This window comes from Sus scrofa, chromosome 13, assembly GCF_054392235.1.
Source record: "Sus scrofa isolate SSC_HxYL_T2T_F1_AM1 chromosome 13, Sscrofa_HxYL_maternal_Yorkshire_Landrace_v2.0, whole genome shotgun sequence".
NCBI lineage: Eukaryota > Metazoa > Chordata > Mammalia > Artiodactyla > Suidae > Sus > Sus scrofa.
This window is the reverse complement of record NC_139395.1, coordinates 44,317,618-44,380,689: the sequence shown is the minus strand read 5'-3', so window position 1 is coordinate 44,380,689 and position 63,072 is coordinate 44,317,618. Positions and strand designations below refer to the sequence as shown.

The following is a 63,072-nucleotide window of genomic DNA, read 5'->3' as shown; positions in this document are numbered from 1 at the left end:
CTATTTGGTCTAAGAGGGGGCAGAGGTCTGAACCCTCAACCTCTCTAGTCTGGCTTTTCTGGAAGATCGTGTCCCCTCCATGCATGGTGGCATGAATGCTGGCCTGCAGAACCCTGTTTGTCCCTTGTGTATTATTTTTAGCTCCTATGAGTTTCCTGTAGGGATCCAGTCCAGCCTCCAGGACCTCTGGATTGGAAGCCGTGGGCAGAGTCAATTAGGAGTGGCTAGGGGACCCTGTGGGCATTTTCTTCTGGAGCCTGAAACCACAGAGCTCAAGGTTCAGCTCTGGGGAAGCAGGGGGTAAGGAGTGAGGATCCCCTTAGTCACAGAGCCAGGCTGGAATCTAGTGCATCTGGGACTCAGTCTGGGCTGGGAGTGGGGGGTGGGCAGCCTAGGCCTGTGACACTGTGGCTGGGGCTGCTGGGAGCTGGCAGTCTCTGACCTTGTTGGCCTCAGGCCTGGCCCAGAATAGCTCTGGGGCTGGGCCGGGCCTGGATGAGACCTGTGTGTTCATAAGCATGTGCTTGTTTTCCAGGGCACTCGAGTACACAGAAGTACAAATGCACTCTGCACTTGCTTCTCTGCACGTCTAGGTGTGAGTCTCAGTGTGTGTTCCATGGAGCAGTGTGTGACTCTCTGACTGTGTGGATGTGTACATTAGCTGAATACATGTTCCCATATACAGGGCCGCCACATGAGTTGTACAACATGGAGGCCCTGCCAGTGGGTTCAGTAGCAGATGAGTCTGGGTAACACAGATGACTGTGGAATCGTGTATGTGTGCTGGGGGTGTGGGAGAAGTTTGGGTAGGTGTGTGCACATCTGTGGTGGGATTGGGCGAGGGCCCTGGGCTGTGCTGCAGAGGGCCAAGGGCAGGTGGACCCTGTGGAAACCATCTTTTGAGCACTACCAAGGGCATTACAATGTACCAGCAATGCCAGGAGAGAGGCTGGGCATGTCTTGCTCCATCTGTCAGGCAGTAAAACTGGGCTTGACAATGCTTATGATGTTATCCAGTAAGTGGGGAGTGGTCGAGGCAAGACTGGCCCCCAGCCTTCCAATTTCCCTAGATATGGCTGAACAGGAAGTCTGGGCTCTGGGGAGGAAGCCAACAGGGCCCTTCCCTTCCTGCTTGAGCCTAGGCAGCACTGTGTTCCCTCAGATACAGGCACAGATGAGGAAACTGAGGCCCAGAGAGGGGTAAGGCCTGACCCAGAGACACCCAGCACAAGATCAGGGCTTGTCCTATCTGCCCGTTTTGTTGCAAAGTGGTGAGAACACATGCTGCCGGACCATCTTGCTCTCTCCACATGTGGCCATGGCCACTCTTCAGCCCTTGGCCCTTCCTCCCAAGCACCAGAGACCTCTTGCCTGCCCACCCCTATATGCCAGGTGACCCACAGACCTGCCAAGAAACCGTCAAACATGCCATGCATGCCCCTCCACTGGGGATCTCTTTTCAGCAAAGCAGGATGGGGAATGCCTTCCACTGCCTCAGGCTTGAGTGGAGGGTTGGTGGGCCACCCTTTCTGCTCTTCCACTGCCTGTCTCTGGACAGGTCTTCTTGGCCTCAGTGTTGTCAGCTGTGAAAGAGGCAGTGATGCCAGCCATACTCTGGAACCTGGGTATTGTAGGAAGTGAATAGAGGACTGGGCAGCAGACAGTGAACTCCTTTGTTACAGGTGTGAACCGTGGGCTCTCCCCATCCCTGGAGGTCTGCCGGGACTAGGCTTCCACCATCTTTTCCAAGGTAGCAGTCCTGGCACACAGTCAGCTGCTGGCTTCACACTCTATTGGACCATGTTGACTCAAGAGTGGGGACAGAGGACTTTCCCCAAGGTCACTCAGACTAGGGTGGCAGCTGGCCCGGAAGCTGGGCCCACAGGGATCAGCTTTGGTATACCCCACTCTGGCACAGGTTTCACTGGCCCATCAGGGCTCCTCCTGTGCCGTCCTCTCTGACTCGTGCAGGTCGAGGTTATGGGGCTACACCCAGACCCGCAGGGTATCAGAATCTGGTGGCAAAGGGGACTGGGAAGGACCCTGCCGGAACAAGGAAACCGAGGCTGCTTTCCCAGACACAGCCCGGCTCTCCTGGGCGTGAGCGTGTGTGGGTGTGCCTGTGCGTTGGGGAAGGGCGGAGGGGTCCTGCTCCCGCCTCCTCTCCTCCTCCCCCTACCCTCCACTGGGTCCCAGAATCTTGCAGACCGTGGAGGATGCCAGTCGGAGACCTCCTGAGCTAGGTGGACGGATGCAGCGTTCTGCCTCCTCCCAGGCAGGCGCCTAGCCTCTGACCAGGAGCGGCACCCCGAGGCGGGGCGGGGGCGGGGCCTTTGGGGGTGAGGGCGGGGCCGGCGGCACTGGGCGGGCGTCAGCCAGCGAGCAACCGCAGCCGCATTCCCTGAGCCGGGCGCCAGCACCGCACAGGTAAGGGCCCCGTAGAGGTCGTGCATGTGGAGCCGCGCCCCTCTGTTCTCCCTTCTCGCTCCAGCTGGGACTTTCACTTCCACGTTCCCTCAGGCCGTCACATCGCCGCCCCTCCTTCTTAAATACAACTGTCCAAATTTGTCCGAAGGTCCCTCCGTCCCAGCAGGGTTCAGCTTCATCTTTCCTGCTTTGCGGTCACCCGGCTTGCGGTTAGGGACAGCGGAGGGGCAGCTTCCCTGGGCCCGTGCATGGCACGAGGGCAGTGTCCAGGGGCTTGGTCTGGGCCGTGTGGCGATCCCACCGCACCTCACCCAGCGGACAGACTGCCAGGAGAAGGTGACGCCAGCTGGTGTTGCCCGCTGTGAGGACGGCATGGGCAACTGTTCCTGGTGGCTGGAATAGGATCCCATGTTTGGGAAATTCCAGTGACTGTGTGTGCCTGGCCAGGGAGAAGAAAAATGCAACCAGAGAGATTGGGAGGGTGGGGGGTGGCGTGTAGGACAAGAAGGCTGGAGCCACAGAGGGTAAGAGGAAGAGTGCAGGGAGAGGTGCAGGTGGAGACTGTGACAGGTCTGCAGTGACAGTTCAGTGTTCCCTCCCTTGGGCAGCCCCTCCCTCTGTCTACCACTGAGCTTGCTGGATGATGGGGCAGGGGAGAATGTTCCAGGTTAGCCCAAGAAAAAGCCTCCACAGCAAGCAGCTTGTCCAGACCAGGAAATAAAGGAGTAAGTGCCATGATAGGGTGTGGCCAAGGTGGAGAGAGGCCTTGGAGAGGGCAGAGGCGGCCTCAGTGACTCTTCCTGAGAGGGACCTAGCCTGGGCAGAGGCCAAGAATGTGAGGGGGAGAGAGAGAGAGCATGAAGGTCTGACTGTTGGTTAGATTGCCACAGGGACCAGCAGCTGACTCACCTGGGCACGCCAAGACAAGCCAGTCTGTCCTCACCCTGCCCCTTGGGGTACATGAAGGCTGCCTGGGGAGCCTAGGTACTTGCTGTGTATCCTAAGGTGAGTTGCCCAGGCTTTCTGAACTACCTAGTTCAGGTGAGGTCTGAGCCCTGTACATGCTCTAAAGTTGGTGTCTCTGGGCCCTCCCGTTCTTTGCCATATGTATATCATGTGCAGCCTTCCACTAAGGAATCTTAGAACTGGATGGAAGTAGAGGGTAAGGAGGCCATGCCCTTGACCAGAGAGGAGTGGATTGGAGGTAGGACTGGGCTATGAAGGGGTTGACTCCTGCTGGGTCCATTTGTATTAGACTCAGCATCTCTTCTTCCTCCTCCCCTGCCAACATACACACTCAGGCACACTCATGCCTGGCCTGGCCCCTGCCCTCACATTCTCCTCACTGCCTCCATGATGAAGCCCTAAAACTTCCTAACTTGGGAGCAGGGACTCTCGGGGCCATGAGACCAGATGTCTAATTTTTACTGTGTTCTTCTCCCCACCCGCCACCTCCCAGCCATACTTAACCTCTGGCCTTTCCTCCAAGCAGTGTGACTCAGTTTCCTAGAGTTAGAGATTCTTCTGGGGCCACAAACCTGGAAGGGTCCCAGAGTAGTGTTGCCAGTTTGGGTCTGTAAGACTCATTCTGAGGGGTCCCAGGCTGTGTCAAGATGGAAGGGAGGCTGAGGACCAGGTCTCCATACCCAGAGCAGCTCCCCTCCACCAGCTGATCCTTTCTAGGGAGGACTAAAATAGTTTGAAAAGATGTGATATAGTTGAACCTTCAATTCAAAGGGGATCCATGTGATTGAGGCCCAGAGAAGAGTAGGGCATGGCCAGGGCTGAATAGCTGGTCATCGGTCAGAGGGGGGGTCCTGTGGGAGCTCTTGAGGTATGAGCCATGAGTCCAGCATAGGGGTGCAGCTAACAGCCCCATGAGGGGAAGGGCAGGAAGCCTGAGGAGGGGAGGAGCACCCTGGGTGTGGCATTGGTTGGGGTGGGCCCCAGGTAAGTGTGGGGGATCTGGTGTTCAAGGCCTCCCAGCAGTATTATTTGCTGTAGGTCCCCAGCTCACCCGAATCTGCTTCCCAGTCTGCCCCTCCCATCCTGGCTGCACTCTGCCTCCTCCACCTTTAGCCAGTGTCCTCACCTTTCAGCTCAGACCCCTGCAGGCTACCAGTGAGGGTGGAAAGGTCACCTCTCTAAGGGTCTTTCCATTCCACCTGCTTCTGGAGATATGGGTGAGGGTCAGATGGGCCCAGTCCATGCTTACTGCACCCCTTGGCTGTGCTCTTCTGATCTGCCTGAGCTGACCTGGAGCAACCCTCCCCCGACTCCACAGGGGGCTGGGGTTGAGGCAGGGGCCAGCAGAGACAGAAGAAGGCTGCAGCTGGATTTTTAGCCTCTTCCTCTTCCTGCCTCTCCCTCCCAAGGCCTTGCCCTACCGAAGCAACAGCAGCCGGAAAGGTGGGGCAGGAATGTCTGGGCCCGGGCCCTTGGCCAGAGTTCTAAGGCACTCGCTCTGCCTCAGAGCCAATTCCCTGGGAACTGGAGGCCCTTCTAGGGGCCTGGAATACCCTCTGGTCTCCTTGGGGCTAGGTGGTGAAGGGATGAGACCCCTTCCCATTTGCTGTTTTGGGTCTGTCTGTTTTGCCTTCCTGTCAGTAGCTACCTCAGATTATGTCTCCAGCCCCACCCTGGTCAACCTACTCTGAGCTGCAGAGTGTCAGAGCCAGGGAGAGGCAGAATTTGAGGAAGACTAACTCTCAACCCTGAGACATATAGTCACGTCATCTGGGAAGATGACCTCCTTTGCCAAGTCTGGTATGAGAGGGCTGTGTCTGATTGGAGCCTGCAGCCGGGCTGTAGGAGTGGGTTTGAACCCAGGGCACTTGCTGCCCCTCCCTCCGGTCAGGACGCCACATTCTTAGGTGATCCCTGCCTGCTTGGAGGGTCCCTCTCTCCAGGGCAGGAGACCCAAAGACCTGTCCTCTCCTGTAGCCCCGTCTCTGGAGTAGGACCATCCTGCAGGGTCAGCCAGGTTGTGGAGGGGAGAGTCTGGCTTCTGCCCACACTGACCTCACCCTTTCACTGCTTGGCACTGGCTCCTCTGTAACTGTCACCAAGTCCGTGTCCCGAAGTCTGACTTTGGATCCCACCACTCCTCTTCTCTGAGGCTCTCCATGGCTCCCATCTTCAGCCACCTAGGCAGCTCTTGGTGGGCTACCTGAAGAACCTGGGCCTTCATGCCCATGAGCCTTTGCTCTCATGGTTTCCCCTCCTGTGTGCCTTGACCTCCTCTCTGCATTTTTATTTCTTGCCCATCCTTCATAGCTCCAGCAAGAAATCTTCTCTTTCCTCCAGACTACTTCTTGCTTACACAGCCCTATTGGATGACAGAGGGTCCTGAACCCTCACCTTGAGAGAAAGGTTGTGCTCTTCTAACAGTATGTCCTTGTTTCTAGAGATTCAGTGGAGAGGGGGCTAGGCTGGAGCAATACTAGAGGTTACTCTGTGTCCTTGGGAGCCATCATGGGTGTTTGAGCAGGGGAATGAGCAGGCCAGGACTGGGCTTAGGGAACATCTGCCTTTTGGGTGAAAATGGATGCTTTCCTTGGCAGTTCTGAGCCTTCTCTCCCACTCCTTAAGGCTCCTCTCAGCTGGGCCCAAGTGGGGCATGGGCAGGAGTCACTGGCCAGTTCAGGAACTCCCTTTTGGGGTGACCTGGGCTCCTTGCTCAGTTCCAAAGTGGGGTGGTCATGGGTCTTGCTTCTGGCATATGGCCTGAGAGGGCACTGACCCTGCTCCTACAGCCAATGTGCAATCTAATCTGTTCACAGGTCTGAGTCTGGCACCCTGGCCATGTGCAGCCCTGAGGAGGAGGCCTTGCTGCAGCTGGAGGAGGTCTTCTCAGTCACCCTTGACCATATCAACAACCTTGTCCTCCAACCCCTTCTCAAGGCTGGTGAGGGGTGGCTCTCCAGTGGGGAGGGTGGGGGACATGGGAACTATCCTAGGGAAGGAAGTCCTCCCTTATTGGACCTTCTGAGCTACAGCTTTCTCAACTGCAAATGGGAGCAGTAATGTTTGGCATGGGTGTCTTCTGAGGGGACCAGTGCCCTCATCCCCAGTTGCTAGCTGCTTCCTTTCAAAGGGGCCCTGAGGGGCCAGGCCCTGAGCCCCATTCTAGCCCAGACCTGCTGTGAATGGAGACGATATTCCACCTCTCCCAGGGCACAGGTCTCAATTCTCTGTCTGGATTCTCATCTCACTTTCACCCAGGGCATGATTGGAAGGCAGGATGCCCAGGTTTATGAAGTGACCTTGGGCAGATGCCTTCATCCTGGGGCTCTGTTGGTGTATCTGTGAATGGCAGGGGACTACAGGACCCTAGGACTCCACATTCTGGACCTGAGGAAGCTCAGAGACTTGGGAGATTCATGTAGTTTGTGGTCTTAGGTCATCAGTGGCATCCCTGTTTAGTGAGACGTGCCCCTATTTAATCCACAAGGTGCTGCCTACTGCTCCAGCCTACCTGACCCCTGCTGAGCTCAACAGGGCACACAGGCTTCCAGTCCTGTCCCAGAAACCCCAGAGATGTAGGATCCTAGCTATGGCCCCAGGACATGGGTACTGCTGGGCCTCAGTGACTACCAGGGGCCTCTGCATGCTTCCTGGAAGGTGGAGCAGCCCTATCCCCCTCACAATGTGCTTGTGCTCCTGTTGCAGCTGCAGAGCCCTCAGACCCCTGGGGCAGAGAGTGCCTATCCCTCCTACAGCAGCTGCACAGGAGCTCCAGGCGGCTGTGGGAGGTGACGAAGGAAAGCCTGCACTCACTGCAGGAGAGGCTGCACCACCCGGACTCCTTTGGTCTGGAAGCCCTATTGCTGCTGCACAGCGCTGACCACATCCTGCAGATCCACATAGAGTATGACAGCCGGGGTAGAACTGGGGCTGACACTGGGACTCACTTGGGCCAGGGCTTCAGCAAAGGTTTGGGTTCGGTCCTGGGGTTGGTGTTAACCTGGTGGCAGGCTCAGACACCCCAGATCTGAGCCTAGTGGCCTCTCAGGGAAGACTTTGAGTTAGATTTGTCAGGCTGAGTACTTAAGACTCAGGTCCCCAAAGCCAGGCCCTCAGCGCTGAAGCCTTTCAGTGGGTGGGATCTGGGAACCCTAGAAGGCTTGGGTCTGGAGCTGAGGGTTGGGCCAGCAGGATGTCCCCTGTGCTACCTACAGGTACATCGAGTCCTACACAAGCTGCGTGGTGGTAAATGTCTTTCAGAAGGCAGCAAAGAGAAGGAGGTGAGCACAGGGTGCTGGTGGCATCTATTGGGAGGGTGTCTGAGGAAGTCATGTCCCCAGAGCAGCCAGTTTCGCGGCCTAGACCTGGGCCCTCCTGGCTCTGGCAATTCCACAGTGATTCAAACCAGGAGAGAGGGAGGGCAGCCTAGGGAGGCTGTGAGCAGAATCCAGGTACCAGCTAGAGGAGGTCACCCTGGCCAGAGCAGCATTCCGAATTCCTACTCAGGGCGGGTGGTCGTGAGCAATCTCTGAGACAGTGCTAACTAATCTTCAAGAGGGTGACTCAGCCACAGTTTTTCTGATGGGAGAGAGGTTTGGGGTCTGGGACTGGTCCTGGGGGATTAACTAGGGCAGAGGGTGATGGTGGTGGGTACAGGCATGGAGGAGGAGAGAATGAAGGGGTGCGTGGCCCTTCCTCCACTCAGCGAGTACTGGCGGGCCCAGCGGAAGATGCTGCAGCAGTTCCTGTCAGGCATGAGCTCAGCGGGCTCGGTGGGCACAGTGCTGGTACAGGCCCTCCACCAGCCCCTCGCCCATCATGTGCAGCAGTATGTGTTCTTCCTGCTGAGCCTTGCGGACACCATTGGAGAGGTAGGCAACCAGGGTGATGGGGGGCCGGGTGCCATTTCCCGGGCATGTCTCTTGTGGGGAAGCTGAGGGAGGGGAGAAATGGGCCTCTGGCTCAGGGAACCTGCTTTACTCAGGAACTCTGGTTTGAGAAGGACCTGGCCATGCCTTAGGAATATGGTCTTTTTTGGGGGTGGTGGTTGAAGGGATGTGTCCTTGCCCTGCTGTATCTGAGGTACATGCCCCTGCCCTGGTGGTGCCATCAGAGACCCAGAAAGCAGACATAGAATTATTTATTTATTTGTCTTTTTGCTATTTCTTTGGGCCGCTTCCACGGCATATGGAGGTTCCCAGGCTAGGGGTCTAATCGGAGCTGTAACTACTGGCCTAAGCCAGAGCCACAGCAACATGGGATCCGAGCCGCGTCTGCAACCTACACCACAGCTCACGGCAATGCCGGATCGTTAACCCACTGAGCAAGGGCAGGGACCGAACCCGCAACCTCATGGTTCCTAGTCGGATTCGTTAACCACTGCGCCACGACGGGAACTCCAGAATCATTTATTGAGTGTGAGGGCACATGGCCCAGGCCCAGTTGGAGGAGTTGTCGTATGGCCCTGAATCCTCTGGAAGCATCCCCCTGCTGGTCCCTCCCAAAGGAGGAGCCGGGAGGAAGAAAAGAGCAAACTTTGCCTCAGACTCAGACCTCCTGACCAGCTGGGGCCAGGCCAGGGCTGGGATAGCCATCACAGGATGGGGGAGGATCTTGACAAGCCCCTACCCCAGCTGGTCTGTACCCCCTGCAGCATCACCCCTCCCGGGAGCTGGTGGTGCATGCAGCTGAACTCTTTGGGAACCTGCAGTCCTTCATGAGTCAGGAGCTGGACCAGGCCATGGCCACACAGGCTCTCCGGCACACCCTGAGCAGCCGGGTCGGGGTGAGTTTGAGGCCTGAGGGGTGGTCGGGGAAGGGGTTTCCATCATGCAGGGCCTTCTTGGTGGCTTCGGCTACCTGTTGCATTCTCTATGCCTTAGCTTCCCCATCTAGAGGGGCAGTGTCTAAAGTAACTGTCTGTCCAGCCATCCTCACCTATTTGCTGAGTACCTCCCAGGCCAAGATGTGAGTGCTGGGCTCTGGGGAAGAGTGGCTAGCTAAATGACCCTGTCTTCTGGGATGTCCCTGAATGATTGCATGTCCTCATCACTGCCCACCATGGCCTATGCTGAACCTGCAGGGGGGGAAATCGCCTGTGCCCTGAGAAGGCATGATAGCCTTGGGGTCCAATGCAGAGAATTAGGAGGACAAGTGAAGGGGACAAGAATTGCCAAAGAGAGGTGGGGATTGTGGAACCTTGGGTGAGAATTGATGGTGATTTGGCTTGGGCTGTGGCCTGAGATGAGGTGGAGGAAGACAAAGTGTGGCTTCAAGAGAAGTTATGCTCTTCTGCTGGGAGTAGCTAGGAATGAGCCCCAGTGTGCATCTCTGACCTGGGGGCCTCCAGGAGCTGCTCGTGGTCGGGGCGAGGGGGAGGTGCCTGGGGCAGAGGCAGGTAGTGGAGTGACTGACAGCATCCAGGACAGGGATCCCAGAGCCTTGCACCTCCCTCCTTGCCTCACCAGGATGTGCTTTGCACCCCAAGTCGCCGACTCTTGCAAGACAGCCAGGACATACCCGTGACAGTCACTCCACTGAGGTCAGAGCGTGTGCTGCTCTTTGATGATTCCCTCGTCCTGCTGCAGGTGGGGTGTGGCTGACCAGAGGTCTTGGGTCACAGTAGGGGACTGGGGGCTGGTTGAGAAAAGGGGTAGGAAAGAGACATGTGGCTGGGACTCAGAACTTGGGTCTGGGGAGGTGATGGGGACAGAATGGCAGAGTGCTGGGGTAGGGTGGGGCAGGCAGAGCCACCCTGAAGGAGTGTAGGCTATGGGGAAAGGCTGCTTGAGGTGCATCTTAGCCTCAACCCTCCCCAGCTGGTGTCCCTGCTAAATGGCTTCACCTCAGTTTCCTTATCTGGAAAATGGGACAGTTATGAGTTTGTCTTTCAGTAGATGCCAGACAACTCCTAGTTTTCCTCTAGGGGGAGAGGAACCCCAGACAACATTCACAGGTGGCTGAAGGGGGCTGGGGGAACAATTCAGGGCACATGCAAGACTTCTAGAGAAGAGTTCCATGTAGCAGCAGTGCCTGGGCTCTCAGCATTGTAGATGAGGAGGCCTGGGGTTTGGGATTGTTATGTGGTCTGTAGCCTTGCCTGTGCTTAGTTCCCCCTGAACTTGTGTTGCCTTTGTGATAGCTATAGCACTGTCTTTTTGTCCCCTCAGCCTTGAGCTTCCCTGCAGACAGGGAGGCTGAGGCCTGGGAGGGATGCTACTTGCCTGCCCCAACCTGTGTCTCCTGAAGCCTGGTTTTGGGGTTTTGATTCAGTTTGAGTTCCCTCCACTCTTGACCTCACCCTCTGTGCTCCAGGAACACTGATGAGATACTGTCACTTAAAGGCACTGAGCCCTCTCCTACCTCTGGACCTTGGCACTTCCTGTTGTCTGTGCCAGTGCCTCTCTTGTCCCTAGCCCATGTCCCTGAAGCCTCTCCTTCAGGCTTGGGCCTGGTGCCACCTCCCCCCTGTGGAGTGGGCCAGGCAGGAGGTCACTCCACAAAATCTACCAGAGGAAAGGAGGTTCAGTGTGGCTCTCAGAGAAGGGATGACATTCCAGAAAGAAGGAATAGCACCACAAGGGTCCAGGCTGAGGTGAACTGGGGGCAAGCTGGAGAAGGTGCGACAGTGGTGTGTGGAGTAAGCAGGGGGCACATGAGCTGAGAGTGATCTGCGTGGTCTCTGGGGTCAGACTCTACAGTAGGGGCCTTAGAGACGTTTCCAGCAGGGGCTAACAAGGTCAGGCTGCATTTCCAGAAGACCACTCTGGAGACCCTGATAGAACAGGATGTTGGGAGTAGGGGAGGCTGAGCTCAGGTTCCTGACTAGGCCCTTGGGTGGGAAGGGAGGTGTAAGAGACAGGGAATAGGCAGGGCTGGGCATGCTGGCCTGAGCAGCCTGGGGACAACCAGGGGTGTGCCAGCAGACTAGTGCATGGGAGCTGGGCCAGACCAGAGGGAAAGGTGAGCATCTTGCCCACTTACGTCCCATCTTCTTCCAGGGCCACAGTGTCCACACCTTTGATCTGAAGCTGGTATGGGTAGAACCTGGGCAGGACGGGTGAGCAACCCCATCCAGTGACTCCCCAGGCCTTTCCTCCCTCTATCCCATGAACCCTGCCCCAACCCTAGGGCTCTGACTTGGGCCCCACCCCCCAGCACCCTCCTGGACAAAGCTGGGGCCTACTCATCACGTCTGTCCGTCTAGGTGCATGTTTCACCTCCTCACGCCTGAAGAAAAGTTCTTCTTTTGCTCCAAGGACCCTCAGGGCCGGGTAAGTGTGAGTGAACTACAAATTCAGGGAGTGGAATCAGGGGGTGAGGGAAGACGATGGGGGACAAGGGGAGGGCACAAGTGTACAACCCTGGAGGCTCCGTGGGAGTGTCAGACCACAGGAGTCATGGTCAGAGTAAGTCAAGGGTCAGCCTGGACTCAGTATGCTGTAGACAACAGGTATTTTTCTCAGTGAAGCCAGGATTGAGACCTGTGTCAGTCCATCTGATGGTATGGTTTGGCCTCTCTGGGCAGGACCCTAACTGCAGACAAATATCTCAGGCCTGGATGAGGCCCTAGGGAGCAGGAAGGAGCAGTTGAAGGTTCCCCCCAATGATAGGGTGGAATGTTGTGGGGGGTGTTACCCGGAACCTCCCCAGAAGGCTTCCTAGAGGAGCTGCCTCCAGCAGCACTGACCTGTCCTGTGTTTTCCCTGTCCCCACCAGGTGGTCTGGCAGTGGAAGGTTACTCAGGCTGTGTGCCAGGCCTTGCGTGGGAAGAAGGACTTCCCATTGCTGGGTGCAGGCCTGAAACCTTCTGAACCCCCCTCCTGCCGCTGTGGAGCATACACCTTCCTCTCGGAGGGCCGCTTCTGCCAGGCCACCTACGAGGGCGAGTGGTACTGGGGCAAGCCCCATGGCAAGTGAGTGACCGAGATTCTGGACCAAGCAAGGCAGGGATCCCCCTGGGAGTCTGAGGGGCAGATAGGACGTGTATGGACCTCATTGCCTCAGGGCATGAACCAAAAGCTCTTACCCCCTGTGGTCAATTCTGTTTGTCCCCCAGAGTCTCTTTTAAGTCCTCTTAGACAGGACCTGGCCCATAATAGGTCTATGCCATATACAGTCTTGATGGTGGTGACTGTTGAAAGCATGGCACAGACATTAGGAGGCGCTGTTCTGTTCTCAGCTGGGGAAGAACAGCTCTGTGTCTACAAAGCATTTTCTGGTCGTGGTGGAAATGGTTTGCACACATTCTGTCTTCTTCCGTCTTTATTAGAAGGCTCTGGGGAAGGGTTATTACTCCCTTTAAGGTGCGGAAACTGAGGCCCAGAAACTGGGCATGACTTGCCCCAAGCCTCAGGGCAAGTTCTCTGGTGAGCCTGGCTTCAGTTGTGTCTCCACAACCCTGCAGGCAGAGAGGCTTTCGAAGAACATGGAGCCCTACCCCGTGCTACATCTGGGGAAACCAAGGCCCAGAAAGGAGAAGGGGCTTGCCCAGGTTACACTTGCAAGCCCTCCGCTAGTTTCTGATACCTTGCCTGCTTCCAGAAAGGGCTTAGGGAAGCTTATGAACAAAAACACAGGAAAAAAAAGCAATGCCATGTCAGAAGAGGAGACGAAGTTCATAGAAGCTGTGCTCACTGGCACGTGGCCTGAAGTTGAAGCCCTGAATTTCCTGTTGGTCAAGGGCAAAATGGAATCTGGATGCGTCCAGAGCTCTTACTGTAGGGTGTGGAGTGTGCTCTGCGAGGCTGCAGGGGCAGTTACACCAGGAGCAGATAAGGGCTGGGAGCCCCTGTGGGGTCATAGAGCTCAGGGAAGAGGACCAGGGCAGGGCAGAGTCCAGTCCAAGGGGTACTGAGGCCTCTGAGAGGGTCTGCAGTGGAGGCTGGCTGGGGGTCCTGTGTGTGTTGAAGGATGGGTCTGGTGGGCCTGATGCCTATGGACCTCAATTGTGTTCCAGGGGAACCCTGAAGTGGCCAGATGGGAGGAATCACGTGGGGGAATTCTGCCAAGGCCTGGAGCATGGGTAAGGCTGAGGCAGATGTGGAACTGTGTGGTAGGCAGGGGTATTTCCACTGCTCACTGCCCTCACCAGCCTGGCCCCATCCTAAATTCCCACACCTCAAGCAGAAACCTGGAGGCCATCTGTTCCAGCCCCCTTCATTGTCCTAAAGGGGAAGCTAGGCCCTGAGGAAGGGGGCAGGTCATGGAGTGAGTGGTCCAGGGCCAAGAGATCCTCCCAGGGTGTAAGGAGGGAGGGGCCCTTGGGAAGAAGAGGGGGATGAATATCTGTCACATTGTCTGAGAAGGTCCTTTGGAAGCAGAGACACTCCTGGGTATTGATGGGGTGTGATGGGTGTCTCTGGCCGGGGTGGTAGCCCTGCAGTGACTTCCCTCCCCACCCACCCATATCAACAGCTTTGGCATCCGCCTGGTACCCCAGGCCTCTGAGGACAAGTTTGATTGTTACAAGTGCCACTGGCGGGAAGGCAGTATGTGTGGCTATGGTATCTGTGAGTAAGTGACCTCGGCCTGGTGGCTGGGCGGGCTCTTGGGATGGGCATGTCCACTGGGCTGAGCTCTGGGAAGCAGAGCCAGCCACTGGTGACCCTCTCCAGGAATGGCACCAGCGAGGTGTACAAGGGCTACTTCCAGGAGGGTCTGCGGCATGGATTTGGGGTCCTCGAGAGCACCCCACAGGCTCCTCAGTCCTGCAGGTACACAGGACACTGGGAAAAGGGCCAGAGGAGTGGCTATGGCATCGCAGAGGACAGTGACAGGTGAGCACTCTGTAGCTCCCACCCCTGACCTCCCCTTGGGGGAATTGAAGGAGAGAGAACACCATCACAGAGCAAATGCCTCAGGGTTCCCCATAGTTACTGCCCACAGAGTCTCTCTGAAGCTCCTCACTTCCTTTCCCCTCTGTGGTTGCTGAGGCTCAGGATGAGGGACCCCTGGCCTCCTTGACTATAGGAGCTTTCCCACTCTGGCCCTTCCCTGTGCAGTCGGAGAGGGGTTTCTGTCTCCCTGATCCAGTCCCATTGGAGGATCACACCCTTCTAGGCTCTCTGGACTGTGACATACCTGGCATTTGAGGCCTTGCCTGCTCCTCTGACCTTACCCCTGCTGTGTCACCTGTGTACCTGTCAGCCTTCTAGGCCACTGAAGGTCCCCACATATCTGTCATACACTCCTATCTCCATGGCTTTGCATGTGTATAAATGGCACCCCCACTCCTTTTACTTCCCTAGGAAAGCTGCCAGGATGACCTCCCCAAGGCAGGCTCCCTTCCTCTTCCACCCTCTGTTCCTCTTGGGGGTTCTGTCCTCACCTGACCTGTGTCTGACCTGAGTGGATTCAGGCCATGTCATTATTCCCTATCTGACCCCTGAGCCTTGCCAACAGAGCACATAGAAGGTTCATGGGAACAATTCCGATCCAGCTCTGGCCATACCTTCTCCTTTCCCAGGGGTGAACGCTATATTGGCATGTGGCAGGCTGACCAGCGCCATGGACCAGGGATCATAGTCACCCAGGCAGGCGTCTGCTTCCAGGGGACTTTCCAGGCGGACAAGATGGTGGTGAGTGGGGTGACCTGTGTGTATCCGAAGCTACCTTCTCCTGGCCCTGGGGCTGAATTCTGGAGCCTCCCTGGTCTAGGGGGACCCCAAAGCTGAGCTGGAGCCCATCAGGGATAAACAGGGCAGGAAGCAGGGTTCCTAGATTTTGGAGAGAGCCAGAACCTGGGCAGGAATCCAGTTTTGCTCCCCACCTACCCTGGCCTGGGCCAAGTTCCTGCCCCTCCCAGCCTGAGTTTTCCCATCAGCAGCTCAGGCTAACCACTTATCAGAATGTCTCTCTAAAATAGCAGTGATGAAGTACATGGTAATGATAATGCCAGCAGCCACCACTGCTGACTTTTACAGACCCCTAACTGGGATGCCTAGTCCAGCTAAGTCTTCCAACATGATCTCGTAGGATCCTCCCAGTAGCCCAGAGGTCATGTCATTGTCCCTAATGTATGTGACAAATGTGAGGCTCAGAGAGGTCAGAGAACCTGCCCAGTGTCACATTCTATTGAGTGACAGAGCTGAGACAGAAGCCTAAGTCTCCTGAGCCTGTGAACACTAGCCCTCACCTTCTGCCTCACCTACATCCTGCCAGGTGCTTGGTATATAGTAGGGCTCTGACCTGATGACTCTTATTGTTTTTGTGGCTTGTTTGTTGGTCTAGCTACACTTAGTTCTGGAAAGGACTGAAGAGTGAAGAAAAAACAAGAATAGGCACATGAAGTAGATTCAGAAATAAGTAGAACACAGGCTGTAACCCATTTGGCTCTGAGCTTCCTGGCAGCCAATACAGCAAGGGAGCCTGATCAGCTCCACCATCGCTAGTGACGGGGGAGTGGGGATGGTTCAGAAAAAGCTCAGTACCTCCTGAGCTATAGGTGGGAAGGAATGGTCCCTCAGGAGGCTTCCTGAGAAAGGCTACTGGAGGAGAGGAGCCAGGTCTCAGGGTGTTGCTCAGGATAACCCAGGGCTGAGGTCCACGGGACTTGTGATCGATAATTGGCCAAGGAAGAGCTGGCATCCCATCTTTGCACAGTTCTGGGAGGTGTGACAGGGCTCAGGACCTTTCTGCCCATGGGTCACTGCCCACCTTCCCTCCCCACCCCCAGTCTTGCCACCCTTCCTAACCCACTGCTTCTACTCTCCCCGGCTTCCTTCTCTAGGGCCCAGGGATTCTTCTCTCCGAAGATGACTCCTTGTATGAGGGCACCTTTACCAGGGACCTGACCCTTCTGGGGAAGGTGAGAGCCACTGAGACCCTATTCCACTCCCTGTTGAGGCTTTGGGCAGTGTCTGTAATCTCCCTGCTTGGACACAGGGCTGAGAGTGGGTGGAGAAGTTTGGTGGGGCGAGGGGGCCCTCCCATCTCCAGTACATCTAGGGGGTGGGCACAGTGCCCCCTCCCTGCTGTGGAGGTGTAATCTGATGAGGTGTGAGTCTAGAGGGGACAGGTGGGCTTGCCTTGGGTGCAGAGGGTACCAGTGGTCTTCTGACTGTTCCCTACTCGCCCCTGAGTGAGGGGTCTACCCCCCTTCAACACCACCATTAGAGCCTTGGGCAGGTGCCCCTGGAGGCATTTTTCTGCCCAAGCTGACCCCATGCAGAAGGCAGTTGTATCCCTGCTGGGGCTTTTGAATATATGGGGGCTGTTTTGACTTTGTAATGACTGGAAGGCACTGTGGCATCTAATGGGTGGAAATAGGAATGCTGTGAGTGGGACAGCCCACCACAGCAGGGAACAGACAGCCCCCCCCACCCCCGCCCGCCACAGCAGAGAATGCACAGACCCTGCAGCAGGGAATGGCCGCTCCCTGGAGCCAATAGTACCTCATGCCCTCTCTAGGCCTCTGCCTATTTCTAGTCTTACCCTAATCCCAGCCCCACCGAGGTTGTCTTTTCCACACTGATCTAGGGGCTCACCTTGCTCAGAGGTGAGCCCCTTGGTGGTGGGCACAGACCTTGGTCAGGGCCTCCTGCAGGGACAGAGAATTATGAGCCCCTATGGGTAGGGTGGATTGAATGGATGGTATGAGAGCCACCCATCAGTTTCTAGCCTTTATGACCCAGGATGGACAGGCATGAGGCCCGGCATGATTGGATGGAAGGGCAACTAGACAGACAGGACATCCTTCTTCTGGCTTCCAGGGCAAGGTCACCTTCCCCAATGGCTTCACCCTGGAGGGCTCTTTTGGCAGCGGGGCAGGAGGAGGATTGCACACCCAGGGTGTACTGGACACAGCTGGCCTCCCTCCAGACCCAGGCAGCACTCGTAAGAGGTGAGAGCCCCATGGCTGTCTGGCCCATGCATTCTAGAGCCTGTCTGGGAGTGTGTCTGTGTGTCTGTATTTCCACTCCAAGAATTCAGGTCTCATCAGAAGGACCTCTCTGTACCTCCTCTTAGCTCTTTGGAGAGTTCAGAGAGCTCAGTTCACACAATCTTTGGACTCAAGGGATACGTGGTAACAACGCCACATGCCACAAGCCTACACAAAATATTATGTGTAGGCTTGGCTTAGACCCTGCTTTTTTTTTCTAGGAAGGGAACAAGACAGTTTATAAAACAAACCAAAGAATAAAATAGACAATAAAAGTGTTGAGCTAAAAAGAAAAGGAGGTGCAGATAGGCCCTATAATCGAACATTAGCCTGACTCTGAGTTGCCTGGAAGGAAACTTGCTAATTGGAATCACTTCCCTATAATGGCGTTGTTGAGAAAGGGATAGACTTCTTCTATGGGAACCTATTGTTCAAGTGGTGACTCTTGTGTCTGTTGAGGTGTGGGTGGTGGTCTAATGGTGCTAGGCAGTTTCAGATGCGGGGAGGGGACCCAGTTAAATACTGGACACATCATCCCTGCATGTTTCTTCTCCCCGACAGCAGGAACTAGAAGTGGTTGGCAAACCCTAGGGCATGAGCCCAGGTTGGGTGCAGGTATAAGACGATCTTTGATCATGACATGGGTGGGCAGGGCTCTATTAGACGGTGTTCACTCAACACACACAGAGTCAGACCGCTGGGCCTGTTGGCCAAGACAGGATCAAGCTCAGGAAGGGACCAGGGGAAGTGGGAGGGAGTAGGGGGGTCTTGTGGCAAGAGAATCCTGGGCTTCAGACCCTGGTCTCTCCTTGGCCAAGACCCCACTCTCTGGACTTGGCCTCCAGTCCTCCAGATCTTTCTGTTTCCTTTCCAGGACTCTCTGGGCCCCTGTTTCTTTTCTCTACTGTGGAGTAGATTCTCTCTGACCCTTCTCTGCCTCTCCTTTCTCCTCCTAGAGCCATGGAGGTCAGGCCCCTCTGCATCCCCCAGTCCATCCACCCTCCCTGGGCCCTGACTCTGGTCCGGGCAGGATGTCCCCACCTCTCAAGGATTAGACAGGTTCCCGCCCCACATGGCTCCATCCCTACCCGTGTCTCCCACCACCTCCATCGCAGGCAGCTGGGTCTGGGCGCCTTCCCTGTGGAGAGCCGCTGGCAGGGCATCTGTGGCCCCTTCCAGGACTTTGTTCGTGCTGGCTGCCCTGGGGACCTGCAGGAGGCCCTTCTCGGCTTCCACGTGCAGAGCTCAAAGGAGCTGCGCAAGTCCCAGGAGTATCTGTGCTGCGAGAGGTGAGGCCCGGGTGTGCATGGGTCTGTGCCCCTATGGGGCATCCAGAGCACCAGTGTTGGGGTCAGGGGAGCTGCGAGTGTGCCCGGGAGGAAGGCTTCCCAGTGGGGGTGGCCCCAGGTGTGGGTGAGAAACGTGTGTGCGTGGTGCCCCAGGACCCACCCCGAGGACCACACAGGCAGAATGGAGGACATCCTGGAGGAGCTGCTGCAGCACCGGGAGCCTGAGGCCCTGCAGCAGTGCCTCAGGAAGGTGAGGGCTCCAGGGGAGGGTGCTGACTGGAGGGACAGGCCTATGAACATTTTCTGAGAGGGCCTTAGTGCTCGCATCCAAGAAGTGAGAGCAGTTTTGGGGTCCTGCCTTGGCGTGCTATGCTTCAGCCCCTGGTGATGAGTATCTCTTTGTTGCCTTGGCGTCTGCCCAGGCTCTGACGAACTCACTGCACCCCCTGGGAAAGCTGCTTCGGACCCTGATGCTGACCTTCCAGGCCACATACACAGGCATCGGGGCCAACAAACACCTGCAGGGGCTGGCACAGGAGGAGGTGAAGCAGCATGCCCAGGAAATCTGGGCTGCCTATAGGTGAGCTCAGCATCAGCACATGGGGACAACCACTGCCCTATGACCCCAGGGCAGCATTGGGGGTGGAGTGCTCTGCCTTTTTCAGGTGTTAGCTCTGCCTAGTGCCCTGGGTCAGAATGGTGCCTCTGCCTTGGGTCTGGATCAAGAGAGAAACACCACGAGTTGGTCAGCATGCAGCTGGTAAGCATAGGAATTAGAGGATGGGGAGGTGATAGTAAGGCCTGACTGTAGCCTGCAGCCAAAGTGCAGGTCCCAACCAGGCCCTGGCTGCAAGGGAACTCTAACCTAACCGCAACCTGCCCTGGACTCAAACCCCATCTCCTGTCCTGGCTGAGCTGTGACCCTGTCAAACATTACAGATGGAAATCTTAGATGCTGAAGTTCCTTCTGTTGTAAGGTTCTGGGACACTTGGGTGGTTATCCTGTACTCCCAACCTCCTAACTCCTGAGGTTTGGGAAGCTGGGCTTGGCAGGCCTCATACTCCATGGTGCTGGGGGTGGAGCCCACCTGCCTGGACTTTGGTGACTCCTGTTCAGTGGGAGATGGCAGCAATGCCACCCATCTCTTTGATTTGCAGGGGTCTGCTGCAGGTTGCCTTGCAGCGCAAGGGCCAGGCCTTGGAGGAAGCTGAAGATGCAGAGACAAGGTGACTGCCCCCGTGGGATCTGCGGAGTCCTCTCCTCCAGGGCAGCCAGGCTTGGGTCTAGGGAGTCCTCCTACCTTTGCTCCTGGGGCCTCCCTTGGGGAAAAGGGCTGTTTATGGGGAGGTGTTGGGGGTTCATGCTGTTGACCAAACATTGTTCACTGATCATTCAAGAATCAGAATGACCCACGATCTCTGTTCCTTGAGCAACCTGGGAGAGGGCACTTCCTCAGTCCATCAGATGCATCTTTGTTCTAAATGTGTTACCCTAACCTCATCTCTAAGGTGCACTGAGGGTCAGCAGATGCCCCAGGCACCTCCTCCTCCCTGTGCCCAGATGGGGAAACTGAGGCCTAGCAGGGGCTGAACCTGAGGTCACACCAAGCAGGAATTAAGTGGGCCATTAAATCTATCTCCCCAGTCCCCCTAGTCCAAACCTTACAATTTGCCTTCAGATTCAAGACCCAGAGATCCTGATCAGAGAGGCCTTTCTTCTCCTGCACTGAGGAAGACATGGGAAATGGGGTTAGACATTAGGGAGAACTTCTCTTTGAGTCCTAGGAAGCACAGAAAACTAGGAGGCAGAACTGGAGTAGCCTGAAACAGCTGCTGAGAGCTTTGCCCCAAGTCAATTGTCCGTCAGGGCCCTGGTTTTGCTTTCAATCAGGTAGACGTCAAAATCCTGCCCCACCTGCTACATTGGTTCTCAAAGTCAAATAAGAGCATGTGGTTACAGATTTAGTTGACTGTGATATGACTGGGAAGGGTTTTCTCAGGGCTGGAGGCAGAGACACTGTTTTTGCTCTGTGGGCTCTTTGAGGACAAGTAGATCCACACACCTACCCTCTTGTCTTGGTGGCTCTCACTCAGGGACCTGCAGGTGCATGGATTGGTGCTACCCCTCGTGCTGCCCAGCTTCTACTCAGAGCTTTTCACTCTCTACTTGCTTCTTCATGAGAGGGAGGACAGCCTGTACAGCCAGGGCATCATCAGCCTGAGCCTCTTCCCCGACACCAAGCTGCTTGAGTTCCTGGATGTGCAGAAGTAAGTCTCCCCCTTCACACACATCACATTTTCCAGACTTCTGGTGTAGCAGAGGATACAAACTCAGATTGTCTTTGACAAAAAAACATGGGGAGGTTAATTGGCTTATGTACCCATGAAGTTCTAGGGTGTGACTGGTGTGGCTAGATGTGGCTAGATTCAGCTGTTGCTGGATCTCGGTGTTCCACTGCATGGTAGAAGAAGCACCTTCTCTCTTTTTCTGTTGGTCTATCTCTGGGTCCCCTGTATGATGACAAAAATGGCACCATCTACTAGAGGTTTATACTCTCCCAGCCTAGTCCCCTCACTGTACCCCCAGGCGGCTCTTTCCAAACAGCTCCAGCAGAGCCTCTGGAATTCCTCCCTGTCTTGCCTTGTCTTGAGCATGCTCCCGAATGCTAGCCATGGATCACATTGGCCAGGCTGGTCTCAATATCTACCACTGGGTCTGGGGCAAGGTCACCTGCTCCCAGCTCTTGGACTGAGTGGGAGATGGAAGATCCTAAGGGGAAACGGAGGACTGTTTCAGGAGCGAGTCAGGGTCTCCCTTCTATTCTCAGTCACTAAAATATCTTTTTTTTCCCTTGATCTACTGACACTATGAGCGATGAGGGCATGAATGCACTCCCTCCTCCCACACCTGTTCCCCTTTGTCTCAAAGTGATGGCTCTTCCCATGCCCCTTCCTCTGAAAGACCTTCTTTCCCCTTCTGTTGTGGTGAATGTGTCCTGCATCTGACCAGTTGCCAGCCCCAAGATCCAGTTGAAAGTGGCTTCCCAAGGGTTCCTCCTCCCCACCCCTCCTGCTGCTTCAGTTCCACATCCTTCATGCTGGCCTCCCTGCTCCAACCGGCTCTACGTGCCTTACGTGATACCCACAGCCCCACTCCTTGCCAGCCTGTGCCACCTCACTGAGCCCGTGGAGCAGTCTCTACCACTGTGCTCTCTGGCCTGACCCCTGGGACTTAGCCTGGGAGGGTCCCCTGGCCTGCAGCACTGCTTCTCTGTCTGCTCTCTGTGTCCAAGTCCTGATCATGTTTCGGGGCTTTATGAAAAGCTGTCTCCCAAGGAATCCCTCCTGGCCTCCACATAAGCACTTCTGGATGTCATTGTGGATGCTCTGCCCCTTCCCTGTGCTCAGCCCTCCTGGAGGACATGGGGGTGCAGGGAATTTGCCCTCTGACCTCAGATCCTTGCCCTGGTCCTGGCAAAGCCTTTCATCTCTCTTCTTTAATTTCAGGCACCTATGGCCCCTCAAGGACCTCACGCTGACAACCAACCAGGTAAGCAAAAGGGCCCACCACCTGCCTAGGAGAGGGAGGCCTGAGCCTGAGCTGGGCCCCCAGGTTTGCCCAGGCTTCCTAGTAACTCTCTGCCTCATGGTTACTGGTCAGAGCTGCAGAGGAGCCGTGACAGGGCAGAGTGGGTGAGGGAGGAGATGGAAGGCTTTCTGTACTGTTCTGATCTCCCATGTGGGTGAGTGTGCAGCCACAGGGGCCAGTCTCAAGCACGAGCTCCACCCCTTCTACTGGCTGTACAGTCGTGAGCAAGATACTTGATCTCCGTGCCTCAATTTCCCACCCGTAGAAGTACTTCCTGCTGCAGTATGAGTACTTCCTCCTGTGATTGTTGTTGAAGGGCAGTGGGCCAGAACAACAAGGGGCTGTGGTTCTCAAAGTGTACTTTCCAAACCAGCAGCATTAGCATCATCTGCGAGCCTGTTAGAAAATGAGATTTTTGGACCTATTCCAGACCTGCTGAGTCAGAAACTCAGGGAGTGAACTTGGAATTCGTGTTTCAGCAAGCCCTCAGAATCAAGAGCCATTGACATATGCAGTTAGAACTGGGCAGCACTCGGTGACCATTGGCTGTTATGATTCTTATCTTCTTTATCCCTGTCGATTCCCCTGACCTCCCGGAGACCATTTAGCCCACCTTGTAGTTGAGTAAACTGGGCTTACAATGAAGCTGTGACTTGCCCTGGGTCTTTCAACCCGCTGGGCAGAGCTGTGCTAAAGCCAGTAATGGGGAAGGGGTGGATAGTGAGGGGCTCGGGGACTAGCTCTGACTCTGGGAAGGCAGAGGTGAGAGCTGGGGGCCTGTGGCAGTATCTAACCTGCTCCCCCTCCCGCCCATGCAGAGATACTCCCTGGTTAGGGACAAGTGCTTCCTGTCAGCCACTGAGTGTCTGCAGAAGATGATGTGAGTCTGTGCCCTGGGGAGGGCGGGAGTGGAGGCAGGAACGCTGGGGCCTCTGGCTGGGACTGAACCCAAGGGCCTTGATCTGGAGCTAGCTACTCTGCTGCAGCACCACGGTGGATCCCCGGGAGAAGCTGGAGGTACTGGAGAGGACCTATGGGGAAATTGAGGCCACTGTGTCACGAGTGCTGGGCCAGGAGTACAAGCTGCCCATGGATGACCTGCTGCCACTGCTAATCTACGTGGTGTCACGTGCCCGGTGAGCCCCGGCTTAGGGTGGGCTGCAGGAGGTTCCCTGCCTACCCTGCACACTCCCAGCCGACATACTCTGAAGCCTTTGAGAGTTGGGATTTATGGACACAGCCTTTCTTGGTGTAGATGGGAAAGCAGAGGTCCAGAGAGGCCTATCCAAGGTCCAGCCACCTAGACCAGGGCTGCTTCCCAGCTGCTGCATACCTTTCCCTGATATATTTCCTTCTCCCTCTCACTGTGAGGGTGATTCTTCTCCAGAATCCAGCACTTGGGAGCTGAGATCCACCTGATCCGTGATATGATGGACCCCATCCACACAGGAGGCCTGTATGACTTCCTGCTCACAGCCCTGGAGGTGAGGGACAGAGGTGGCAGGTCCAGGCAGAAATGCCCTGGCCTCTGGGACAGACCTCTTTCACCCCAGATACCTTCATGGGGATAAGCTCAGATTCATGACTTGTGGGTCTTCACAGAGCCCCTGCTCCTGCCCTTGTTTAAAGGGGCCAGGTTGCAGGAGGTGGGCCCAGAACATCCCAGTGCGCAGCTCCAAGGGCTGCGTGTTCCAGGCTGCATCTCTGAGCGCAGTAGGGGAGGGAAAGCCCTACTTCCTGGCGCACTGGCTGAGGGATAAGTTGGAAGCACAGTGGTCCAGGCCCGGGAGGTGGGTACACCCGTGTATCAGGCCCTAGAGCCTGTGCAAGTGGCTGGAAGTCTGCAGGCCATCTGGCTTCATTCTTGCCTCTCTCCTGCCAGTCCTGTTATGAGCACATCCAGAAGGAGGACATGAGGCTGGACCGCTTGCCCCGCCGCTGGGACCTCAGGGAGCCATGGTAGCTCAGCTTCTCCTGGACAAGCTGCAGAACTGAGAGGGGCCGCCATGGAGTTCCCGTGGAGCAAGCATGGCCCATCGTGGTCCTTGTGGCCCAGGAGGCAGAGGCAGGATGGGCCCTGGAGGAAGGCCTTGGAGGGCATGAGCATTTAGTTTCTGACCTGATTGGGATGAGGGTGAGGCTGACTGGTGTGGCCCCTGAGCTGGTGGTTTTCTCCCCCACCCATCCCCTGCCACTCTCTAGGCCACCCTCGGGTGACCCCCTTGACCTATAGCAGCTCATAGGCTTGCCTGGCCTTGCCTCTAGGTTATCGAGCCTCTCTGGGCCTCAGTGCTGCCATCTGTACCATGGGGACTAGGTGGTCTGTAAAGGCCTTCCATTCATCTTGCTGAATTCTTGTGTCCTTCCGGAAGTCTGACTTTGTTCTTCTGGGTTGTAACTGAAGTTCTTGTGTCGCAGTTGGTGTTGGTTCCTGTCTCTCCACTCCTGGTCGCAGGCTCCAAGCTGCTAGTGACCACTCTGATTATTGGGCTTTTTTACCATGAGTCATCTCCTGTGGACCTGCCTCCTTCTGGACTTCGCCCCAGCACAGAGCTTGTCTCTCAGGCCTGCAAGGCAGGAACAGCCCCAGCTCCACGTGGACCTGCTGGGTGGTCTCTGGCAAGACCCTTCCCCTCACTGGGTATGCCATTGAGGGCCAGGCTTGGAGGTCTCTGAACTGCAATCCACATGTCCTTGATGTAAATGACTGCTGGAACAGGCTGCAGGGCGGGGTGGAAACTTGCCCTGCTTGTCTCACCACCAGCAGGTGCCAAGGAATTTACACACCTGTGACCTCTGTGGGCCTTCATGCAGGAGGGATAGCAGGGGCACAAGGCTGGCCTGTGCCCTAACCAATAAGCACCTCTGGCCCAGGACCCCAAAGGGAGTTGAGGGAGGCAGTGGGAGCTCAGGTGCCTTTGGTGGGGGAGGATTTTATTTAAATAGTGGTTCTAGTGTGGGACCAAAAGACGCAGAGCTGGGTCTTGGAGCAGCTTCATCCCTGCTGAGCCTCAGTTTCTCTTCTCCAGGTGACCTACAGGCGCTCCCCCTGCCCTAACAGGAGGTGTTTGACAGTAGACAGGGTGACTGTGTTCTAAAGTGGTCCAGGGGCAAAGCATGGGGAGAGGGTGGATTTGTTCAGGGACATAGCCCTGGAGAACAAGCTGGGCTCAGCTGCCAGGCCCATGCCCTGGATTATAAGCAAATTGAGTCACCCATCTTGGCTCTGGTTGTGCCTTCCATAGATGAAGTCTGAGGAAGGCTCCAAGAAAGCCTGAGTCCAAGGCTGAGTCCCCAAGGCTGAGTCCCCAAGTATTCAGGGGTGATGGAAGGACCCTCAGAGATGATGCAAGGCAGTGGGCAGAGAGACCCAGCTGCCTCCCTGTGCCGTCACCTCCAGAGAAAGGGCAGAGGTGAGCTTTCTTTGGCTGGTTCCACCAAATATGGCAGATTGAATGAGGAAAGGTCTTGGGCTCTGGTTTTTCCAGTCACTCCTATGGTGTCCCCATGAAGGTCCCTGGATGGGAGTGGAACCGATGAAGAGTGAGGATGTCCAGGTTGCCATGGGCATGCACCTTCCCCAGGACTATGGCAGCTCCCCAGTATTTTAATCCTCTCCAATGGTTATCAGCTAGTACTTCTCCCTTTACAAGTCTCAACAGCCTGGCCGAAGACAGTCCTCAGTTGGTGCAGTGCTGCAGCCTCACTCCAGAGAGCCCCACACACTCCCTGGCTTCTCTCAGGATCAGTGCACATTCACTGCAGGACCCTTCTATCCATGCTCTCGCTGGGCCTTCCCAACACTTCCTGAACTGGAGCCTCTGGACAGAGTCACAGGAGAGTCCCAGGGCAGCTTGGACAGCTGGGTCAGACCTTTCAACACAGCCGTAGAGCAGACAGGAGCCTTCACGTTAGACAGGGAACAAATTGACAGCCAAAGTCAGTGCATCATTTACAGAAGAGGTACTTGGAACCAAGTCACCACGTGCCATGTAGGTTCTCAGGGAGGCTGATGGAGATGACCACCTGCAGGCAGGTGAGTCCACGGCCCAGTGATGACCTCTCTCCGCTGCTGCAGGAGTCCCTTCAGCTGCAGTGAGTACACTGGTGTCCACTTCACAAGTTGGGTTGGCAAGCCGGGACTCCAGCACCTCCATGAGCCGGCCGATGTCAGAAGCAGCCAGGTGGCACCCAGTTCGAGATACCCTCCATATTTCTGGTCCCCATCTCTTCTCCAGAATGAGGATGCTCCTTTCAAGGATGATGATCGTGAGGAAGTGGTACCATCAGCCTCAATCAGGACTTCATGATCACCAGGCAGGGCCAGAGAGGAGAGAGGCCAAGGGAGAGCTCATTGACAGCCCACAGATGGCCTTCTGACAAGCTGAAAAGGGTCACCCCAGTTTTTCCCTTGAGGGCCTGGACTTGGAGAGTTATTAAATGACTTCTCAGTGAGCAGATGTGTCCAGGTCACACAGTGCAACAGCCCATTTCCCTCCCACTGCAGCCCTGGCCCTGCATGCAGGGCTGCATGCAACCTCTCAACGCCTGCTTCCTACCCAGCCCTGCCACCTGCTGCTCTCCAACTGCTACTCCTTGTTCTGTCCCCTAGAAATGTCCTCCTCCAGCTCACTGGGTCCTGGGCTGCTCCATCTTCGCAGGCCTGGCTCCTGTGAAGCCAAGGCAGGAGCCTCCCTGCCTTCCAGCCCTTCTCCAGGGCCCCAGCTCTGGCCCCATCATATTACTTGTGTGTGGCAGGTGGGTGCTTGCTGCCTCCTGTTCGCCAGACACTCTGCTCACAGCCTTTCCCTGGACTGGCATCCATAGCAGTGGGAGACAAGAGTGGAAGCAGATCAGCTCAGGATGGGCCAGACTCTGAAGAGCCCTGGGTACCAGGGCACAGCTGCATTTAAGGCTGGCAATGCCTGGAGCGTCTGTGGAAACAGAAGCCCTTCAGGCGTGCCCAGGACAGGTAGGGACCCACCGAGAAATGGAGACCCAGTTAAATTCAGGCCAGGAGCAGACAGGAAGTTGATGCCAAAGTCTCAGGAGAAAGGAACAAGACAGATACCCTATCTATCTCTCTCTGGGGCTCAAGTTGACCTTGCCTGGGCACCAGGGCCTGATCCTCCTGGCCCAGGGCCCCTTCTACACCTGACAGTGATGTTGCTTGTCTGGCAGGCATCTCTGTGCAATAATCTTCCACGGGACATTGACTTTCTACTCTAGGAAATAATATGCTATGGCCAGGACACCGTTGTTGTGTTTGATGGAACTGGTGTCCTGAAGGCAACAGGCCACAGAGTAACCCCATGAAATGCTGCCTCCCTCTCTCAGTGAACCTCACCAGGGGCCTCCTGGACACCAGTCCTCTTCCTGTGTGGGGTATGGTCTGGAACCTGGCAGACAAGGTTCCAGCCCTCTTCAAGTGAGAAGGGCTTGCTCTTCTCTCCCCAAAAGGCACCAGCAGACTACCTTGCTTACTAGGCAGAGAGAAGGGGGAGCTAGAGAAATGGAGTCCACAGCTAATCCAAAGTGGGCACTGGTGGATTTTTAGAAGGACCTGGGTTCCGACCAAATGTGTTAATTCAGACCACTACTGAGGGTGCCGGGAGCCAGTGCACAACCTGGGCAGCACCTTGCCCACTGCAGCCTCAGAGAAGGCTGGAGGGGGTAATGGTGAGGGGAGGGGGCAGTGAGAGCAGTGCAATGTAAATGAAGCAAGGCTCTGAGTGAGGGCCACATGGCCTCAGCTGTCAGCACGCCCAGAGGGGTGGCTGCTTACTGTGGGGTCAGTGAATGACAGGACTGCCCTCCTGTGGGTACTGGGTTAAGATCAGAGTCAGGGTCAGAGTCCACTTAGGAGTCAGGATTGAAGCAAGGGTGAGAGTTTAGAATGAGGTAGGTTAGAGTGAGGGTCCAGGTCGGGTTCAAGTCGACCCAGGGTCTTAGTCCAGGTCAGAGCTGTCCTGGTTGGCTTGGTCAAGAGCTGTGCAAATGTGAGTTCTGGCCTTTAGTCTTGTTATGAGCGAGAACCAGGGGTGGGGCCAGGCTGCTAAGGCCTTTGTTTGTCCATGACCTCTGCCAAGTCCTTCCCCTGAGTCTGGCGTGCTGTCTGTAAGGAAGGTTGCTGTGCTGGTGCTATTGTTCTGCCATCTGGGTAGGAGGAGGAGACCTGGAGTGCTTTCTGGGAAGAGTAGGCAAGAGGAGCAGCTTGGCCTCTGGCTTGTGGAGGAGGCTTTCCTAGGCAGGCCTTCCCTATGCCTCCAGCACATCAGGCTCTGTTTCCTCCTAACTAAAGGCTCAGGAATCACAAACCGGGTAACCAAGGTCCTCAGGGTAAAGAGGAACACAATGCATTCTTCTCCCAGAGAAACAGGACTGAGCGGCTAGGTCGGGATGGGAACTGAATATAGACAGTCTCACTCCAGGTAAGCCTGGAGCCCAGGTGTCTGGGCCACCTCCCCTCCCCTCATAGGCACAGAAGGTGCCTCAAGATGGGCAAGTTTCCCAAAGCCATCTTCGCATGTGCTCCTGGCTGAGGTCTGCCCTCCCATCCGCAGGGCAGGTGGTGGGGGTTGGGGGGAGGGAGGTGAGAGATCCAGCAATCAGTTCAGTTTAGAGCAGTAGCTGGGGTCTGGAGGAAGCACACAAAAGAGGTTTGTTTTTATTTTCACAGTAGACGGAGACCACAGGGCACCAGCAGTAAGATGAAGCTAAGGAAGATCATATCAGCATCTAGAAAATTAATCTTGTTTTGTCATTTTGGTGGAGGCCATCCTGCCTCCCAAGTCCATAGACCTCAGTGTAGTATCCCAAGAGTGAGTGTCCAGGGCTTAGATTGAAGGCAGTGGTGATGGTCTGGGACAAGGTTGCTAAAGCCTTCTGAGTTGACAGACTGGGTCAGGTGTCCTGCAGGTGAGAGTCACGTGGATAAGCCCCTTCCTCCAACATCTCTGACCTCCAGGGGTCCGAGCTGCTCCTTCCCCACCAGTGGAGCTCTCATGGCTGCATGGTTAGTACATGTATGACCTGACTCTGCAGCATGGGGACTTTACTCTTTTAAAAATCCTTGCCTTTTAAAACTCTGGCTGGATTCATCCATAGATTACTATGCAGTGTTGCAAAACATGGTAGATATGCTGAAGGGACCACCTTAGGAGGTCACCCCCTACTCGTGCTCTAGCAAGTGTAGGCAGAAGGTTATAAGGGAAGCCCCAGGCTAGCTTCTCCCACCCCCAGCTCTACTCTGCTACCCACAGGCCCTGCAGCCTGATTTCTTTTTTAAAAAGAATACCTATATTTTAAATATTTGTAGTGTTCTTTAGACTATTCTCTAAAATCTTATAACACTACATTTCTATAAGAGCCTGGTTTCTTTAAGCAAGGCGCAGGAGGGAAAAGGGGGTCTCTTGTAGCCAGGGTAGGCCTTTTCTCATCCCCCTTAATACGTCATAATTAATTGAATTTAAATGGGTGGTACTTTTCTAGGGAAGTGCCCCAATTAGGGTCCACTTATCTTTTGCAGCTTTTTTTTTAAGAGTCCACTTCATCTTTTCATGACACCTGTCGTCTAGGTACTGTGCACGAAATGTCTCATGAACGCTAGATAACCGCCAGATAACTGCCATCCAGTCCTTGTTTGACTGGATGTGTTCAGGAAGTTCATATATGTAGCAGCACATTTAGGAGTTCTTGAATAGCATGGGCTGCCTTTGCTCTGCAAGTGGGAATTGTGTCATAACCCATAAAGGTTATCACTGTAGTCAACATCCAGTGATACCCCTGGGAGAGGGGTAAGAGGTCTCTACAGTCTATTTGCCAGGACTATGCACCCCTGGGTTCCTTGCTGGTGGAGCTGTAAGTCAGACACATTAGTGAGGCTCCCTTGACCTCATGTACTGGCATTGCCAGGCTTTGATCTGTGGCTTGATTGCCATGCCCTGTATGACAGTATTCAGGCAGCTTTGCACTTTACCTGCATGATGTGGAATCAGTCAGCTTCTCAGTTCCAGTGATGTTCATTGCCATAGGGCCCTTTTCCATGGATATTCACCTGGCCCATGAAGAGAGGGCATGGATCCTGTGCTGTCTGCTGCCACAGTGTTTGTCCCTGAGGGGTTGGGACTCGATCATCCAGTTGTTTGGTTGTCAGGTGCCAGAGCACACTGACCACCCATTGACTAGTGGTTACAAGGTGGTGAAAACGTAATAAGATGTGTTCAAGGGGTGTCTTCCAGGACAAGCACCTGTCTGCATATCTGTGCATGGGACAGAATTTTTCTTTCTATATCAGTTTAGTTTTTTTTCCTGTGACTGCCCAGCTGCAGTGGGCATCTTAATTTAACTGGTTGGTCTGTACATCATGCCCAGGCATCCTCCAGGACCCTTGTGCACTGAAGACCCCATGTCTGACACAGCAACGCCTAGGGCCACCCCCTTTCCTGCAGGTGGAAGAGTCCATTGGTGGCTGATTTACTCCTTTCTCAGATATACCGTTTTCATCCAGTAACATGGGCTTGCTGGACAGGGCCTACTTTATTTCATCATAGACTTGCTGGGGAGGAACAACACAAGGGGAGCTAGTCTCTCATTGTCCACCAAGTCCTAGTGACCAGCCAGTAATGGCACTCAACTGGGGTAGGGTGAGCCCTGTCAGGCAGCTGCCTCTAAAACACCAGGGGTCGCCTTCACTGAGTGTCACTTCCTTCTGCCACAGGCTCCAGGCTCCGTTATCTCAGACCCTGCGTATCCCACGCTTGCCATTTGAAAGGCTCTTTAGGATGAACTGGCCTGAGCCAGAGCAGTGTATACAGCCTGCTGGCTGCTTTAAGCACTTCTGGGTCCACACCTCTGTAGTGGGTGTGTGGTGATCTAGTTCCCCATCCACCCTTGTCTTCTATTTTATTTATTTATTTATTTTGCTTTTTAGGGCCCCACCCACAGCATATGGAAGTTCCCAGGCTAGGGGTCTAATTGGAGCTACAGCCACCGGCCTATGGCCAGAGCCACAGCAACGCAGGATCTGAGCTGGGTCTGCGAACTACATCACAGCTCGGGGCAACACCAGATCCTTAACCCACCAAGCGAGGCCAGGGATCGAACGTGCAACCTCATGGTTCCTAGTCAGATTCGTTTCCATTGTGCCACGACAGGAACTCCCCACCCTTGTCTTTTTTTTTTTTTTTTTTTCACAGTGCTTAGTTTTCTTTTTTCTTTTTTTTTTTTTCTTTTCCCACTGTACAGCAAGGGGATCAAGTTATCCTTACATGTATACATTACAATTGCATTTTTTCCCCACCTTTTGTTCTGTTGCAACATGAGTATCTAGACAAAGTTCTCAATGCTATTCAGCAGGATCTCCTTGTGCCCACCCTTGTCTTCTAAACTGCTTTACTGCCACTACATGGATGCGCTGAGGAACCTGGAGGGCTCCCATTTTGCACTTGTCCCAGCATCACTGTCCTGACCTTGGCCTTTCCCCAGGGGCAGCATCCTTCAGGTTCAGGAGTAGTTCTCATCCTAAAACCTCTATTTCCTCAGCCAGGCAGCAGGATCAGCCACCTGGCTATATGGAATGTCCACTGAATGAAACAGCACAGAATAGTTTCAAGGACACAGTAAGGGCCAAGGTTGGCTGAAGTGGCACCTCTTTAACCTAAAAAAGATAGCTTGAAGCACCACCATTGCCTGGAGAGGAGCTTCCAGAAATCTGACATAGGAGCATGTAGGGCCAGAGCCCTGTGGAATATGGCTTTTTTTCCCTAAGACAGCCTTCTGACTGGATCACAAATCCAGCACACAGTGACAGCTTTTGCATCACAAAGTCAGGTCCCTCCACCTTGTGAGGGATGGCAGTTCTTTTCTTGACACCAGAGGGATGCACCCCTTTCTCTGAGTTCTGGGATCCTGCCCCATGGGGCCCATCTTCCAACTTTTCTGTGATTTCGTATGTTTATCCTCTTCTATTTTTTCTTCCAGCCCTAGGGAGAGTAAGCTGCTTTGTAAAACTCTTTGAACATTCCTTTTTTGCCTCTTTAGCTCTTCACTTGCTGGGTGTGGTGGGCAGAATGATTGTCCTAATCCCCGGTCCAGGTCCTGTGACCTAATCCCTAAGAGCTGTGAATATGCCACCTTATAAGGACCTGGTGATGGGGAGCTGATCCTGGGTTATCTGGATGGGCCCAATTTAATCACAAGAGTCCTTAGACGTTGAGAATCAGAGGGAGATGAGACCACAGAGGAATGACCCAAGAGATGGAGGATGAGAGCACAGGAATGTTAAAACCCCTAGAAACTGGAAAAGGCAGAGAAATGGATTCTCTCTGGTAGCTTCCAGAAAGAAACACAGCCCTTGAGAACTGTGTCAGATTTCTAACCTATGGAATTGAGAGAATGCACTTGTGTTGTTCGAAGCACCGTATGTGTGATAATTGGCTGTAGCGGCAATAGAAAATACAGACACTGGTTAATGCTTTTATATGAAGTTCTCTTTGCTAGTATAACTAACGAGGCTTCATCTGTCCTGCTCCCACTAATGCAGAGACTCCCTGCCAGCTCCCATCACTCCAGGTGGCGGGCAGTGTGAGCTCAGGGCAGACCCCATCTCTTCCACCTCCTTCTCTCTGGCCAGCTCTAACTTCAGGAAATTCTTTGCTCTGATTCAGCTTCTGTGTGCTCTAATCCTGCATGTCCTGTAACTGGCCCTTGGATGGCACAGATCCCATAGGATTGCTGGAAGGCAAGATTCGGTCCCTTCCTTGCTTATGCCATCTTCAGCTTATTGATTTCCCTGTCATCACCTAGGGCCTCCCCAAAGCTGGGAACTTTGGCTCCAAACCCTGTTCAGCCTTACACTTTAGGCCCTCTGATCACATGGACCCAAATCATTTAGGGCAGGTAACCACATGCTCCCTGGTTCTCTCTCTTTAAAAAGGATGTAGCTTCTCCCACAAACCTCCACAAAAATAAATACCAGATAAATTGTATAGCTAAAAGGTAAACATAAAACTCTAAATATATGAGAGGAGATAGGAGAATAAATCCTCACGTTACGGTGCAAAAGACCATTTTAAGGGTGAGCATTAACTCCTATTGGTGCTGCCTAAAGATTTGGGGGATCAAATTAAAATAGGAGACCACCTGGTAGGCTGTGCTAGCTGTCAGCGCATGGGCTGGAAAATTCACTCAAGAATTGGAGGGTTGGAATTCCCGTCATGGTGCAGTGGAAATGAATCCGACTAGGAACCATGAGGTTGTGTGTTCGATCCCTGGCCTCGCTCCATGGGTTAAGGATTTGGCGTTGCTGTGGCTGTGGTGTAGGCCAGCAGCTACAGCTCTGATTGGACCCCTAGCCTGGGAACCTCCACATGCTGCGGGTGCGGCCCTAAAAAGACAAAAGACAAAAGACAAAAAAAAAAATGGAGGGTAAAGTGATGTGCTTGTACATGTAAATAAATAATAGAGTTAATGTTGGCTAGTAGAATATCCAGGTTGACCTTGACATTTCAGGAACTGCTGACCTCCTGCTATTCTAGAGAACAGAGAAAAAAAACCTTTGTTAGCTGAGAAAGGTAAATTCTCTTCTGACGAGAAAAGATGTACAGTGTCTCCACTTCAGGGGCTTCTATGGATTCCTAAGAAAGAGTCCCCTTTGGGAACTTTGGACACATTGTCCATCCTGATGCTACACTCAGACAATAGCAGTGAAATTTATAATTTTTTGTTGATGCTGTCTAAAAGTTTTGGGGACAAAGTGAAAACTTCTGTCAGTTATCATTGCCTATATGTAAGAGAGCTATTTTGTTTCTTTTCACAGGGAAACTATTAAAGATTCTTAGAGATAGAAATATTCATATCTTTGGGTTATCTCCCAGATTACAATGTTTCCTCACCTTAGGTGAGTAATTTATTCTTGAGAAATATGTTTTTACTGAATATTAGATAAGTTTAGGGAATGATTGTTGCTTTTGTTAGGTCTGATAATTTTGTGTCCGTTATATGGAAAATGTATTTTCAGAGAAATTTTCAGAGAAGCCTAAGGAATGAAATGTCAAAATATCTGTAATTTATTTTCAAAAATATTTGCAAAACAGTAATTGGTGAAGAAAAACGTGGCAAAATATTAGCAATTTAAAAATTTTGATCACATATACATGCATATTCATTATACTTTAAATTTGAAAAAGTTTACACTATAAAGATCAGAGAAGAAAAGAGCATAAACCTCATCTGAGGCAAATTCTCCTAAGTTAAAAACACAGTTAAGTTTAATTTCAGTGGAAAATTGTTAATTCATTCCTAAGCCCTGAATTTAAGCTCTCTTTAAAATAACACAAACTTCCTTTAAAGTAGTCAGTTTATTCTAGTCATTAAAGTTATCTGTCATAACCTGACATAATAAGCCAGGCTCACTTTATTAACTTTATGTCTGTCTACCTATACTGCTTCAGGTCTTTTGTGTCTCTTACATACTGTATACCTAAAATCCTGGTTATAAATTACACTATCAGTGTATTTTACTTGAGTCTTTCATCCAAGAATCCATCAGAAAACACAGTATAGAATTAAAAAGTCTATGAAAATAATGTCAATAAAGCACCTAGACTGCCACCCCAGGAAACCAGCAGACCAAAAGTCAATCAGTGAGACAGGACATTGATCCTGCCAGTCTCCTCTGTCCTCACGGCAGCTCCTTTAAGGAGAAAGATTCTTCACCCCTCCATGTTTTTGGCTGACCCAAGGCATATGGAGTTCCTGGGCCAGGGATCAGATCTGAGGCACAGTTTGGACCTACGCTGCAGCTTCAGCAATGTTTTATTCTTTAACCCACTGGGCCAGCCTCAGGATCGAACCTGCATTCTAGCGCTATAGAGACACGGCCAATCCCATTGCACCACAGCTGGAACTCCAAGGAGAAAGATTCTTAGGGGTAGGGCAGAGGTCTCCATTTCCCTAAAAGAGATCAAAGGCCACACACACCTATCCAGGTGTGCTGGGGAAACTCACAGAAGGGAAGGACTTAACCTTTCATGACTCTGGGATACAGACACCTGTGTGCCTCCTATCAGGCCCATAGGTGACTTGTACCTTGGGGTTGTCATAAGAGACCTTCTGGTGCTTAAGGAAACACCACCAGTGGATCCTGGAGCCCTCAGATAACTGCAGAGGAATCTTCAAAGTGAGGCTACCATTGCTTTTTCCGGCTCACTGGGTATGTACACCCTGAGGGCATGTTTCCCTCAAGGAGAATCATCCAGTTAGAAAAGGTGGTGTGAAATCAGATTTAAATCATGCCTGATTTTAGCTGAAGTGATTGGTGACACCACCTTGGCTCTGGAAGGAATTCGGGGCAGCCTCAGCTCACAGGTCAAGGTTGTTAGGATGATAGAATATCCCTAGACTTTCTCCTTGCAGGAGAAAGTGGAGCCTGCAGTTGCTAATACATCCTGCCCACCAGGATTAATGCCTTGGATCAGGAGGGGAGGTTAATACAGAGACTTAAGGAGAAAGCTGCCAGGCTTCCTAAAGTAGAAATCCCTGATGGTTGACGGGATTTGTTCAACTGCTAGGATCCGGACCCTGGGGGACATGACTGAGGTCGGTATTGTAGGCGGGCTTCATCCTGAAGCTTAAGGGCCTTTTCGCAGTTGATTTAACATGCTATATGAGTCAAACTAAATGTTTTTGGTTGGCTGTCAGTCAGATGTATCAAATCAGGAATGAATTCTTCTAAACACTATGCAAGAGTCTCCTAGAAAACTATACTATCTCTCTCCTTTGTGGGTTTTTCTTCCCTCTGTTTGTTCTCTGCCTTCCTTGTATCCTTCTCTCTTCTTGTCCCAAGTCCTCTGTAGACTCAGGAGCTGTCCTTCAAGATAGCCTTCTGGAACTAGGAGGTTCTGAATGGGACCACTTGTCAACAAGGGGCAGGGACCACCCTTCACTAAAGCCGTAAATGCACAATTATGTTTATTAGGGAAACTACCAGCAGAGAAGCCACAGAGCACACACAGAGGAAGGCTCAAGCCTGGCACAGCTGGACTGGGCACATGTGGGAAGTTTCCAGAAGCACCACACCCCTGTAATGCCATTCAATTTATAGGCCAAATGGAAACATTTGGACGATTATGAAACACTGAAATCTTCCTGGTGGGGAAGTTCCCTTGTCAAAAGAAGAAGCCTCTGAAACTAAGCCGCTGACATCAGACTGTTCTATGTGGACTAATTCAGATAGGCTGAGCTAGCTCTCTGCTAAAAAGGGGGAGGAAATAAGCCTGGGGTGACAACTATTCAATCTCCTCAGTCCTGCTCTGAATGGGGTATTGTTGAGGAGTTTCTCATAGAGCAATGTGCTTGTGCAAACCCTCCATTCATTCACCCAACAGATAGATTTTGTGTCTCATAACATACTATGAGTGTTGTTCCAGAGCCTAGGGCTGTATTGGATGCCAAGGCAGCCAAGATTTCTACCTTCACATTCAGCCTCTGAGCCCCCTGAGGTGGTCATGGTCTTTCCAGTTCTAACTTACTTTATCTTTTCCCTTCAGCCAGACGGGGTAGTTGAAACCTTTGTGGTCTTCTCCCATTGCCTTTCTCAAGTTCTCCCAAAGTTGGCCTCCAGCCCAGTAGATGCTTTATCCCGATTATCCTTCCATAGATTAGAGAAAAGGAAGCAGGGTCTGCCCGTCTCCAAGGAGCAATTTAGGACTATTCAAATCGCTGAGAGGATGCTAAGGTAATGGGACAGAATGGATCAAGAGCTGAGCTTCAAAGCCTGACTCATCCTTTCAGGCTCTTTTTTGATGTTGAACAAATTAATTCCACGACATACACCTGTTATTTTCCAGGAACTAAAACAGGTTCCATTAGAAATATGTTGTTCCTGGAAGAAATTTCCACTGGAGCTTTAAAAATGATGAGTTACATCCTTATAGGTGAACATGAAAAGTTGATTTTATGATCAGTCCCAAAAGGAGAATTTCCTTCTATTTTTATTTCTGTGCTTTGCAAACAGATTGAACTAAAACATTTGTAACCCAAACATATCAGTCAATAAAAATCTCTTTAGTATAGATATTTCCTAGTCAGCAATGCTTGGATAAAGTCAGAAATCCCTTTTTAATGCTCAGAGATGAGGCATTCCCAAACTGTTTCACCTGCCAGCACACCCATAATGAAACCTTTCCTCATGGAAGTGGAATCTCCAAATCCAAAACTTCTTCTTCCTTGACCATGAGTTCATCATTCTCTCTGATTATGTGCTTTGTGCTGGAGATGAGCATGGAACCAGCCAAATTTCTGTCAAACCTCTACCCTCCATTTAGAAGTCCAGACAGACATCCAAACCGAAGGCTCTAAGCCATCCATTTTTGCAGTATCTAAGAAGTATCCTGAGGAGGTGGCATTCTAGAATATTTGTGCAGTGACCTGGAGATAGAATTCCTTCTTCATTTCACACTCCATTTAAAAGGAACCACTTTCACCAACTTCCTGAGTGACCTACAACCCACCAACTGCCTTTTCTACTCTTCACTCCATAACTTCTTAGGCAGCTTTGTTCTATCTCTCTTGAATTTTCTCTACTCATTCCTCCTAATGAACAAATATGCCTTTTACCTCCATTGTACCTACGCTGAGTGAGCCATCACTCATGGAAATGGGGCAGCAGCTGCCCAGAGGGGGTGACCTTGAGGAGGTTGGGAGACTTTGAACTTCTCTTATAAATCAAGCAGTAGAAAGATAATTTTTTTTGGGGGGGCACACGTGCAGCATGTAGACGTTCCCAGGCCAGGGACTAAACCCACGCCTCAGCCTGCAATCTGTACCACAGCTGGTCGACACCGGATCCTTAACCTGCTGCGGCACATGGGAACTTCCAAAGACGATAATTTTTTTTTAATTTTTAATTTTTTTTGTCTTTTTGCCATTTCTAGGGCCGCTCCTGCAGCTCATGGATGTTCCCAGGCTAGGGGTCAAATCGGAGCTGAGCTATAGCTGCCAGCCTACACCACAGCCACAGCAACACCAGATCTGAGCCGCATCTGCAACCTACACCTACAGCTCATGGCAATGCCGGATTCTTAATCCACTGAGCAAGGCCAGGGATCAAACCCGCAACCTCATGGTTCCTAGTCGGATTTGTTAACCACTGAGCCATGATGGGAACTCCAAAAGATGATAAATTTGAATGGCATTAAAATTACTGTCATCCTTGAACTAGAGTGTAGTGGTCTGACTCTAAACCTTGTAAATTTTAAAAGGTGGAACTGACACTTTGAAGGTAGAACTGGCAGGATTTGTGAGTGGCTTAGATGGAAGGTTTAAGAGAAAGAAGGGAGGTGGAGTGACTTTATTTTAGTCAGAGTAACGGGGTGAGTAGAGCACCATTTATGGAGATAATGAGATTGGGGGTGGTGGAAGTTGGGAGTGGAAGTGGAGAAGCCTTCTGGAAGAAAATCTTAGGAAGCTTTGATCTTGAAAGTTTAAATGTAGGAACAGCTTTTAAGTGCACTCACTTGAAGCCCATTTGTAACTCTAGAAATTATCATTCTTAAAAGCTTAGCTTCTTATCTATTCAGTTGTTTTACACCACCATTTGTACTATTTGCCTACTATAATTTATTATGTATCAGGCATTGGACTTTACTTATGAGGAAGGTACTATTATAAACTGTATTATAAAGATAAGGGGAGTTCCCGTCATGGCTCAGTGGTTAACGAATCCGACTAGGAACCATGAGGTTGCGAGTTTGATCCCTGGCCTTGCTCAGTGGATTAAGGATCTGGCGTTGCCATGAGCTGTGGTGTAGGTCACAGACTCGGCTTGGATCTGGCGTTGCTGTGGCTGTGGCGTAGGCCAGTGGCTATAGCTGCGATCAGACCCCTAGCCTGGGAACTTCCATATGCCTTGAGAGTGGCCCTAGAAAAGTCAAAAGCCAAAAAAAAAAAAAAATAAAAAATAAAGATAAGGAAACTGAAGCTTAGTTCTTAAATTAATTTGACTTAAATAAGATCACCCAGCTGGAATTAAGCACAGTAGAATTCTCTTTCTGCATATTTATGTTATATGAAGCTCAGGTCTTAAATAACTTGACTAAGATCAATAATTCTCTTTCTGTGTATTTGTGTCATATGGAAAATTAGCCCAACATAGTAGATACTTTGTAACTTTGAAACAAACAGCACCAGCTCCCTGGTCCCTGTGAAATACATGCTCTCTTGTCCAGTAGCCTCTCGTAATCACTAGATCCTTTATCCAGTGAGTACACAGTACTTACTTGCTGAGAAAGAGAGTCTAAGAGAGATGTCTTTGAAAAATTCCCTGGAATCCTCTTGGATTTTGGATATTTATACCCACTACATTTCTTCACCCAGAAATGGTGACATAAGATCAGATATCGGCAGCACATATGAAATCGGGACTGCTCTGGAGAGCCCAGGTTATTAGGCTACCCTTAGCTAGAACTGGAAGTGGTTTATTTGCAGAGAGAGAGAGTAGACTCTGAGTGCTCTCCTCCCAGTAAGTAACCCAGCACTGTCGTCTCAGATCGATGCTTTTCCCTAGAGGTGTAACTTGGCGCTCTAGAGCATTGCCCATGTCTGGGGCCTCAGGTCCCAGCAGACTTTTCATGCGATATGGGAATTCCTGTCTGTAAAGAACAGCCCCACTCCCTGGTCCAGACTCTGAAATCTCCTTTTAATCCACATGCTTCATGATTTTGTTTGTAAGAGAAATGTCCAGGCAGCTTCAAGAAGGGAATTTATTGGAGTTCCCATTGTGGCACAGTGGAAACGAATCTGACTAGGAACCACGAGGTTGCCAGTTCGATCCTTGTCCTTGCTTAATGGATTAAGGATCTGGCATTGCCCTGAGCTCTGGTGTAGGTCACAGACACAGCTCGGATCCCGTGTTGCTGTGGCTGTGGCATAGGCTGGCAGGTGTAGCTCCGATTCACCCCTAGCCTGGGAACTTCCATATGCCGTGGGTGCAGCCATAAAAAAGAGAGGAAAAAAAAAAGGAATTTATTATACAGACGCAGTAGTACCTCTTGGAGCCTGAGTCGCAAAAGCACCCAGACCCTGGGAAGGACCAGAACTGGAAGGAGAGGGCTGCCAAGAACCCTGGACGGCACTTTAGTCACCCGTCTGTCTTTCTGCAGGTGTCCACCCTCTTGTTTCCTAGCAGTTAGACGTCTCAGCTTTCCAGTGGCTGTGGTGGCCTCTGGAACTCAGATTTCCATGATTAGTTAGGATGCTCAGAAGAAAATGGATTCTGTCTTGGCCCTACCCCACCCCTGGGGAATGTCTGCTGGGTCTGCACTGCACTATCTTCTGAACTCGAGTCAGAACAGGGCTTTGTGGCACAAACATGGCTTTGTGGGGTCACAGATTTGAAGAGGAATAACCAGAAACAAACAAACAAACAAACAAACTTCTCTGAGTTTAGCTGTGGGAAGCCACTGCTCGGAACAGTTCAGGTTGCGACCTTGACTGGGTTGCAACCAGGAGGTCTGTTGAGGTCCTGCGAGTGTTTGCTGCTTGGTCACAGTCCCCTTGGGTCTGTGGGGACTGATTATTTTCTCCCCACTTTTTATTTGAGAAACTCCTGTTTCCCCATTCCATGTAGGCCCGGTGGGAATTATACAGTATCTGTTGCTTCGTGGCTGGCTTATTCCACTTAGCCTAATGTCCTCAAGGTTTATTCATGTTGTAGCATGTGTCAGCCCTTCCTTTTTAAGGCTCACTAGTGTTCTGTTCTGTGGGTAGACCACATTTTACTTATCCATTCATCTTTTGATGGACCCTTGGGTTGCTTCCACCTTTTGGCTATTATGAATAATGCTGCTATGAACATAAGCATACAACTGTCACTGCAAGATCCTGCTTTCAGCTCTTTTGGAATTGCTGGATCATATGATAATTTTATGGTTAATTTTTTTGCGGAACTGATATATTGTTTTCCACAGTAATTACACCATTTTACATTCCCACTAACAGTGTGCAGCTTCCATTCCTCCACATCCTCACCAACACTTGTTATATTCTGTTTTTTTTTTGATAATGGCCATCTTATGGATGTGAGGTGGTACCTCGTGGTAATTTTGATTGCATTTCCTTAGTGACAAGTGATGGTGGGCATATTTTCATGTGCTTATTGGCCACTTGTGTATTTTCTTTGGAGATTTCTATTGAATTTCTGCTTGAATATGACTACTCAAGCCCATTGCCCATTTTTCAATTCAGTTATTTATTTTTTGTTATTGAGTTATAGGAGTTCTTTATATATTCTAGATACAAATCTCTTGTCAGATATATGCCTTCTACATGGTTTCTCTCATTCCATGGGCTACCCTTTTGCTCTGTTAATTGTCATTTGATGTACAGGAGTTTTTTATTTTGATGTAATTCAATTTGTCTGTTTTTTGTTTTCATATATAAGTCATGTCCAAGAAATCACAGTCAAATCCGATGTCATAGTTTCCCCTATGTTTTCTTCTCAGAGGTTTATAGTTTTAGCCCTTATGTTTATGTCTTTGATCCATTTTGAGTTTATTTTTTTAAGTGGTATAAGGTAGGTGTCCAAATAGTTCATTCTTTTCCATGTGGACATCCAGTTTTGTTTGTGGAAAAGACTGTCCTTTCTCCATTGAATGGTCTTGCCACCCTTGTTGAAAATCATCTGACCACATATGCAAGAGTTTATTTCTTGGCTCTCTATTCTACTCCATTGGCCTATTGCTCTGTCTTTATGCCAGTACCACATTGTTTTGATAATTTTAGCTTTGTAGAAAATTTTGAAATGAGCAAGTGTGAGACCTCCAACTTTGTTCTTCTTTTTCAAGATTATTTTGGTTATTTGGAGTCCCTTGAGATTCCATATGAATTTTAGGACAGGTTTTTCTGTTTCTGTAAAAAAAATATCTTTAGGACTTTAATAGGATTGCATCGAATCTGTAGGTTGCTTTGGGTAGTATCGACATCTTACTATTAAATGTTTTAATCCATAAACATGGAATGTCTTTCCATTTATTTGTTTCTTCTTTAATTTCTTTCAGCAATGTTTTGTAGTTTTCAATGCACAAGTCTTTTTGCCTCTTAGGTTAAGTTAATTCCTAAGTATTTCATTATTTTTGATGCTATTACAAGTAGAATTGTTTTCATAATCTTTTTCAAAGTGTTCATAGTTGGTTTATTAGAAATGCAACTGATTTTTGCATGTTTGTTTTGTGTACTGCAACCTGTCTGAATTCATTTATTATTAGTTCTAACAGTTTCTTTTGTATGTGTGTGTAATCTTTTTTTTTTTTTTTGCCTTTTTGTCTCTTTGTCTTTTTCCAGGACCACAGCAGCATATGGAGGTTCCCAGACTAGGGGTCTAATCAGAGCTGTTGCTGCTGGCCTACAGCCAGAGCCACAGCAATGCGGGATCTGAGCCGCGCCTGCGACCTACACCACAGCTCACGGCAATGCAGGATCCTTAACCCACTGAGCGAGGCCGGGGATCAAACCCTCGTGGTTCCTAGTTGGATTCGTTAACCACTGAGCCACAACAGGAACTCCTATGTGTGTATAGTCTTTAGGTTTATCTGTATATAAGATGGTGCCATCTGTGAACAAAGTTATTTCCTTTGTCTTACCTAATTGCTCTGGCTAGATCTCTAGTACTCTGTTTAGTAGAAGTGGTGAAAGTATGCATTCTCTCCATTTGGGACTCCAATGATACACATTTTATTATTGTCCCACAGGTCCTTTTTTTTTTTTTTTTTTTTTTTAAAGAAAACTATTTTCTCTTTCTTGTTCAAATTTCCTTTTTTTTTTTTAAAGAAAACTATTTTCTCTTTCTTGTTCAAATTAGATAATTTTATTAACTATCTGCAACTTTACTGATCTTTTTCTCTGTATTTTCCATTCTGCTGTTGAGCTCATCCAGTGTTATTTGTGTTGTTTGTTTACTTTGGTTATTGTAGCTTTCATTTCTAAAAGTCCATTTGGCTCTTCTTCCTATCTTTTATTTCTTTGCTGATATTTTTTACTTCTCCCATTTGTTTAAAGAGTGCTTGAAATTGCTTATTGAAGCACTCATATAACTGCTTTAAAAAACCTTTATGTTGAAACCATAATTTCAACACCTATGCCATCTCAGTACTGGTGTCTGTTGATTATCCTTGAGGTTATCTTGGCTCTTGGTGTGAGTAATTTTGAACTGTATCCTGGACATTTTGAGTACAGTGTTAAGAGACTCTCTTTCCTTTTTAATGTATCTGTTTTATCAGGAAGCCCATCTGTTTATGTTAAGGATATACATCCTGGCCCAGTTTTGTGGGCTGTGTCTGAAATGTCAATTATTCCTCAAAGCCTTTTGTGGACTGCAGCATGTGGATTTCCCACCAGCCAATTTGAAACCTGGGCAGTATTCTACACCATGGTTCCACTCCCAAAGTTTTTGCTGTGTTGATCTGGGTCAGTTTTGTAAGTGGGATGTGTCCAGGACTTGATACACAGATTTAAAGCATCTCATTCTGCTATGGACTGAATTGTGTCCCCTCCTCAATTTATGTGTTGAAGCCTCAACCCTTAACCTGATCGTTTTTGGAAATGAAGCCTTTGGAAGGTAATTAGGTTTAGATAAGATCATGCAGGTAAGGTCCTCATTTTGGGATTAGTGTCCTTAAAAGAAAGACACCAGAGAGCTTGGTCTTTCCCTTACTTTCTCCATTTCTCTCCTTCTTTCTCCTCATGCCCTGTGAGGACACAGTGAGAAGCAGCCATCTACTAGACAGGAAGGAGATCTCTCCAGAAACCAAATGTGCTGCTGATTGGGTCTTGGACTTCAACCCTCTAGTAACCATGAGAAAAGGCACTCATGCTTCTCTCTTCCCATCTCTCCCACAGTCCCTGCTGCCAGTGCACTGAGGACCTGTTGGCCTCAGTGCAGTGTAGGCCTTCTTGCCTCTTGGGAGACATCTGCTGAAGCTCCTACTGGCCTCCCTACCTCTGTCCTCCCAACTTTCTGTGCACGGTAATCCTCCTGAACCATGGTCATTATGGCACTCCCCTGGCCAACGCCCTTCAGTGGCTTCCTGTGCTCTTGGGAAAAGCCCAGATTCTCAGGCAGCAAGGTCCTTATGCAGATTTCTGCAGATTCAGTTCTTGCCACACTTTCTCCTCACTCCCCTTTCAGCTTAGCTAAATGTATTCCCTCAAGGTACACAGAACCTGAGCCCCGAATCTCACCTTCACTGGATCATGTTACTTGGGCTTAACTAGTCTGTTCTGTTTTTTCTTTTTTTCTTTTTTTTTAAGAATAGTTCTAGGGGGAGTTCCTGTTGTGGCTCAGTAGTGAATGAATCTGACTAGGAATGATGAGGTCGCAGGTTCAATCCTGGGCCTTGCTCAGTGGGTTAAGGATCTGGCGTTGCTGTGAGCTGTGGTGTAGGTTGAAGACATGGCTCAGATCCCCCACGGCTGTGGCTGGGGCGTAGGCTAGTGGCTATAGCTCCAATTAGACCCCTAGCCTGGGAACCTCCATATGCCTCGGGTACGGCCCTAGAAAAGACAAAAAAAAAAAAAATAGTCCTGGGGGTTCATGTTTATTTGTGTTTGATCCAGAGCCCTGCCCAAGGGCAAGGGCACAGCTCTGAGTGGTGGGCAGGAAAACCAGTATCTTACTCCCCACTGAATTCAGTCTCTGTTACTCTACCAACCCAAACTGCTCCCACCCCACCGTAGTCTACCAAAGAAGGTAAAATGGCTCAAGGACACATTGTGCTGCCCCCTCAACAGTCTGAGTGTCAGACTCAGAGAGTGGGACGTATTTGAAGTTCTGCCCATTAGTTCCACAACAAAAAATAAGCAGTGGCCGAGACAGGAACAAAGATGCTGGCGGTTGTGCATCTTGCTAGGTCTTTATAGCTGTAACTAGAGTGTTCTTAAGAAGCCCTTCCTAGGCCAGAGTGGGTTCCCATCTCAGGTGGGCACTTTTGCCTGCTGTGGCTCCCAGTGCTATTGAGTCCCTCACTCTTGTTGCCTTGGCTTTTCTACCATCTTCCTGATATTGTAGCCCCTAGAGCCATCACTTCTGGTTTCCTCTGCTCTATTTGGTTGTATAGCACAGTGCCTGGCATGTGGTGAATGAATAAATGCACCACAAATCATCTCCTGTATTTTCTGCCTCACTCAACTGCATTTAGATTCCAGCAGCAGTGTTTTGCATTTCATGATGCCTTTGCTTCTGAGAGTCTCTTAGCCTGTGAGCCTTGTCTTTTCTTCTTCCTCTAATTAATTCCTAAATCCCTCCTATACCCAACAAAAATTCCTCTTTTATCAAAATACACTCAAATGAATCTGATTTGGATTCGTAGTTTATTAATTGAATTGAATCCCAGATTGCATGAGAGACCATAGCAGAAAGGAGGCCTCTGGGGCCTGTGTCCTGGATCATATAAGTGTGGGCCCTGAGGAAGCTCTCTCATCTGGGCTCCTTTGGCCGTGGGTGGAAGCACTATGTGGCACACCAGAGCATTCAGAGGACTGGAAAATCATACTTGCCACAGTTCAGAACTGCCTGGGCGGTGCTCTGTGTTTGCTGGTAACATTGCCCCCTGAATGTATAAGGCTTTGCAGGTGCTACCTACAACCATCATGTACATAAATCTCTCGGCTCCTTTGGTCTGGTTGGAAGGAAACTGTTGCCCCAGGCCTAGTTACAGTTTGCACTTTTAGAAGCAGGACCTGAGAGATAGCTAGGCAGTGACAGTGGTATTTTAAAGTCCAGAATCTGTGACAGGTACTTTGTTAGGGTTGCCAGATGTACTTTAGCTGATCTAGCAGAGAGCTAGCCAGTGCCAACATGTGGAGATTTAAAACAAAGCAGTAAAGGAGTTTCCTGGTAGCTCAGTGGGTTAAAGATCTGGCATTGTCACTGCTGGGTCTCAGCTGTGGTGCAGGTTCAGTCCCTGGCCCAGAAACTTCTACATGCCTTGGGCATGTCCAAAAAAATAGATAAAATAAAGCCGTAAAATGAAGAACTTGCATACCACAATGGCATGGCAACCAAGTTTTATTAAAATTATCCTGATCTTATTGAATGGTTCTATTTCAAAATGTTTTTGAATAAGCCACTTAAGTCCATGTGAAGAAAAAATATTAGATCAATTAATTTGCAAACCTTATTTTAATGACTATTTACAATATTTTTATTTCTGCATATAGGTGCATTTCTCTTCTCATGAGAAGAAAACAAGACAAAGGATTACATGATGCTGTTTCCTAGAAATGCGGAGCAATACTACTGTGCAGTGTTTCAGGTATGACCATGAAGATTGTCCCCCCTCATGTGCTTAGAATTTTCAAATATTGGGATTTCAAAAATAGAAGATAATTATATGGAAATAAAGTATGGTGTATGGAGCTTTGATGTTAAGTAACCTCATCTTTAGAGACATTGGGGATAATATCCTGGCCTCCATGCTGACTTGGCTAATAATTCCCACCTAGTGTTGGGGAAGGATTCACAGGTAAATCCCCTCCCAGGTGGGGGAAACAATGGTATGGGATCTGTTTGGGAGTAGCAAAGGGAGTAAGGGATTTGCACTGGTTTCTCCTGGCAGAGTGACCTCAGTAGTGTATTCTTTTGTGTCAGTGAAGCTCTTGGCCAACATTTGCCCGCTTTTCTGTCTCATCTGGATTGTTCCGTAGTCTCAGCTTTGTTTCCAGTTTCTGCTTCCATTCTTCTCTGAGCCTAAAAATAGAAACAAAACACACACAAATGGAGCATTCATCTCCATGGCTTTTGGTTTAGGGAAGCTTCCTTCCCTTTTATTCTGAAGAGGAGTGTGTGTGTGTGTGTGTGTATGTGTGTTCAGATTTTTCAAATATATACAGAGGACTTGCACATTTAAATATATACATATTTGAACTCTCATGTTCATCTAGTATTCTAAATTCTCTGAACTTTCCTTTAAAAGTGCAATATCTGGAGTTCCCGTCGTGGCGCAGTGGTTAACGAATCCGACTAGGAACCATGAGGTTGCGGTTCGATCCCTGCCCTTGCTCAGTGGGTTAGCGATCTGGCGTTGCCGTGAGCTGTGGTGTAGGTTGCAGACGCGGCTCGGATCCCGCGTTGCTGTGGCTCTGGCGTAGGCCGGTGGCTACAGCTCCGATTCGACCCCTAGCCTGGGAACCTCCATATGCCGCGGGAGCGGCCCAAGAAATAGCAACAATAACAACAACAACAACAACAACAAAAAGACAAAAGACCAAAAAAATTAAAATAAAAAAAATAAAAGTGCAATATCTTTAAAATATAGGAGGAAAAAAGCCCTATCAGTCTGGAATTGTTTACCCAGCAAAGGTATCTTTCAGAAACAGAGGTGAAGTAAAGTTGTTTTCAGATGTGCAAAATCTGAAAGAACGCATCACTAGCAGACTGATACTACATGACATGTTAAAGGAAGTTCTTCAAGCAAATGGAAAATGACACCACCTGGAAATCTTCACAGTGGGATAAAGAACACCTGGAAAGGCAGCTATGTATGTGCATATTAATACTACTTTTTTTCTTACTATTTAAGTCTCCCTTTAAAGGAAAACCAGGAAGTTCCCTTGTGGTGAAGCAGCTTAAGGATCCAGTGTTGCCGAAGCTGTGGCACAGGTTGCAGCTGCAGTAAGGGTTTGATCCCTTGCCTGGGAAATTCCACATATCACAGGCATGGCCAAAAAATAAAAAAGATGATAAGTGGGAGTTCCCGTCGTGGCGCAGTGGTTAACGAATCCGACTAGGAACCATGAGGTTGTGGGTTCGATCCCTGCCCTTGCTCAGTGGGTTAACGATCCGGCGTTGCCGTGAGCTGTGGTGTAGGTTGCAGACGCGGCTCGGATCCCGAGTTGCTGTGGCTCTGGCGTAGGCCGGTGGCTACAGCTCCGATTCAACCCCTAGCCTGGGAATCTCCATATGCCGCGGGAGCGGCCCAAGAAATAGCAACAACAACAACAACAACAAAAAAAGACAAAAAAAAAAAAAAAAAAAAAAAAAAAAAAAAAAAAAAAAAAAAAAAAAAAAAAAAGATGATAAGTGATTCAAAGCAAAACTGTTAATGATGTAATGTGGGCTTTATAATATATGTGGAAGTCAAATTGTGTTTTATGCAATATCACAAAGGCCGGGAGGAGAGAATAGGACTATACGATTGATTGTAAGATTCTTACCCTCTGCAGGAAATGATGTGATAAATTTACAAGGTATATATATATATATATATATATATATATACACACACACACACACACACACATCCCAAAGCAACCACTAAGATAACACACAAAGACATAGTTTAAAAGCCAACAGAGGAGGTTCCTTTGTGGCACAGCTGGTTAAGGATCCAATGTTGTCACTGCAGTGGCTTGGGTTGCTGCTATGGCACAAGTTCAATCCCTGACCTGGGAACTTCCCCATGCCATGGGTGTGACCAAAAAAAAAAAAAAAAAAAAGTCAACAGAGGAGATAAAGTGAAATAAAAAATATGTAATTAATCCAAAAGAAGGTGTAAAAAGAAAGGGAATAAAGGACAGATGAGAGAAATAGGAGACAAATAGCAAGATAGTAGATTTAAACCCAATTGTATCAATTAATGTTGATATAAATAATCCAACTGAAATGCAAAGGTTGACAGATTGGATTTAAACATATCCAAATATATGTTGCTTATAAGAAACTGACTTTAAATACAAAGACACAAATAGGTTAAAAGTAAAAAATAGGAAAATATCCCATCTTAACTCTAATCAAAACTGAAGTGGTTACGCTAACATTAGACAAGGTAGAGTTCATAACAAATAATATTACCAAAGAGAAAGAGGGTTGTTTTGCAATAAAGGGGTTAATTCATCTAGAAGATATAATAATCCTAAACATTTATGTACCTAATACAGAGCTTAAAAATACATGAAACAAAATATTATAGAACTGGAAAGAGAAATAGAGAAATTCATAATTATAATTGAAGATTTTTTTGTTTGTTTTGGCTTTTTAGGACCTCATCAGCGGCATATGGAAGTTCCCACGTTAGGGGTTGAATTGGAGCTACGGCTGCCGGCCTACACCACAGCCACAGCAACACCAGATCCAAGCTGCATCTGCAGCTTACACCACAGCTCATGGCAACGCCAGATCCCTGGCCCACTGAGCGAGGCCAGGGATCGAACCCACATCCTCATAGGTACCATTTGGATTCGTTTCTGCTGTGCTATAGTGGGAACTCCCTTATAATTCAAGATTTTGGTACCCATATTTCAACATAAAACAAGTAAACAAGAAGTCAATAAGAATATAATTGAACAACACTATCAACCAACTGTTCCCCACTAATTAAAGACAGTAACTCCCCAACATCCCTCTTATTTCTCTTAGTGTCTGTTTCTCTACGATGAAAATAACAAGGAGGAAACGGAGGCACAGAGAGACTTGCTCTTCCTTTGACATCTCGATGCTGCTATGTTCAAACCTGGATTAAATGTGAGTAAGTCAGAGGGAGGGGAACTGACATTTGGGGGCCAGCCTTGGACCCTGCCCCATGCTGTGTGCCTTTTCTTATGTGAGCCTCAGGACAGCCTAATGAACCAGGACTGTCTTCTCCAATTATGAAGGGACAATGTGGAGTAGTGGTGAGGAGCAGAGATCCTCTGGAGCCGGGTGACCCGGGTCCAAATCAGAAGAAATAGGAGAAGGATAAATAGGAAGTTGGAGTCTTGCCACCCCACAAGCATCTTTTTTGCAGTCATTTGTTATGTGTGTAGACAGAGACTGCACACATATATTTTAATGTTTTAACAAAGCACAGTTTTCTTCAGAGCCCATTTGGTTCACCCCTTGGCTTACTCCTTGCTTGGAGCAAGGGTTTTGCATCATCCTCAGGCCAGTTTTACTCCACCTCGGGCCTTCTATGGACTTCCCCATGGAACACACACTTGTCCCAGGACTCAGTGTGGCCTCTGGTGTGCAGCATGCTGAGTGGCCTGGCCTGGGAGGAGGAAGATGGCAAGGACTGCAGAAATGACTGGCCACATGACTCAGTTCTCTGAGAATCCCTGGATAAGATGCCCTACTCAATACTTCAGTGCGGAGGACAGCCTGCTTTTACTTGCCTGTGGCCAGGAATATGGCTGAGCAGGTGTCTGCACATGGAATAGGCTGGGTTTCCCTCTAGGGCTCAGGATGGGGTGTTGGAAGGCAAACAGTGGGTTTAACTCTTGTGAGTTAATTCATATTCTCATCCCAGCAACCATGGACTAACAGTTTGGAGTCATGGGCTCTGCTATTGGGCCAGCACACACCTGTGCCACCACCCTCTGGCCACACACTAGCTGTGTCAGTGAACAGACAGCAGCTGGGCTGTTCCCTGCGAGGGGATGGAGAACTGAGCCTTTTCTTGTGGCCTGTGGGTGACTCCCTGCAGCCACTAGGAGGCAGTATGTAAGAGGGTGGTGCTGTGCCACTATTTCCACAGAGACTGCAACCCTGGTTTGCTCCTGTGAGTAGCTGCTCTCCACTGACTCACTCGGCTAGAACAGGGATGCACACCAGAGTGCTGAAAGCCCGTTGGCCCTCCTCCCAGAACCATGCAGGACATCCTGTGTCTTTACCCAAACAAGTACTGAGAATTGGTCACTGTCTCCTTTGCTTGCTCTTCTTGGATATATCTGCTGACCTACTCCCTAAATTTAGTGTAACCCTCACGCACTAGAAATGGTGACAGAGAGGAGAGAGTTTTCTGTTTATAGAGATAAGAACTAGAGTATACATTTGTTAACTTCAAAGAATTTTAAAAGTTACTGCCTATAACCATGGATGGTGACAGGACTCCATGCATAGAAAATTAAAATAATTTTGTCCTCTAGGATGCCTATCTGGCATTTTTCTGAAATAAATTTGGCTTTTAAAAACAGGTAAGCAAAGGTGATTATGATATGCCCATGTTGGTTTATGGATCATAGCTCTGGTGGGGGGGGCATGTTGCTGGTGGGAGAGGCTATGTGTGGCGGGAAGAGGGTGTATGGAGATTTTCTACTTTCTGCTCAGTTTTGCTGTGAACCTAAAACTGCTCTAAAAATTAATCTATATTTAAAATTAATTAATTTTAAAACGTTTAAAATTTTAAACGAGCCACGTACTTTCTCAGTGCACTTCTACCCAGGCGATGTTCTTCTGACTCTCGGTAGTAAGTCTGCTTGCCAATTTCCCTTTCCCAGAAGCGTTTGAGCTCGTGACAGGTGTTCCGGCAGAAGACCTCTCGGCGGACGTACTGATTGTTCATCCCCTGAAAAAGAAGATATCAGCTGAACCCTCATAGAACATGCTCCCTTAGACTTTGGAAGGTACAGACTGTTTGAATCTAGACCCTGCCATTTACCTGAGGGGACCCGAGTCAGGCACAGAACCTCACGAGAAGGATACAGTGGTTTGTTGATGGGTTACAGAGGTGTGACTGCAGAAGCTCCCTGCTGGAGCTTGGCATGTCATAGGCACCCTGGAAAGTGCCCTCTATCCTTCCTTCCTCCTCACAGAAGAATGGCTTCTCAGCTTTTTATCAGCAGGTGGTGTGTGCCAGGCACTTTATGCCCAGGTCTCTTTAGCTATCACCACATCCCCTTCCTCATTTTATAGATGAGACATTTGAGAAGTGACAGAACTTGTGCGTGGTCCCACAACCATAAGTGGCATAAGGCAGGCTGTGTATTCTGAATGTTTTCAAGCCCTTTACTTTACTAAAAAGGTTTGTCGCAGATAATGGTCCCAACGTCTGACACATCCAAGCAACCAACTTGGAGGTGTGCGCATGTGTGCGTGTGCGTGTGTTTGTCCCTGTGCATGTGTGGATGCTTGTGTATGGAGTCATACATGTCAGACTCTCAAGAATACTCACTTTTTACATGAAGAGACCCATTCCCAACTCCCAGACCTCAGTGGGTCCAGCAGACAGGTCAAAATCACAGGCTGGAGGGTGAAAGTGGGTGTGGGAAAAGGCTAAGGCTACTGCAAATGTCCAGGGAGAGGCTATGACCAGGTGATAGAAGCAAGGGTAATGAAGAGTGGATGGATTCACAGGGATTCTGGAGGTGGTAAGCTACATGTGGAACGTGAAGGTGAAAGATGTCAGTGGAGGTGCCCTGGCTGTGCGTGTGCAAATGTGGGCCACCTGGGAGGAGGGCTGCAGAGAGGGACCTTGAGCAGTGCTGGACAGTTTGAGTTGCCTGGGTGCTGACGTCCAAGGGGAAATACTGAAGTCAGGAATCAGCATGAGGGTCTGGATCACAGCTCTCTCAGAAAGACTGAGCGAGCAGTGGGCATGGTGGGAGTAGAGAGGGGTTCGAAGCCAGGTGTTCACTCCAGACCTGTTCATCCATTCACTTGATGCACCTTCTATTTGATGATAGATTCTCCAGGCCTCGGTTTCCTCATCTTTAAAATTTCTCTGAAGATTAAATTTGATCACGAATATGAAAGTGTTTTGCAGTTTATAAAGTTCTGAATAAATATAACTTTTGTAGTTCTAAAACCTCAAATTTGTATAGGGTATAGTACTATAATTAACAGTAAGTAAGTATCACAACTGCCCCAACTTTCTTTATAGAGGCAGGAGATAATTCTACTTCTCTTCTCTATTCTTTCTGGATCCATGTCTGTTGACCTTGACTGACCTTGAAATCACTTGGGGAGATTTACAAAAAACTGATGCCAGGGCTCCCTCCCCAGGGAGTCTGATTTCATCAGCCTGGGATGTAGCCTGGGCATCAGGATTTTTTAAAGCTTCCCCTGTGATTTTAACATGCAGCCAAAGACAGTCTCTGATCCTGTCCTCTTGTGTGATGGTCACGTCTGAGTTCAGAGCTGGCCTCTGGGAGGCTGAGGTGGTAAGGGCTGGGCATAGGGATGTCACAAGCAGAGCCATTGTGTAGTGTAAGCACTATTTCCCATTTTGCCTGTAAGAAAGTTGAGTAGCAATTTGACTTTATGACTTTATCGAGGGCATGCAGCGGGTAAGTGGGGCAGCTGTCATATTCAGGGCCCAGACCCCATCCACTGCCCCCAGCTGTCCCCTAAGGAAGAATAAAGTGACTTTCTTACCTCCTGGAAGTGCTCAGTGATCTCATACTTTCCTGACAGGATAGTGAGATCCAACTGACTTTTCAGTAAGCCCACAGAGCAGAATTTTTGGGAAACAGTGATTATCCCATGTTATATTTAAATATATTAAAGCATGTACTGGTGCTCAAAAAAATTTTTTTTTTTTTTGTCTTTTTGCCTTTTCTAGGGCCACTCCTGTGGCACATGGAGGTTCCCAGGCTAGGGGTCTAATCGGAGCTGTAGCCGCCGACCTATGAGAGAGCCATAGCAACGCAGGATCCGAGCTGTGTCTGCAACCTATACCACAGCTCATGGCAATGCCAGATCCTTAACCCACTGAGCAAGGCCAAGGATCGAACCCGCAACCTCATGGTTCCTAGTCGGATTCGTTAACCACTGAGCCACCACGGGAACTCCAAAAAATTTTTTGTTGAATTGAATAAATTCCCCACCCCCCACCCCCGAAGCTTCCAAGTTATCTTTATCCCGAAGAGCTGGCCTGGAAGTGGCTGTGGTCCCTTTGGCAGTGCTTCAGGCATTGAGGGGAAGGTCTGTGGGGCCAGCGAGGGGCACCCTGGAGTCACCTGGCCTGGTCTAAGGACCTTAGGGTGTTTTCTTGGGGCAGCAACATGGAGGATGAGGGGTAGGAGCACCCAGGGTGCATAAAGTGGACCATGCATAGGCTTGTGGTGAGAGCCCCACAGAAGCAGCGTGGCAGAAGCAGATGGGGTGGCCTGGGGTCCAGGTGGGAGAGAGGACTGACTGCAAAGAGGCCTGGGGAATTTACAGGGTTGTGGAAATATTCTCTATCTTGTTTCTCATGGTGGCTGCACAACTGTATACAATTGCCAAAACTTTCCAAACTATATACTTAAAACAGGTGAATTTTAGTTTACATAAGTAATTCCTCAATAAACATAGAGAAAAAAATGTCTTCTGTCCTTGGACAAGAGATTTATCCAACTTCCCAGGCTTTAACCTCCTGGGAGACTCAGCATCTCATTGTTAAGGTGTAGCCCATTCCTTCATTGATAATAGACCTTTCTAGAAGCATTTGTGTTTTGGTTTTCTGGCTTCCAAAATGAGGACAGGTGCACTACCTGGCAGAAATGTGACGAGGGAGATATCAATAGTTGGTAAGCCCTTTGGAAACTTGGGATTGTCCTTGATAAATAAACAGTTCTATTCCTCTGTATCTGCTCAGCCAAGAACACCATCCACCAGACTGCACTCCTATTGAGAGAATGAGTAATATTCCGTCCAGTCAATTATCCGCAACTCAGAAAAGCCATAACTCCAGTGACAACTGTGAACTTTACTTCCCAAAATTAATTAGTGCTTAAAGAGAACAGTAGCATGTGGCACCTTCACAGAGTTCGCTCAAAATATATTGAAACTTTTACCATCTGTGAGGCATGTATACTGCATAAGAGGATGACTGATGTTAGTGAGTCAGCTGAAATAAAGGCACATTTGTCCACGGTGAGTGCTGAATGCTGTACCAACCAGTTAATTTCCCAAGTCTCTAGTTACTCAGTAAACCCAAACTGAGGAATGTGAGAGTTGTTTTTTTTTTTTTTTTTTTAAAGAATTTTGGCTTATACTATTATTCCTGTGACTTCCGGCTAGTGTGACTCATTCACATCCCAGCCCACCATGTGTGCTGTCAATGCACTTCTTGCATATTCATTACCTCATAAGAGCAACTATTTTGTGGTTATTTTTCACATTTCAAATATCATGAGGATCATGGCTTGAAATAGATTTCCAATTCCAGATAAAAGGGAAGATACATACTCTACCCTGTCTCTCCAAGGAATGCATCTCTAAAGCCTGGATAGAACGCTCAGTGCAACTATTTGTGGACTTTGAGAAGTAAACAGTAGCAAGTAGATTGGAGAAGAAGAACAGAAGTCTAATTACGATTGAATTGTGCTAAGTTTTCTGTTTGTATTTTAGTATCCCCATTTTAGACTCAAGGCAACAGGAAACCCAGAAGTAGAAACGTGGACAAAGAGAACTCCAAGAAGCCCTCTGATTCTGGGGAGGAAGGAGACTCCTAATACTCAGGGCCTGAGGGAATTCACTTGTTTTCCTTTTTTCTATTCTTTCAGGTCTCCAGGAAATTCCAAAGTGAGGGAGGCTTGGCAGCAATAATGGAACTGACTGACAACAGAGCCTGCAGAGACACAAAACCTGAGGGCAGCAAAACTTGGTCTGATGGAGGAGCTGAGATTGTACCAAGTGGAGGGGACCCTTGCTGCTTTTCTCTCTCTGTCCTCTCATCCTGTGTCCCCAGATGTGATTGCAGCCACCAGAAGTGCACAGCAGAGCAGGTAACCAAAGCCTCAAGTTTCTGGCCAAAGGACTGAAAAAGGAGAGTTCAGAGGATTGGAAATAACCAAGGATACCATGGAGGTGGGTGGATCTTAGGAAAGAGACTCCTTAAAAATTGCTCATGTGTTCCTAGGCTGGCCTCTCGGCTGAGCATTTGTGGATCTGATTGATCCCAAAGAGCAGAACTTGGTAGAGAGGAAATCACCACAGAGTTCTTCTAATGATGATGAGAAACATCGTTAGCCAACTAGATCTAAGTATAATTTATAGATAGATCTCCGTCCAATGACGACTGAATACAGACTTAAGTGTACATGAAGCAAATCAAAAAAATTTCCAAAAGTAGTGAGTATAGCAAAAATGTAGGATATGAGTTTAATGCACAGAAATTAGTATATGCTACCAATGGTCAATTGGAAATTGCAATTTAAAGCCCAATACCAGGAATTCCGGCCATGGCTCAGTGGTAATGAACCCAACTAGTATCCATGAGGATGCGGATTCCATCCCTGACCTTGCTAAGTGAGTTAAGGATCCAGTGTTGTCATGAGCTGTGATGTAGGTCGCAGAAGCAGTTCGCATCCTGCATTGCTCTGGCTGTGGCGTAGGCCAGCAGCTACAGCTCCGATTCAACCCCTAGCCTGGGAACTTCCAAGTGCCATGGATGCAGCCCTAAAAAGCAAAAACAAACAAAACAAACAAACAAAAAAACGAAGAAAAACAAGTGCACTATACCATTAACAGTAACTCCCCCAAATTAAATACTTAGGTATAGATCAAACATATACAAAATATGGTTGCTAAAAACTATAAAATGCTGATGAATGAAATAAAAGAAAATTTCAATAAGTGGAGAGACATATCATGTTAATGGATTGGAAGACAATACAGCAGACACAGCAGTTCTCCCAAAATTAATCTATAGATTTATTGCAACTCTAATAAAAATCCAAATTGGATTTTTTTATATATAAAGACAAACTGATTGTAATATTTATATGGAAAGGCAAAAGAAGTAGAGTTACTAAAATACTCTTGAAAATGAAGAATGAAGTTGAAGGAATCACACTATCTGATTTAAAACTTGCCACAAAGCTGCAATAGTGAAGACATGTGGTGTTGGCAAAAGGAAAGACACATCACAAATGTCTCAACAGGCAGCGTTGGAACAACAGGCTACCAATATGCAAAAAAAAAGAGAAGCACCTAAATTCCACAGCTTATACAAAAATTAACTCAGGAGTTCCCGTCGTGGCGCAGTGGTTAACGAATCCGACTAGGAACCATGAGGTTGTGGGTTCGGTCCCTGGCCTTGCTCAGTGGGTTAACGATCCGGCGTTGCCGTGAGCTGTGGTGTAGGTTGCAGACGCAGCTTGGATCCCATGTTGCTGTGGCTCTGGCGTAGGCCGGTGGCTACAGCTCCAACTGGACCCCTAGCCTGGGAACCTCCATATGCCGCGGGAGCGGCCCAAAGAAATAGCAAAAGACAAAAAAAAAAAAAGAAATTAACTCAAAAGGATTATAGATCTAATGTAAAATGTGAAACCATAAAGATTTTAAGAGAAAACATAGGAGAAGTTTTTTTTGTGGCTTGGCGCTAGAAGAAGAACAGAAGTCCAATTACGATTGGATTGTGCTAAGTTTTCTGTTTGTATTTTAGTATCCCCAGTTTAGACTCAAGGCAACAGGAAACCCAGAAGTAGAAGCGTGGGTTTCTTAAACATGACACCAAAAGCACAATCCATAGAAGGAATTAATAAATCAGGCTTCATCAACATTAAAAAGTTTTGCTCTGCAAAAGGGAATGAAAGGACAAGATACAAACTGAGAAAAAACATTCGCAGCTCACATATACAATAAAGGACTGTGTCCAGAATTTATGAAAAACTCTGAAAACAATGAGAGGAAGCGAGGACCCAGTTAAAAAACAGGCAAAACACTTTAGCAGACACTTCACCATAGAGGATGCATAGTTATCACATAAATGCATGAAAAGGTGTTGAACATCATTAGCCACTAGGGAAATACAAATTAAATGAAAAGTACAAAGGTATCACTACATCTTTATAAGCATGGCATATATATATGTGTGTGTGATGAAATTGTCCACACACACACATATATATACTATATATATACACACACACACACACAATAACAGCTGCTAGAGAGGAGAGGTGTGGGGCAGTTGGAACCCTCATACATGATAACTTATAGAGCTAAACATCTTCCCACCATATGACCCAGCAATCCCATTCCTATTTTTAGCCTAGAGAAATGCAAACTTGTGTTCTAGCAAAAAGCTGTCCACAGTTCTATTTGTAATTGCCCAAAAGAAGAGACAACCAACAGTCTTTCAATGTGTGAATAATTGTTGAACGTCCATAGAATAGAACACTGTGCCGCAATAAGAAGGAACATACTATTGATACTTTCAACAATTTAGATGAATCTCAAAGGCATTTATGCTGAGCGGAAGAAGCCAATCTCAATAGACTATATATCCTCTAAGATTCCATTTATATGACATTCTCGAAAAGACAAAGCTTTAATAATTGCCTGGGGTTGGAGGTAGGGGGAGAACATAACTGCAAAGCCATAACATGAGGAAATTTGGTGTGTGTATGTGTGTGTGATGAAATTGTTCTGTGTCCTGATTGTGATGGTGGTTACACAGAGCTGAATGTGTGATCGATTCATAGAACTGAGTACACCACAGAAGAGTCATTTTGCTCTATGTTAATATAAAAATTAAAACTTAAAAATAGACCAGAAATAGTTTTAGTAAAATGTATTTTGACGTTTTGCTGATTTGATAAGATTCAATCACTGAGAAGTCTAAAGGCTATTTTCCATCCCTGAAACACCACTGAAGTCCACTCCTCAATTGTCACGTGAACCAGGAGCACCTGGGAGTTGTTATGAATGCAAAATTTATCAAAACCAAAATCAATCCAAATCTACATTTAGCTTGATCCCCTAGATCATTTACATGCATAGGAAAGTTTAAGAAGCTCTGCTTCAGAATTACCAAGACCAGAATTTAGTACATCCTCTTAAGCATCAGTCTTCTGAGGAGCCCATTACGGCTGAGCATCTCTGTTTGAAACTTCCTGAGGGTATTTGTTCCTCCAGGGGTTTTAGCCTCTCTCCTTCAATACGCTCTGTTTTTCTTTACAGGAATTCATCTTATCAGAGCCTTGGTACGTGAACACTGGCACTGATTTTTGGCTTTCTCACAGAGTTCAACTTGTTTTGAATGTATCACTTAAATTTACAAAGTAGAGAAAACCCTTATTAAGATTTTTAGATCATTCTCAAGCAGATACAAGGTGAGAATTCAGAAGGAAAGGTGAACCCCAGTGGCTGAAAAAGACAGTAACAAGGAGTATACCTATCACTTCCCCCAAGAGGTGCAAGATGAACTTCCATCCCAGGCACACCCGAGTTCAACATCCTTTACCTTTGAAATGAATCTGCTGCTGTCTTGAGAGGATGGTAAAGAGGGTGAGTATTGCAGCTCTAGGGGTTGCAAAGGCCACGGCCTTTTCCTGAAATCTCAGGGCCTCAACCCTTTATATGTGGAGTTGAGATATTTCAGAAATGCCTCAACCTTTCAAGGTTACAGGCACCAAATTAGTAGCAGAATCACAGAGATTTCATTTCAGGGATACGGTGACCTCTCTCCTGGTGAAAAATAGCCCCTCTTGCCTGTTTCCCCCACCCACCCCAGGGCAGGGGAGCTTCTGCTCTGGCAGGCCCTGAAAGGACCATGACTTGGCTAGAACCAAAGTTATTATTCAGATCATGCTCTGGCTTATCCATGAGCTCGAACCTGCTGTGCATCAGGCACAGCTGCCCTCTGCCCTTCAGAGGGTGAACGAGCCTGGAAAGTGTGACAAGTCACACTTTGGGGTCACTTTACAGGATGACTTAGAGAGGCGTGTTGCCCTTTGGAGCCACTAATCTACACAGGGAGCTTGGTGATGACATTTCACAGTTTCCTTAGTTCCCCTCCAGCGGGAGCAAGAACTGGACACCAATGACCAGTAAAGGTATTAAATGGAGAAGGGCTTCTCAGTTGAAAGGGGCCTTCAAGCCATTTCAAGCTTCTTGAAATGGCTTGTTCTTAGGTTAAATGCTTCATATGGTCCCTGTCTGAAAACAGTCAGTTATCCTCAGACCCTGCTAGACTACTAATAAGCATGTTTGTAACTTAGCTACGTGAGTTTTTCAGGGCCAAGTTGAAACCTCCATTGCAAAATCTGAGGGCCATGAAGCAAGGTGGAATAGCAGATGTTGAATCTGCAGAGGTGTTTTAATAAGCTTTCTCCCCCCAGTGTGACTGCCTAGTGGAGCAGCAGAACCAGAACATGCAGTGGAGGTTTTTGCATCAGGGAAAGAGGGAGGCAGACTTGGAAGGCACTCTTCAAAGCATCAGCTATTCAAAATGATAGCAAGAACAGTGCTGATACCACTGGACCATATATACAGGTAAAAATACCCATTTTGCTTTTAGTGTTCTGCTGAAACATGTCATATGCAAACAGAAAGAGTAAGGTTAAAAAAGCTGGTAAAGTATTTCAGCTGTCATACCCTTTTCCTCTGTGGATTTAAATCCACTATGGATTTAAAAGAAATCCACAGTGGAACAATTTTTTTTTTTTTTTTGTCTTTTTGCCTTTTCTAGGGCTGCCTCCGTGGCATATGGAGATTCCCAGGCTAAGGGTCTAATTGGAGCCGTAGCCACCAGCCTAAGCCAGAGCCACAGCAACTCGGGATCCGAGCCACATCTGCAACCTACGCCACAGCTCATGGCCACTTAACCCACTGAGCAAGGCCAGGGATCGAACCCGCAACCTCATGGTTCCTAGTCGGATTCGTTGACCACTGCGCCACGACGGGAACTCCCGCAGTGGAACAATATTTAAAAGGTGAAAATTTTACTTGAAAGGTTTTCTTCACTGACATGCTAAATGCTGGGGTAACATTTTTTTTTTTTTTTTCGGCTGTGCTTGCAGCTTATAGAAATTCCCTGGCCAGGGATTAAACCTGTGCCACAGCGATCCAAGCCAATGCAGTGACAATTCTGGAACCCAAACAGCTGTACCATAAGAGAACTCCAATGGGAAAACATCTTTGGTTATAAGAGTTTCCTCAAATTTTTTTGAAGCCGTCATCAAGTCCTTTAAGAAAAAAACTTATCCAATTAAGCTTCTGAAGTGTTGCTACTTTCCCTGTGCTCACAAGTGATCTGAAAACCTACTTAATCCCCTAGCATGGAATTTCACAGCCTCCATAATTTGTTTATTTCAAAGGACAAACATTTGTGATCTTCCTAATTTGATTGAATTTTTTTTTTTTCATTTTAGGGCCACACCCTCAGCATATGGAAGTTCCCAGGCTAGAGGTAGAAATGAGAGCTATAACAGCCAGCCTACACTACAGCCACAGTAACTCGGGATCCGAGCCCCATCTGCGACCTACATCACAGCTCAAGGATGCCCAACCCACTGAGGAAGGCCAGGGATCGAACCCACATCCTCATGGATACTAGCCAGATTCATTTCTGCTGCGCCACAACGAGAACTCCTCAACTGAATTTTGAATTGACAACACAGAGTAGAAAGATAGTTTATTGATAAATGTTATGTGATTGATAACATTGATAACATTGCTGAACTGCTGACTTCACCAACCCCAAAGGCTCCCAATCTTAGGAACTCATAAAAAGTAACATAAATTTCCTTTATGGTCTAAGTCAGTTGAGGTGTTCTTTCACATCTTTCTTCCTAGAATATGACCTATTATTTCTCCTTTTCTCTGTTTTCTACATTTTTTTCTTCCTCCCCTTTCTGGTAAGGCTTCTGCACACACTGACTCAGTCAGGCATATTGGAAAGGGCGTATACTTGGAGGGACTGGATTTGGTTGTCAGCCCTGTCACTAGTCAACCCAGACTAGTTAATTAGTTTTGCTAAGTTTCAGCTTCTTCATTGTAGAATAGGAACGATAAGACCTGTAGAGAGATATAATAATGGTAAATAATTTTTTATTAGTATTGTAAGTAACAACTAACATTTACTCTTTCTAGGTATATGGTACTGTTCTGAGCTTTATATGTACAAATAGTATGGAGTACATTGTACACCTGTGGTAAAGGTCTATCACCATGCCCATTTCAGAGATAAGAAAATGCAGGCACAAAAGAGTAAGCAGCATCTTTTGTGAGGTCTTATCGATAGGAAATGACAGATTGGGGTTTGAACCCAAGCAGCTGACTTGAAAGCCCCTAATCCAGTGTGAGCTCCAGCACTGAGTGCTGACCCCATGATTTAAGGTCACACTCAGGCATCTATGGATCTCTGCCCTGTGCTTCCATTATCTGTTCCCCTGAGATGTGTTATAGGGGGAAAGGGGTTAAGACTTCATACAAAGCTGTAGGAGCTGCCAGATAAGGTGAGATGAGGGGACAACACTCAGGCCAGACTCCCAAGAGGACATCTCTTGAGAGCAGAGGTCATGACGGTGTCAGCAGGGCAGCCCACACAAGCTCTGTCAGAGGCTTGCTCTTTTCTGGTTTTGAACTTTTTCTTTTGGAATAATTAAAGATTCACAGAGAGTTGCAAAGAAATGCACAGGGTGGTTCTATGTACTCTTCACCCAGTTTCCCCCCAGAATTAGCATAACTGACTTGCATAACTACAGTACCATAGCACAACCAGGAAATGACAGGGAAGCCAAACAAGCTTCTTTGAATTTAACCAGTTTCATATGCATTTGTGTGTATATGTCTGTAGCTCTAAGTTTTAGCATATGTGCAGATTTGTGTGTCTACCATCACAGTCAAAATACAGACTTATTCCATTGTGAGGGTCCCTTATGTTGTCCTTTTATAATCACAGTCATTTCCCTCCTTCTCTCTACCCACAACCTCTGGCCACTCACTAATTTGTTCTCTTTTTTTCAGGGCTGTACCCGTGGCATATGGAAGTTCCCAGGCTAGGAGTTGAATCAAAGCTGCAGCTGCCAGCCTACACCACAGTCACAGCAAGGCCAGATCTGAGCCACATCTGCAACCTACACCACAGCTCACGGGAACGCTGGATCCTTAACCTACTGAGTGAGGCCAGGGATTGAACCTGCATCTTCAAGGATACTAGTCAGGTTTGTAACCCACTGAGCCACAACAGGAAATCCTTAATTTTTTTTTTTAATGTTTTAATTCCCACTTCATTTTTTAAAAATTCATTATAATATAGTTGACTTACAATGCTGTATTAGTTTTAGGTGTATGGCAAAATGAATCAGTTATACATATATTCATTCTTTTTTCCCGTATTGGTTATTACAGACTATTGAGTAGATTTCCTTTTGCTATTCAGTAGTTCCTTGTTAATTATCTATTTTATATACATGAGTGTGTATATGTTATTCCTAGCCCCCTAATTTATCCCTCC

At 49.0% G+C, this 63,072-nt stretch overlaps 2 protein-coding genes and 1 long non-coding RNA gene across 11 annotated transcripts; 2 read left to right on the top strand and 1 right to left on the bottom strand.

Moving 5' to 3' along the window:
- The first annotated feature begins 2,359 nt into the window (after nucleotides 1–2,359).
- ALS2CL (ALS2 C-terminal like) lies at nucleotides 2,360–24,570 on the top strand. 9 transcript variants are annotated; one of them, XR_014822939.1, is made up of 26 exons: nucleotides 2,360–2,427; nucleotides 6,210–6,334; nucleotides 7,099–7,297; nucleotides 7,608–7,673; nucleotides 8,099–8,264; nucleotides 9,047–9,178; nucleotides 9,861–9,980; nucleotides 11,394–11,452; nucleotides 11,600–11,666; nucleotides 12,112–12,308; nucleotides 13,352–13,417; nucleotides 13,810–13,908; nucleotides 14,010–14,171; nucleotides 14,861–14,972; nucleotides 16,124–16,201; nucleotides 17,106–17,236; nucleotides 18,455–18,564; nucleotides 18,718–18,814; nucleotides 18,987–19,144; nucleotides 19,723–19,791; nucleotides 20,659–20,832; nucleotides 22,072–22,114; nucleotides 22,972–23,033; nucleotides 23,140–23,289; nucleotides 23,541–23,637; nucleotides 24,036–24,570. XR_014822939.1 is itself a non-coding variant. In XM_084988034.1 (26 exons), exons 9-26 carry the CDS (start codon nucleotides 11,604–11,606, stop codon nucleotides 24,114–24,116), a joined length of 2,013 nt encoding a protein of 670 aa, XP_084844160.1. In that variant the 5' UTR covers nucleotides 2,360–2,427; nucleotides 6,210–6,334; nucleotides 7,099–7,297; nucleotides 7,608–7,673; nucleotides 8,099–8,264; nucleotides 9,047–9,178; nucleotides 9,861–9,934; nucleotides 11,394–11,452; nucleotides 11,600–11,603; the 3' UTR covers nucleotides 24,117–24,570. The 9 variants fall into 9 exon arrangements, 4 of the variants coding, with proteins under 4 accessions (XP_084844160.1, XP_020924303.2, XP_084844162.1 ...); XM_084988034.1 differs by having other exon boundaries at nucleotides 9,861–9,934; nucleotides 18,391–18,564; XM_021068644.2 differs by having other exon boundaries at nucleotides 18,391–18,564.
- A 2,341-nt stretch (nucleotides 24,571–26,911) lies between these two features.
- Nucleotides 26,912–61,377, top strand: LOC146397293 (uncharacterized). The gene is made up of 10 exons (XR_014822954.1): nucleotides 26,912–27,125; nucleotides 46,367–46,461; nucleotides 47,548–47,686; nucleotides 49,563–49,667; nucleotides 51,401–51,526; nucleotides 55,391–55,694; nucleotides 58,794–58,816; nucleotides 59,025–59,120; nucleotides 59,954–60,107; nucleotides 60,635–61,377. It is a non-coding gene; the product is annotated as an uncharacterized LOC146397293 (long non-coding RNA).
- Nucleotides 46,455–59,151, bottom strand: FAM240A (family with sequence similarity 240 member A). The gene is made up of 3 exons (XM_013981588.3): nucleotides 59,077–59,151; nucleotides 51,323–51,468; nucleotides 46,455–46,895 (listed from the first exon to the last, which is right to left on the bottom strand). The coding sequence occupies exons 2-3, from the start codon at nucleotides 51,463–51,465 to the stop codon at nucleotides 46,793–46,795; spliced, it is 246 nt and encodes an 81-aa protein (XP_013837042.1). The 5' UTR covers nucleotides 51,466–51,468; nucleotides 59,077–59,151; the 3' UTR covers nucleotides 46,455–46,792.
- Nucleotides 61,378–63,072: the final 1,695 nt, after the last annotated feature.

Excerpts from the sequence above, each read along its gene's own strand:
- FAM240A (XM_013981588.3), bottom strand. The coding sequence starts at position 51,465 with ATGAACAATCAGTACGTCCGCCGAGAGGTCTTCTGCCGGAACACCTGT. Across the intron at positions 46,896-51,322 it reads GGTAGAAGTGCACTGAGAAA|GCTCAGAGAAGAATGGAAGC; the intron begins GTACGTGGCTCG and ends TTCTATTTTTAG.
- ALS2CL (XM_021068644.2), top strand. The coding sequence starts at position 6,232 with ATGTGCAGCCCTGAGGAGGAGGCCTTGCTGCAGCTGGAGGAGGTCTTC. Across the intron at positions 12,309-13,351 it reads TGGGGCAAGCCCCATGGCAA|GGGAACCCTGAAGTGGCCAG; the intron begins GTGAGTGACCGA and ends ATTGTGTTCCAG. Across the intron at positions 23,034-23,139 it reads GAGTGTCTGCAGAAGATGAT|CACCACGGTGGATCCCCGGG; the intron begins GTGAGTCTGTGC and ends ACTCTGCTGCAG.